Below are 72,089 nucleotides of genomic sequence, written 5' to 3'. Positions count from 1 at the left end.
TCGAGTTTTGATTGTCGTTATTAATATAGTTTTATATTATATGTTAAAATATTCAAATAAATAGCCTAAATTTATTTAAACATAATAATTTATAAAATTATATATTTTTCATATTAATAAAAATATGATTAATGATCTATAAGTTATCAAATTGACATAATATAGTACGGATACAAGACTATTGTCACGGCCCAAAATTGGGCGTGATGACACTCGTCTTATCCCACCAAGACAAGTCAGCCTAACCCAATAATTTTGATAAATTGCAGAAATAAAACCAAAGTCTGATAACGATTACTAATACGGAAACAATTCAACTTAATTCAATTTCCAAAACCTGGTAGCCACGTGCACAAGCCTCTAATGTAAATACTAGAATTGAAATAAAAATATGAGTCTAACATAAATTTGTCTTTCAAGTAAAAACAAAGTCATAAACTGGGTAGGAATGTTTGCTGAGATGATAAGTAGCTACCTCACAATCCTCCACAAGATGCCTCGGAAACGAAGAGAATGGAAGGTATCACGAAAATCCGAGATCGTAACCTATAAAAAATTTTAGAAGCAAGGGTTGAGTACCAAACCACGCGGTACCCAACAAGCAAACTTCTAAACACAAGTTAAGGAAATAAAATATGGGCACTCCTTACACCCTATCTGAACCTCCACACTACGAACAACTCACAGTTTACCGAACACACAACTCAATAACCACACTCTATTAATTTACATATTTTCAATAACAACTCAATATTCAATAGTCACAATTTTCACAGAGAAACACTAACAAGATCAGCAAAACACGTATTAAAGTTCATCAATAATAAAAATGTGTAATGCCATGAGATGCAATGATAAGTATAGTGATGCATGTCTTCCCTAACGATACACACTCGCTCTGTCTCAATTGGGACCCATGGGGGACATATCTGTCCATGCATCTGTCATGGCACACGAAAAAACCCTCGATAATAGTAACTATCGCGGTGCATGATACGTTCCTCAAAATATAATATCCATCGTGGCGCGCAATACGCCCTCGAAATGGTACATCCTCTTATCACATAACTCTTATCACAACCATGTTTCAAATGCAGTGTGAATTACATACTAAAATAAAAATGAGGAGATAACCATTTTGATAACAACGCATAATTTGAAACAAGGAATACAACACCAACAAATAAGCAACAAGTGTCCAAATCATTCTCAACACCACACAAGGAAATACATGAGTTTCATACGCTTAACAAGAGTTTAGAAATCCATTTGTCTTAGCCAATCGAATAATCACTCTATGACTTGAGTCTTTCCTTTCCATTGAGCTTCCGAATCAATGCAACCTATTCAAGTATATATTCACAATAAGGTTTCGAAACTAACAACACCCACATTATTATGTGTTTAACCTTGACCTAAAAATTCACCCAACTTTATAATCAAGTTTGTAATTATTGACCTCAATTAATATTTCAAGTATCATATATAAATCGTATTTATATGATACTATAAATTTAATATTTAATTACCTACCCCATGTACCAAAAGTTAACTCAAGAATGTGATAATAATAAAAATTTTAATCCAAATTACCGATTACTCACGAAAGGAGCACAACCTCCGTTCCCAACAGTTCACTCATACCCCTTGAATACACTCTTCCAAATACTTATTTCCATCCACACATGTACAACAATCATTACACATTGAAATACTCTAAAAACTCAACTAGTTACAATTTTTTTTCAGGGTTCCACACAACAATTAATAACCTAAGAATATATAATAATACCAATAGCCACAACACTGTTTTTTTTTCTTTGTATCATATTTTCCCAAGCTCTTCAGAAAGATGCACAGCATCACAAATCACCCCTATAACCCCCACTTTATTAGCACTATCACTATACTAATTATATAATAATAATAATAAAATAATGGTGCTTCCAGTATCCCAAAATCCCACGAATGACACACTAAACCAGAATAAAACATTAATTATTCCACTAAATCAAATTCTCCATTCATACAAAAATTCCATTTGACATAGAGTCAATATGACAAAACAATTGCGATAATTGCTCCATTAATTGTTACCTGGAGATCGAATTTCTTTCCCTTTCCTCTCTTGTGCGTTGCTCAGGTAAGGTTTCTGCCTCTCCTTCTTTTCTAAATTAATTGTTTATTAAAACCACTAACTTATTTGTTTATACATGACCCAAATAGTATAAGATCTTAAATAACTGATCACTTTAGCTTACTAATTATCTATTATTTCTATTATCTACAATTACTCATAAATAAATTAACTCAAGTTATACGAATAATTCAAATTTTCCAAAAATAACCTCACGGGTCATTACATTATCCACCACTAAAAATCATGTTCGTCCTCGAACATAAAGTAAAAGAAAGTACATGAAGCTTCAAAAAGTTGAGGATATCTGGCATGCATTTGAGAATCAGTCTCCCAAGTTGCCTCTCCCACTGATTGGTGCTTTCATTGCACCTTCACTAAAGCAATCTCTTTGGTCCTAAGCTTTCGAACCTGCATATCGAAAATAGCTATAGGCTCCTCCTCAAATGTCAAGTCTGGGCCCAACTCCATAGAGTCAAGTGAAAGCACATGAGATTCATCTGAAATATACTTTCGAAGCATAGAGACATGGAAAACAGGATGAACTGCCGACAAACTAGGTGGCAAGGAAAACTTATAGGCCACCTCTCCCACTCTGCTCAAATTCTCAAAAGGTCCAATGAACCTAGAGCTAAGCTTGCCCTTCTTTCCAAACCTCATCACACCCTTCATGGGTGATACTCGGAGCCAAACATGAACACCCTCCATAAACACTAAGGCTCTAAATCTCCGATTCGTATAACTCTTCTGTCGACTCTGAGGTGTCAACAGTCTATACTGAATCATAGGAAGTAGCTCCATATCATCTCTAAGCAAATCCGTATCCAAAGAGTCCATCTCCGTCGAATCGAACCAACCAATCGGACATCTACACCTTCTGCCGTACAACGCCTCAAATGGGGCCATCTGGATATTAGAGTGATAACTGTTATTGTAGGAAAACTCTGCAAAGGGTAAATGTCGATCCCATCCAGCACCAAAATCGATCACACACGCTCGAAGCATATCTTCCAACACCTGAATGGTCCGCTCAGATTGACCATCTGTCTGAGGGTGAAATGCCATACTCATATCTAACTGAGTACCCAGACCACGTTGTATATGCCTTCCAGAAGTGAGAAGTAAATAGTGAACCTCGATCTGATATGATAGAATAGGAACTCCATGTAGTTGCACAATCCGATTGATATATAGCTCGGCTAACTTTTCTGCTGTATAATTCACCCGAACCGGAATGAAGTGGGCAGACTTGGTAAGCCTATCAACAACAACCCAAATAGATCCATAACCACCCACTGTGGTAGGCAAACCTACAACAAATTCCATAGTAATCCGCTCCCAATTCCAAGTAGGAATATTGCATCCTCTTAGATACACCCCCAGGCCGCTGGTGCTCACACTTGACCTTCTGGCAAGTCAAACACCTCGAAACAAAGTATGTAATATCTCTCTTCATCCCACACCACCAGTAATGCTGACTCAGATCTTGATACATCTTCGCCGCTCACGAATGGATGGAATACCAAGAACAATGGGCCTCCTCAAGAATCAATCTAATTAAATCGCCTGTCTTGGGCACACAAATCCTACCTCCGATCCTCCAGACACCATTAGAATCAAGGACAGCCTCCTTAGCTTCCCCTCTCAATGCTTTGTCTCGAATGAGACATAAATTTTCATCATTAAATTGGTGTGCACAGATCTGCTCGACTAAAAAAGACCAAGCCCCAATAAAAGCAATCATCCCATCACTCTCCTCTAAAATCTGCAATCGGACAAGACCGTTAGCTAACATCTGAACATCTATAGCCAATGGTCTCTCCTCAATATTAAGAGATGCAAGACTCCCCATGCTAGGAGTCTTCCTACTCAAAGCATCAGGCAAAACATTGGCCTTCCCCGGATGATACAGAATGGTCACATCATAGTCCTTCAGCAACTCAATCCATCTCCACTGCCTCAAGTTCATGTCTTTCTGACTAAAGATATACCGAAGACTCCGATGATCAGTGAAGATCTCACCATGCACTCCATACAAATAATGACGCCATAACTTAAGTACTAATACCAAAGCTGCCAACTCCAAATCATGAGTAGGGTAGTTCTTCTCATGGGATTTAACCAGTCGAGAAGCATAAGCAATCACTTTCCCCTTCTGCATTAACACTCCACCCAGTCCAACTCCTGAAGCATCACAATACACAGTAAAGTCTACACCCTTATCAGGTAAAGTCAACACAGGAGCAGAAGTCAACAAAGTCTTGATCTTTTGAAAGCTCTCCTCACACTCATCAGACAACTAAAAACTCACATCATGTTGAGTCAATCTAGTCAATGGATCTGCAATAGAAGAGAAACTTTGAACAAATTATCGATAATATCATGCCAATCCTACAAAACTTCTAATCTCAGTAGGTGAAGTAAGTCGAGTCTAGCCTTAATTGTCTCTGTCTTGGCCAGATCTACTCTAATACCCTCCTTGGACAATACACGTCCTAAGAATGCCACAGAAGTAAGCCAAAACTCACACTTTGAGAACTTGACATACAATTTCTCTTCTCTCAACCTCCGAAGTACAATCCTCAAGTATCGGACATGGCCCTCCTATGTCTTGGAGTAAACCAAGATGGCATCAATGAAAACAACCACAAAAGAATCAAGGTATGGTCGAAACACCCCATTCATCAACTCCATGAATACTACAGGGGCATTAGTCAATCCAAAGGACATCACTAGGAACTCATAATGCCCATACCGGGTTCAAATAGCCGTCTTAGGGATATCTAATGTTCTAATCTTCAAATGATGATACCCAGACCTCAAATCAATCTTAAAGAACAATGATGCTCCCGGTAACTGATCAATACGCGGAAGAGGATACTTATTATTCACTGTTAGCTTGTTCAACTGTCTGTAATCAATACACATCCTTATAGTCCCATCCTTCTTCTTCACAAACAATACAGGGGCACCCCAAGGTGATACACTAGGGCGAATAAAACCCTTAATAAATCCTGCAACTGATACTTCAATCCTTTGAACTCTACTGGGGCCATACGATATGGAGGGATAAAAATAGGCTTAGAGTCTGTCTCCAAATCAATAGCAAAATTGATATCCCTATCGGGAGGAAAACTTGGAAAATCAGAAGGAAATACATCAAGAAAATCCTAAACCATGGGAACAGAGTCCATGGGAGGTGGTTCAACACTAGTATCCTGAATAAAAGCCAAGTAAGACAAATACCCCCTCTCCACCAATCTTAGAGCACGAATAAAAGAGATAATCTTGCTAGAATAAGAACCACTAGCAGTCTTCCACTCAACCCTCGAAACACCAAACATTGCTAAAGTCACAGTCTTAGCATTACAATCAAGGACAACATGATAAGGAGAAAGCCATCTATACCCAAAATAACATCAAAGTATACCATCCCCAGAATGATTAAGTCTACCCAAGTGTCATACCCAGCCAAAGAAACAAGACATGATCGATAAACTCGATCCACCACAAATGGCTTACCTACGGGTGTAAAAACACGAATAGTATAGGATCTTCAATAACTGATCATTTTAGCCCACTAACTATCTATTAATTCTATTATCTACAATTACTCATAAATAAATTAACTCAAGTTATACGAATAATTCAAATTTTTCACAGGTCATTACAATAATTAACATTAACACGTCGCTAAAGCCGCACTTGGAAGATTTCTTTCTCAATCATGAATCCGAGCTTACTACTTGAATCACGAAAGGTGCTTTTCTCACTATCTATTCAATTTAAGCCTCAGAGATTCTAAGCAATATGAAATATAAGTAAAATAAATATGGATTATGAAATTTACAATTGAAAGATAATGATTAATATGATTTTTCACTAATTAATTAACTGTTTATATATCGTATGTGTTTTTCTTTTAGAAAAATAAAAATATAATCTTAGGACTTAGATATTTTAAATAACTATTAATAATAATGCAATTTTCGTAGTGATGTCTTGAATTAAGAAAGTTATTTGTTTTTATATAATTGTCTTAATATCAAGGTTGACTACTCTCTTTTTGATATAATACTAACATTGATATATATATATATATATATATATATATATATATATATAGAATAATCAAATAAGATATATAATATTTTTTACATTTCATCACTATACCACATTGTTTGTTTGATCTACATAATAATATACTGTGTAGATTATGTTGATTATTATCAGGAGAAAAAGATTTGAAATACTCCTTAATTTTGTGATATAGAGATGATATATATTCAGTAAAAAGATCACATATACATTTATTGTTATATGCGCAAATTAAATAAAAAGATCACATATTTATTTATTGTTATATGCGCAAATTAAATAACTTATATATCCTCTTTTGACTAACGAAATTTATACTTTAGATTTTTAATTTATTCATTTTAGTTATTTAACCAAACAACATTCACTTAGAGAAAAATCAGATAGTTTTTTCACGTGATTTTATTTTTGATTTTTTTAATTCAATGGTTAATTTGGGTCTTAATTTTCTCCCTTATGAATATTTTGTTTTATATTATTTGAGTTTGTTGTTCATGTTTAATCTTTCGGTTTCATTCTTAAGTGTAGTAAACATGAGAATTAAAAAGAAATAGTGAACGAAATAAAAATAATTTCTTTTAGAAAAGGCAAATTAAATTTTTCATTTTTTGCGGTTATATTTAATTTTATTTTGTAGTTGTAAAAATGTTGATGCATAATAGACTTTGCAAGAAGATAAGTGAAAAATTAAATTTGATCATCAACATAGTATATCAAAATTAGTCATGAAATTAAAGAAGATAAAAAAATAAATAAAAAAGACAAAAATTCATGTATGAAAAGATCAAATATAACTTGAAATATTACGAGAAGGGTTAAATATACCTTTATATTTTTATTTTATTAAAAAATTTAATAAGTTTTTCAATTTCATCAGCGAAAAATGATCTTAGCTCTTCAAATATATCTCAAAATACTAAGAGAATGATCAAACATACCTTGTATAATTTTATTTTATCAAAAAATAATGTTGAATCAATTTTTGACTTCCTTCACCTAAAAAAGATTTAGCTATATCAAAGTATTTATGTAACCATTGAAATAGATGTGAGCCACTTTCTTTCAACAAACAATATATTATCTCCAAATCACAAAGTTGAGAAATATAATTTAATTGTCACGACCCAAAACCGAGCCGCGACTGGCACCCACACTTACCCTCCTATGTGAGCGAACCAACCAATCTAAACCTTAAGATTTCAATGTAATATCAACATGAAGTAATGCGGAAGACTTAAACTCATTAATAAAAACCAATTCAATAACTATTATTTCCCAAAATCTGGAAGTCATCATAAAGAAGAACATCTACTTCAAATTACTAAATCTAAGAGTTTCTAAGAAGCTAAAAATTCATAAAAGCTAGTCCATGCCGGAACATCAAGGCATCGAGACATGAAGAGGAAGATCCAGTCCAAGCTTGAAGCATTAGCTCACCCTGATATCCGGAGTAATGAAGACTGGCTAGAGTTACTGTTGAGTCGAAGATGACGGCACGTTTGCTGCACTCCACAAATAAACAAGAAGAAAACATAAAAGTAGGGGTCAGTACAAAACACGGGTACTGAGTAGATATCATCGGCCAACTCAAAATAGAAATCAATATATACCAAGTAATATCATAAAATCAACTATGATACTCAACATGTAGCAACAGAAAGTACTATATCATTAACAATTACTGTCAAGTTCACACATGAGGACTCAAGCCTCAATACCATACTCATTTGGAAATTATGTTCATTAGATTGAGTATATTAACATCTTTCAAGATTCATTATCTTTATTTCTCTTGTGTCGGTACGTGACACTCCGCTCCCTCATATTAATTAATCCTCTTGTGTCGGTACGTGACACTCCGATCCCCTACTACTATGTGTCGGAACGTGACACTCCGATCCCCTAAATCTACGTGTCGGTTCGTGACACCCGATCCCCTAAATCTACGTGTCGGTTTGTGACATCCGATCCCCTAAATCTACGTGTCGGTTCGTGACACCCGATCCCCTAAACCTACGTGTCGGTTCCTGACACCCGATCCCCTAAATCTACGTGTCTGTTCGTGACACCCGATCCCCTAATCTCCTTCTATCAATTCATCAAGCCTTTTTTCTTACCAAGGCATCATCAATCTCATTATTTTAGTTCATCACGCCTTCTTTTATACCAAGGCCTCAGCATTAACAAAGAGATTAGGGTTCTGCAAGATTTGGGATTCAATAACTTCATCATGCTTATATAATCACAATTATATAATTACATTCATGCAAGCATACAATTAAGCACATAGCAGGGTTTACAATATTATCAATACATATCCTTCGCTATTAAGAGTTTACTACGAATATCGTAAGAGAAACCATAACCTACCTCCACCGAAGATTAGTGATCAAGCAAGCAAATTCCCAAAGCATTGTGTTTTCCTCTTCGTTTCTCCTCTCTCGATCAATCCTCTCTCCCTCTTTGTTCTTTCTATTTTCTTTATTCAAACCCTCTTTCTTTTACCCTAATTAGTATATAATTAAGAATAAAAGATGGCAATAATAACCCACTAATTAACTTAAAGTTACCTCTTTTAACCCCCAAGTAATTAGACTTATTAACATTAACCCATTAACTTTATAATTAAAGCAGGAATAGTCAAAAACGTCCCTTAAAACGTATAAAGAAATCCGACCTAGACTGGGATTATGCAACCTGCGACAGCCCATCGTGCCTGCGACTGTCCGTCCTACAGGTCGTCGCAAGATTCAGAGACTCAATTTCCACCAAAAGAGTCTGTGACGGTCCGTCACACATGTGACGGTCCGTCCTGCAATTTCGTTAGAAGTTCAGAGAGTCGATTTTCAGTACCCAATTTCAGATTTTCTAAGTGTTTTGAAACGAGACCCTGCGACGGTCCGTCGTGCCCATGACGGTCCGTCGTGGGGTCCGTCTCCTCAGCCTGTTTTTCCAGAAATAAAATCTGCTGTTCAAAACGACTAAATAGGTCGTTACAATAGATACCAATTTACCCATCGTTCGTCCCTGAACGATCACAAGAAGGAAAACAAGGGCGAAAAGGAGTACCTGAATCTGTAAACAGATGTGGGTATCTTTCTCGCATATCTGCCTCCTTCTCCCAAGTGGCTTCTTCAACGGGTCGATTCTTCCATTGAACTTTGATGGATGCAATCTCCTTTGATCTCAACTTGCAAATTTCTCTATCTAGAATGGCAACAGGTTCCTCCTCATAAGACAAATTCTCATCAAGCAAAACTGAATCCCAACGGATAATGTAGTTTCCATCCCCATGGTATCTTTTCAACATCGACACATGGAATACCGGATGCACTCCGGACAGCCTTGGAGGCAAGGCTAACTCATAAGCCACCTCCCCTACTCGCTTAAGTACTTCAAATGGACCAATATACCTTGGGCTAAGTTTACCTCGCTTACCAAACCGCATCACCCCTTTCATTGGCGAAACCTTCAACAAGACTTGTTCACCCTCCATAAACTCCAAGTCTCTAACCTTCCGATCTGCATACTCCTTCTGTCTACTTTGCGCCGCTAGAAGCTTTTCTTGAATAGATTTCACTTTATATCACGATTCCCTCAGAAGGTCAGTACCTCAAGGTCTAACTTCAAATGCATAAAACCACCCAATGGGAGACCTACATTTTCTCCCATACAGTGCCTCAAATGGGGCCATATCAATGCTTGAGTGATAGCTATTGTTGTAGGAGAACTCCGCTAAGGGTAAGAAGCTATCCCAATGACCACCAAATTCTATCACACATGCACGAAGCATATCCTCCAACACTTGAATCGTTCACTCAAACTGACCATCAGTTTGAGGATGGAACACCGTACTAAGGTCCAACCTAGTACCCAATTCCGCATGCAATGTTTTCCAAAACATAGAAGTAAGTTGCGTACCTCTATCTGATATAATGGAGAGTGGAACCCCATACAATCACACCACTTCCGAGATGTAAAGTTTGGCTAACTTCTCTACATTGTAAGTCACCTTGACCGGAATGAAGTGAGCAGACTTAGTTAACCTATCAACAATTACCCAAATAGAATCAAACTTTCCCAATGTCTTTGGAAGACCAACCACGAAATCCATTGCAATCCTTTCCCACTTCCATTCAGGAATGGGCATTTTCTGAAGTGTTCCTCCGGGCCTTTGGTGTTCATACTTTACTTGTTGACAGTTTGGACATTTGGCAATAAAATCCACAATATCACGCTTCATTCTACTCCACCAAAAGTGTTGCTTTAGGTCATGGTACATCTTGGTTGCACCCGGATGTATCGAATACCTTGAACTATGAGCCTCTGTCAGAATAGTGTTGATCAAATCTTCGACGCGGGGTACACATACCCTTGCCTTAATCCTCAAAACACCTTCCTCATCGATTGTCGCTTCTTTAGCCTCTCCTTGCAACACTTTATCTCGGATACGAATCAATTTTTCATCATTAAACTGCTTTCCCTTAATCTTGTCAAGGAAGGAAGATCTTGCCTCCACACAAGCTAAAAATCCCCCCTTCTCATTTACTTCTAATCTCATAAGGTCATTAGCCAGAATCTGAACTTCTCTAGCCAATGGGCGTCTAGAAGCTTGCAAGTGAGCTAGACTTCCCATGCTTCCCACCTTTCTACTTAAAGCATCCGCTACAACATTCGCCTTCCCCGGATGATACAAAATAGTGATGTCGTAGTCCTTCAGTAGTTCCATCCATCTCCTCTGTCTCAAGTTCAAATCTTTCTAAGTAAAGACATACTGTAGGCTATTATGATCTGTATAGACCTCACACTTAACCCCATATAAATAGTGTCTCCATTGCTTTAATGCAAACACTACCGCAGCCAATTCCAAATCATGAGTTGGATTGTTACGTTCATGCACTTTTAATTGCCTCGAAGCATAAGCAATCACATTCCTCTCTTGCATTAGTACTGCACCCAAACCAGAATAGGATGCATCACAATAAACAATGAAGTTCTTACCCTCTACGGGCAAGGTGAGAATGGGTGCGGTAGTCAACAAAGTCTTGAGCTTCTGAAATCTTTCTTCACACTCGTCCGACCATACAAATGGAACATTCTGCTTAGTCAAGTTTGTCAATTGGGAAGCAATGGAAGAGAATCCCTTGACAAATCGGCGGTAGTAGCTAGCTAACCCAATAAAGCTCCTTATTTCTGACACATTAGTAGGTATTACCCAATTCTTTACTGTCTCAATCTTAGAAGGATCTACCATCACTCCATCCTTAGAAACCACGTGCCCCAAGAAGGACACTGCGTCTAGCCAAAACTCACACTTAGAGAACTTGGCATAAAGCTTTTTCTCCCTCAACATTTCCAATACAATTCTTAAATGCTCCTCATGTTCCTTCTTACTTTTAGAGTATATCAGTATATCATCAATAAATACGATCACGAAGAGGTCCAAATATGGCTTAAAAATCCCGTTCATCAAGATCATGAACACAGAAGGGGCATTCGTAAGACCAAAAAACATCACTACAAATTCATAATGCCCATACCTCGTTTGAAAAGTAGTCTTTGGCACATCCATTGCCCGTATTTTCAATTGATGATGACCGGATCTCAAGTCAATCTTAGAGAAGACACAAGCACCTTGTAACTGATCGAACAAGTCATCAATGCGAGGAAGAGGATACTTGTTCTTTATGGTTACCTTGTTCAACTGCCGGTAGTCTATGCACATCCGAAAACTCCCATCCTTCTTCTTTACAAACAAAACCGGAGCACCCCAAGGAGATGCACTTGGTCTAATGAAGCCCTTGCTCAACAACTCTTGAAGTTGGGCTTTTAACTCTCTTAACTCCGCGGGAGCCATTCTATAAGGGGGTATAGAAATGGGGCGAGTACCCGGTTCAAGATCAATACAGAAGTCAATATCCCTATCTGGTGGCATACCAGGAAGATTTGCAGGGAACACATCCAGAAACTCACGGACCACCGAAACCGACTCAATCGAAGGTACTTGGGTAGTGTCATCCTTCAGATGTGCCAAGAAAGCTAAACACCCTTTACTAACCATTTTCTTAGCACGAAGAAAGGAGATGATACGCACCGGATTGGAAGTGTAGTCACCCTCCCACACTAACAGATCTGTCCCAGGCTTTGCTAACGTCACAGTTTTAGCATTACAATCCAAGATTGCAAAATTCGGAGAAAGCCAAGTCATACCCAGAATTAAATCAATGTCAACCATTTCTAAGATAACCAAGTCTACATGAGTATTGCTCCCCATAAAAGTTACAAGACAAGACCTATACACCTTTTCAACTATCACAGACTCACCCACCGGAGTAGAAACACGAATAGGCATGTCAAGTAATTCACAATGTAAATTAAGACCATTAGAAAATGAGGAAGATACATAAGAAAATGTGGATCCGGGATCGAACAATACAGAAGCCATGCAATCACAAACCAAAAGATTACCTGTGATGACAGCATCAGATGCCTCCGCTTCAGACCGTCCAGGGAAAGCGTAACAATGGGCCCTATCATTTGTCTGTCCATTGCCCCTACCATGTTGTGATGTAGTGGCTCCAGTTTGCCCATCACCCCGGCCGTTTTGGTGACCACCATTACCTCGACCACCGCGTCCTCCAGAATAACGGCTTCTACCATGACCACCTCTACCTCTAGCTATTGGGGGTCTCTGTTTGGGACAATTCCTCCTAATATGTCCAGTCTCCCCACATCCATAACACTCTCTAGAGTCAAGAATAGGTCTCTCAGAGAAGTGTTGACCGGTCTGAGGTGGACCCCCAACTAGAGTCTGTAGTGAAGTCTGAATGGGTCGAACTGAGTAACCTCCGAAGCCCTGTCCTCTAGAGTAAGAACCATTAAACTCACCTCCCTTTCGAAACCTCTTTGATGTCGATGCCATGGTGAATTCATCTGGCTTCACTCCTTCCACCTCTACCACGAAATCTACCACTTCTTGGAAGGATTTTGCCGTAGCCGCTACCTGTAAGGTTGAAATCCGCAACTCTGACCTCAACCCCTTCACAAAATGACGAATCCGCTCTTGCGGACTGAAACAAAGTTGGGTGGCATATCTGGATAGTGCACGAAAGTTAGCCTCATATGCATTGACCGACATCCTACCTTGCTCTAGGCTCAAGAACTCATCCCTTTTCCTATCCCTCAAAGTCCGGGGGATATACTTCTCCATAAATAAGCTAGAGAATGAGGCCCAAGTCATAGGTGGTGCCTCTGTTGGTTGACACTCAACATGTGACCGCCACCACATTTTGGCGTTCCCTTGAAACTGATAACTCACGAACTCAACACCAAACCGTTCTACTATACCCATCTTGTGTAGTAGCTCATGACAGTCAACCAGAAAATCGTAAGCATCCTCAGATTCAGCACCCTTGAAGACTGGAGGTTTCAATTTCAAGAACTTACTGAAAAGTTCATGCTGATCATTTGTCGTTATAGGCCCAGTAGTCAGACGTGGAAACGTGCCTATGTCCAATGAGGGCATCCATACGAGGAGCCATAGTGGCTGCATGTTGTACCTCTGAAACCAGAGGTGTTGGTGCAGAAAACACTGGAGGGGCCTGACCCTGATCAGACAACCCACTAAGATAAGCGAGAACCTGATTGATCATCTCTGGGTAGGTTGGGGTGGCAATTCCTCATTTTGCACTTGTTCATTCTCCCCTTCCTCACCCTCTCTTACCACTTCCTCAGTCGGTGGAGGAGTTACCGCCCTAATATCAGACGGGCTAGGTGCTCGTCCTCTTCCTCTAGAGGACGTCCTCCCACGACCTCTACCGCAGCCTCTTGCCGCTACACTTTCTCGAGCTACAGCCCCAGTGGCTGGCTCGGGCGCCTCTGGTCTTTCCGATGTTGGTATTGGCGCAGTTGTTGCTCTAGTTCTAACCATCTGCGAAACAGAGTAAAGATGGTCAGATACCAATTTGTATCACCTAGATACCAATTGGACCCAAGTAATAGCACGAAAGAAAGAATGAAAGAATGGAATTTTCCTAAAGTCTTATAGCCTCTCAAAGAACAGTAAAGGCGTCCCCCTACCGTTCCTTAAGACTCTACTACACTCGTTCTTGTGTGATGAGACCAACGAACCTAATGCTCTGATACCAAGTTTGTCACGACCCAAAACCGAGCCGCGACTGGCACCCACACTTACCCTCCTATGTGAGCGAACCAACCAATCTAAACCTTTACATTTCAATGTAATATCAACATAAAGTAATGCGGAAGACTTAAACTCATTAATAAAAACCAATTCAATAACTATTATTTTCCAAAATCTGGAAGTCATCATCACAAGAACATCTACTTCAAATTACTAAATCTAAGAGTTTCTAAGAAACTAAAAATTCATAAAAGCTAGTCCATGCCGGAACTTCAAGGCATCGAGACATGAAGAGGAAGATCCAGTCCAAGCTAGAAGCATTAGTTCACCCTGATATCCGGAGTAATGAAGACTGGCTAGAGTTACTGTTGAGTCGAAGATGACGGCACGTTTGCTGCACTCCACAAATAAACAAGAATAAAACATAAAAGTAGGGGTCAGTACAAAACACGGGTACTGAGTAGATATCATCGGCCAACTCAAAATAGAAATCAATATATACCAAGTAATATCATAAAATCAACTATGATACTCAACATGTAGCAACAGCAAGTACTATATCATAAACAATTACCGTCAAGTTCACACATGAGGACTCAAGCCTCAATACTATACTCATTTGGGAATTATGTTCATTAGATTGAGTATATTAACATCTTTCAAGATGCATTATCTTTATTTCTCTTGTGTCAGTACGTGACACTCCACTCCCCCATATTCATTAATCCTCTTGTGTCGGTACGTGACACTCTGATCCCCTACTACTATGTGTCGGAACGTGACACTCCGATCCCCTAAATCTACGTGTCGGTTCGTGACACCCGATCCCCTAAATATACGTGTCGGTTTGTGACACCCGATCCCCTAAATCACGTGTCGATTCGTGACACCCGATCCCCTAAATCTACGTGTCGGTTCGTGATACCCGATCCCCTAAACCTACATGTCGGTTCGTGACACCCGATCCCCTAAATCTACGTGTCGGTTCGTGACACCCGAACCCCTAATCTCCTTCTATCAATTCATCAAGCCTTCTTTCTTACCAAGGCATCATCAATCTCATTATTTTAGTTCATCACGCCTTCTTTTATACCAATGCCTCAGCCTTAACAAAGAAATTAGGGTTTTGCAAGATTTGGGATTCAATAACTTCATCATGCTTATATAATCACAATTATATAATTACATTCATGCAAGCATAGAATTAAGCACATAGCAGGGTTTACAATATTATCAATACATATCCTTCGCTATTAAGAGTTTACTACGGATATCGTAAGAGAAACCATAACCTACCTCCACCGAAGATTAGTAATCAAGCAAGCAAATTCCCAAAGCTTTGTGTTTTCCTCTTCGTTTCTCCTCTCTCGATCAATCCTCTCTCCCTCTTTGTTCTTTCTATTTTCTTTATTCAAACCCTCTTTCTTTTACCCTAATTAGTATATAATTAAGAATAAAAGATGGCAATAATAACCCACTAATTAAGTTAAGGTTACCTCTTTTAACCCCCAAGTAATTAGACTTATTAACATTAACCCACTAACTTTATCATTAAAGCAGGAATAGTCAAAAAAGTCCCTTAAAACGTATAAAGAAATCCGACCCAAACTGGGATTACGCAACCTGCGACGGCCCGTCGTGCCTGCGACGGTCCGTCCTGCAGGTCGTCGCAAGATTCAGAGACTCAATTTCCACCAAAGAGTCTGTGACGGTCCGTCACACATGTGACGGTCCGTCCTGCCATTTCGTTACGAAGTTCAGAGAGTCGATTTTCAGTACCCAATTTCAGATTTTCTAAGTGTTTTGAAACGACACCCTGCGACGGTCCGTCGTGCCCATGACGGTCCGTCGTGGGGTCCGTCGCCTCAGCCTGTTTTTCCAGAAATAAAATCTGTTGTTCAAAACGACTAAACAGGTCGTTACATTAATATTTTATCATTATTGTTTTTATTGTTATTATTATTATTATTATTATTATTAGTAGTAGTAGTAGTAGTAGTAATAGTAGTAGTAGTAGTATATAAATGATCGATATATATGACACATTTGATTAACAATTTTACTTTTTAAATTATTTTATGAGTTTTTAATTTGAATTAATTGTAAGATAAATTTATGCTAAATTTAATATTATTAGTGTTTATCTTGTCATTTAAATTTTAGATTTTTATTTCTTAATTGTAAATTTTAAATTTGTGTTCTTTAAAATTTATATAGGAAAGTAGAGGGAAGAAAAGAAAGATTAAGGCTGTCATTTTATAGTCTTTTTAAAAGAAATTGAAATTAACATGTAATTATGAAATTATGAGAATGTGGGAACAAGTCTAATCCCCATACATTGGGGAACTTTTATGTTTTAAAAATAATTAATAAATTTAAATTTAAATAAAAGTAAAAATGTCAAAAAGTAAATCTATTTATAATGTGAATGCACCATTCTAGCTATTATGGTTAAAATTTTCTGGCCAAAATGATTTTGTTATATATATCACCCAAGCCTTTACTACCCCTTATAATTACCGAATTGTTAGGAACTCTCATTAATCATTGGAAGTTGTTCCTCCAATTAAAAATTAGCACAGTAGTTAACGCATGCAATAATTCTCATTCTTAACCTAATCAATTTTCATATACCGTTGAATTCAATTATATAATTGGCAATTAGAAATTACTAGTTGAAGAAAAAAAGTTAAACTTAGAGTGTGTTTGGTATGAAGGAAAATGTTTTTTTCCAATTTTCTCATGTTTGGTTGGGGAAAAAGTTTTGGAAAATGTTTTCCAAATCAACTCATTTTCCTCAAAATTAAGGAAAATGACTTTCCTTAAAAAATTAAGGAAAATATTTTCCAAAGCTCTCCTTCAATTTCAAAATAATATTTTTTTTGGAAAAAACATCAATTTTATCAATTTCAAAATTTTATTTTTTCACCCGATCCCTAACCACCTCCCCTCCCCCCAACCACCCTCTCCAAAAAAATAATTTTGTTTTTTAAAAATATTTTCAACTTTAAATTTTTATTTTCAAAACTCCTACCTCCCCCTACTCCCCCCCTACCAGCCCCCTCAACCCCCAACCCCAACACCCCAAAAAATTATTTTTGCTTTTTAAAAATACTATCAATTTCAAATTTTTATTTTTTCACTTCTACCCCCTCCTCCTGGCCCCACCCCCATATCCCCCCCACACCCCCACCACCACTACCTCAAAAAAAATATTTTTAAAAAATATTTTCAATTTCATAAATTATTTTCTACTCTAGTGAAAATAAAAGATGTTCCTCAAAAATCATTTTTCATTCATAAATTAAACAATAAAAATCATTTTAAGAAAATATTTTCTTCACACCAACCAAACATGATAAGTCCAAAATCTACTTGTTTTCCAAGAAAACATTTTTTTCATACCAAACACACCCTTAATTTAATTTTTGCTTACAAGAATATTGCTCATCCGCCTGTTCTGTATACGCCGCACAGAGGTTATGCTTTGTTCTCTTTTTTTCATTTATTTACTTATTATTTTCCTTCCCTGGTTATTTTAAAACTGTTAAATTCCTACAACTTATCTCAATATATGGATCAAGTAGTATATGATATTAATTAAATTATGGACTTGATCCATTAATCGCTTAGTAAAATTATTTATTTAAATTTATCTGCTAATTTAATGATCAAAGTTAAACAAGTAGTTCAAATCCTCATTTAAAAATTTTACGGAAAGGATCCTTTATGAAAGAGAATGGCTAGTTCTCAAGATGATTTTTTTACGGGTAATTACAAAATAATTAGTAAATTTCATTAATTTGTTTTCGTACATTTGGCTCATTAATCATCAATTAAAAAAACAATGATTATTTAATATATACCTGTCAACTGAATTACCGTAAATCATCATATAAAAATTCACAAGAATAGTCAAAATATTTTAGTACTCAAAACGGCCTAATAGGTCACTAGCTTAAAATATAGTTCTCAATATAAAATATCTAGTCAATACTAAATGAAGTGCAAATATAACATTCTAAATTCAAAAAATAAAACACTTATATCAAATTTTAACATAACATACCTAAATATGACTCAAAAGAAAAAGGACAACGTAAGTCCATAACTTTATGCAACAATGAATATTATTTTAATTTAAAAATAATAACACTAACAAAACTAACTTTTTTAGATGATATAAAATACTGCATGGAATCACATAAATTAAATGTTGAGAATAAGAAGGAAATGAACTATAAATAATAATAATAATAATATTTTAGAAAAATTTAGAATAAGATAATAAAAATAATTAAAAATAAAAAATATATAAATTAAAGGAAGAAATAAAAAAGTAATCAGTCTTTCTAATTACACCATCTAATTACAAACAATTCGTAGTCCTTGTGAATTGTAGCTTATAACTAGAGTAACTTTAACAAATATCAAAGATAAAAATTATATTTGTGTAATATAACTATAGTTTGCATAATTGCATTTCATAGCAAACATAAATATGTATATTTTGCTATGTATATACAAAATAAAGCGGTTATACAATCTGTTTTTATTTCATTATACATATATAAAAGACCAATTATGTAATCTATGTTTGTATAAAGTGAGAAAGAGAGAAAGACAAAAAGATTGGGCAGAGGATAATCGTATTTGTATAATCATTAGTGTATAGGACAAAAATATATACATTTTTATTTATATATATAATTTTCTCTCTCTATATATAAACACAAACACAATGTATGCATTTTTGTATGTATAAATAAGAGATGCAAGCGAGATCTCTGAGAGGGGAACGAAAATATATGTATATTTACAATTTTCTCTTGTTTTATACAAATACAAACACATTTTATACAGTTGTGTTTGTACAAAAGCGAGACATGCGAGGACAAGTGCCTCCGAGATTCATCGGGAGATACGCAATAACAACAATGTACTACAGGGTACAACTAAATCAAATTATATTTATAACATTTAATTTTAATTCAAATTTGTTGTTACATACATTTTTTTCCTTATAATTACACCCTACAAATTATACAATTATTTATTGATCAGGTAATTACACCCAATTACACCATATTCAATTATCAGTATAGCCTTCCAAATAGATCCTAAAACACATCTTGTCTGGAATCTTGCGAACAACTTTCACATATAGCAAACACAAAAATCATATTTATATGTTACAGTTATAGTTTGCAGAATGCACTCCATAGAAAACTTTGCTATGTTATTTTGCTATACATATATATATATATATCATACAATTTTATAATTCGCTAGCTCATCTTCTGATTTATATAATTTCGCTGGCAGACCATTTGTATAAGTTGTTGTCATTCTTTTGTTTGTATAAATTGTTGGTATCTTATCAATTCAATTTTATGTGTTTGTATATCTGTATAAAACTTGAATTTGTATACAATTGAATCGACATAAAATATTTGTATATCAAATGTCATTTTCTCTCGCTTTATACAGATACAATTTATACAAAATATAATGTATACAAATTATACATAATATAATGTGTAATTTATGTTTTTATAAAGAGAGAAAGAGAGAAAGGAAAAAGAAAACAGCGCAGGAAAATATTTGTATTATATAATTACAAGTGTATATGACAAAGATATAGATATATTTGCATGTTTATATACAATTTTCTCTTGCTTTATACAAACAGATACATTTCTGTTTGTATACAGCGAGAAAGAGGCGTGGGGGAGAGTCGAGAGCAAGAGAGGAAGAGTGGCGAGCGAGAGTTTAAGGGACAGAGGCGATTGACAACCTGTTTACTATGGGGTGCAATAAATTAAATTGTAGCTATAACTATTAGTTTGAATTAATAATTTCTTATTGCATACAATTTTTCCAATCTTGACCTCTATACACAAACGACTTCATTCGAATGATATTGGGCTCACATTTGAAGCCCATTCAAAATCTATAGGAACACCATTTACCATGAACAAAAGAACACACTAAAACCTAATTTGCTGCTATCACGATCCGAAAATGGATGTGATGACACTCGTTTTATCCCCCCAAGAGAAGTTAGCCTAAAACTTGACCATTACAATAAAATGCGTAAATCTCATAATTTACTCATAATACCTCCAAAATCTAATTGTGACGTGTACAAGCCTCTTAAGAATTACAATTGATTCTAAGAAGAAAAATAAGTTTCAAATGACATTGTTTCTCGAATAGAACAAGGTCATAAATAGGAGTAGAAGGTCTGCTGAGAAAACAAACACCTACCTCAAATTCTCCACTGGAAGCCTCGGACAAGGGGAAGAGAAATATCACAAAGGTCTGAGCTAGTAACCTACAAAAGAATTGTAGTAGCAAGGAGTGAGTACTAAAGCACACGGTACCCAGCAAATAAACTTCATAACACAAGCTAAGGGAATAAAATACGGCTACCCCTTACACACAAATCGAACCTCCACAACTACAACCTGCATACCAATTAGCTCAATCAAAAAGTTCACAGTTTTCATATCATCCAACTCTTCAAAATCATTTTAACAAATTACAGATCCTTAACTACAACTCAATATTCAAAAATTACAAACTTTCACAAAAAGACACTCACAATATCAGCAACACACAAGATCTAGTTCGTCAAATTGAGGTAATCAAATATCAAGTACTTCCCAACCACAAATGAAACACATAATCATCAAGAATGAAGAATGTCATGGGATGCAATCCAATATGACACCATGAAGTGATATGCCTCAGAATACCAATTTCTCTCTCAACCATATATACATGATAGTCCTCGAAAATAGCGCCAGATGATAGAAAAAATGTCATTTGAAAATGAGGGCTTAAAACTGAAATTTCTAGGTATAAATACCTGATATGGTCTCTAAAAGTAAATTACAATTGCTAAAATTCTAATATTTGACTACTAAAAGTTTGCACTGGATATCAACACTTTAGCTGATTTGCTCCAACTCCTAATTATCCGATGGGGTGCTTGAGCTTCAGTCAGAACCCCACGCATGCAAACAAAGTATTGTACCCTATTGAATTCGACATTCCAAACTCAACATTACCATCAAAACATCCAACCTTATTTGTTTTGACAAAAAAAGGGGTCCCATCCCCGTATATCATTTAAGCTTAAAACCATGAGAAGCTCAAAAAGAGATCAGAAGCCTAGAACACTGCAAAAAAGATTTTTCTAGACAAAACTCGATATTACAAAATTAATTTTGCTGACAAAATTCACTTTCGAGCACGTTTACCAAAAAAATTGACAATTTTAACCCTTGACTTAAGATTCAAAGTTAAAATGTCTAACGACACAAACTCATACCAGAAGTCTTGGGCCCAAACCAATCATGTGTTAGCCTAAAATGATTTTTTTGGGAGCTAATGAAACTGTCAAATTTGAATTCAGAGGTCATCTTTCTAACCTTTTAATTAAATTGAACCATTCAAGTGTCAAGGCTCTAAAATATGAAAGCTTACACAAAATCCCAACAAATGACTCGGTAACTGAAATCAACCGTTCAAGTTTCAAAGACTCTAAAATATGAAAACATAGATGAAATCCAAACCAACAACCTGACAACCAATCTACCAGTTTCAGGAAGTTGTGAATGACTAGTGGTTGCTACAGGAAAGTTCTAAACGCTGAAAAGATTGTAAAAAAAAAAAAGAAAATGATCTGGATGGTTTACGGAGTTCAAAATGAGCATTTTTTTCTTAATTCATTTTATGACTAGCTAATAATTGTTCAACAAACTTGACCGCAATTACAATCACAACATTTTTTGGACCATATATTTATTTTTTCTAAATATTATTAAATCAGGAAACGGCCTACCGAATTACTAAATCATTTTTGTGCTTTTTATAATTATTATTTTATGTAGTGTAATGTTATCTTGTATTCAAATTATTATATTATGCGTTGTATTTTTAAATTAAAATTTTCATCTTATCATTTAAATTATGTGCATTCTTCATAGTGAAAATTAATAGACATATCAAATTATATCACTTAAAGTGACAATTTTTGTAAAAATATTATTAATTCGGAAAAAACAGTATCTAGTGAATAATATATATTTAAAATGTTATATTACATTTAAAAAGAATTACTAATATTAGAGATTTAACCAATAGTCTTATATAACAAATAATATGTTAATTACACAAAAAAATAAAATAATTATAATACAATATTTAAAAAGTGAAATATATTGTATGAATAGTAAATCCCCAAATTTGGAGAATTATTATTCAACTTGTTATGATTGGAGAGTAACGAGAGAATTAGAGAGTGGTTGGAGAGGACATTCTCAATTATATTCTTCAAATATAGGGAATATAGAGTAAAATAGAAAGGGGTTGGAGAACTATTATTCATGCTTTCTATTTTTTTTCTTTCATAATTTAAATATTATTTATATCATATAACATTTATAATTAATATATTATATATTATATATAGTCATTAGTTAAGTCTTTAATATCGGTAATAATTTGTTAATGCAATATATTTATTATATTACATTTAAATTTACATTAATTTATAATTTTTATTAAAATGAGGTTCCTTAGGAAAACAATTAAGTTATAAGCTAGTTTTATTATAATTTATAATTGTATTTAAAAAAATAAACATCACAAAAAGGAAAAGTGCAGTGCTAAATGAGTGATTAAAACCAAAATATCTAAAAGTATATTATTGATCAGTCCATTACTTATCTCCTGAATTAATATTTTTTCTAATTTAATTTTATTTACTTTGAATATTTATGATCCAGACCTTTATTAAGTAAAAAAAAATTCTAACTTAATATAAATACATCCCTAAACTTGTCAGATAGATGAAATACACTCATGAATTCTAGCCAAATTTATGGATGTTTTCAACCGTTGTCTCAGTTTTTTTTTATCAAGTGTCTCACACTCCTATAAGAGTTTGAGATTACTTGTTTGTCACATAACAAATTCAAATTACATTTAAGTTCAGTTAGCCAAGTAAAAAAGATCTTTAAAGCTTTTAATGGTTTGAGAAGGAAACTAACAATGATGCCAAATCTAGAGGATATTTTCGTTATTTTTCTCTATTTTTCCTAGCATATTTTACCAAACAACCCAAACGATATTGAAATGCATTTATCGTGGAATCTGGACCTATATACATATAACTTCATTCAAATGGTTTTGGACAGACAAAACTTACCCGCATCGAATATATACACTCGGTGCGGATAAGTTTTAGGAAAAAAAACTGGATAGGTGTCTTTTAAAAAATAATTACGGATTTTAGCGACATTATTTATTTGTTACCATTTTTAGCAATACTATGTTAACTAATGTATTAAAAGTGAATTAAGTATACAAAACATGTATATATACATATCTATCTATTTATCGATCTATCTATCTATCTATCTATCTATCTATCTATCTATCTATCTCTCTTTCTCTCTTTCTCTCTGTATATATATACATACATACATACATACATACATACATACATACATATATATATATATATATATATATATATATTATAGCCGTTTTAAAAGTATATTATGCTTGTTTGGTAAGAAGATGACACATTTGTAGTGTAAGTATATTAAATGTGTAATAAATGTAGCATTCATCAATAAAACTTGTATTAGATGTGAATAATATATTCTTTTTTGTAATATGAATTAAAAGTGCATTGTAAATGTATTAAAAGTGATGAAATAAAAATATATTATTAGTATAAATAATAAATATTTTTTATTTATAGTATATTTACGTAAGTTTTTCTAAGTTTTACCCGTTTTGGGCACACATTCGAAGCCTCAAGCCCATTCAAAATCTATAAGTTGAGCATTTACAGTGAACAAATAAAACACCAATCCCTAATTTTGCGACAGGATTATGCGGACTCTGTTAATTTTTTTAAAAAATTTCAAATCCCAAAACATATGATTTTCGAACTAGATTTGTTTTTTGCTTTGATATTTTGCTTTTTTTAATTTTTGAGTAGAAACTGAGGCAGCTCATAAAATGATGGAAAGGAGGTGTTAATCTTCTCATTAAATGAATTCGTTTATGCTCTTCACATTTTCTGAGACACAATTTTGATAATTGCTTTTATTAGCAGAATATATGATTGCTTAGGTTATGGATTTGATGAATATTTCCCCAGATGTTCGAAGCTGAAATAACTGAGCGCTTTTTAATGTATCTTCTCATCTTATGGGAAAATCGAAGCCAGATATTCTGATCCATATATATTCTAATACGATTATTTATGTTTTATGCATGTTTAGTGTTTGTTGAAATGCGTCGATGATAATACTGAATATTATCAATGTTTATATGCAATGATCGTTGTGTATGAGTCGATGCGATATGTGTATTCTATTTGTGCTTCATATTTAAATAAAACATAAAAAAAAATCAAAACCTTAAAATTAAAGGACATTTAAAATTTATTTTAAAAGATACATAATTTTTAAAAATTAACTAAAAGTTAAAAAGATAATAAATTAATTTTAAAAAAGTTTAAAGTGAAACAAAATTAAAATAAATATGTTATGACGAAAGAAATAAAAATAATAAAAAATATATAGAAGTTTCAAAATAAGTAAATGTGTACTAATTACTTACTCCATCCACTTTTATTTGTCATGTTGCGCTTTTCAAAAGTCAATTTGTGTAGTTATTAAAGTTAAATTAGATTACATTAATTTAATATTTATTTTAAAAAAACTAGCTATTCAAAAATCATCACAAAAGTACTTTAAATTGCATTTTTTTGCATATCAATATAATGAATATATACATCGTAAAATATTTGTCAAATTTTTTATAGTTTAACTCTAAAAAAAGAAACCATGACAATTAGTTATGGAGAAAGGGAGTATAATATTACCAATAAAAAAAATGGCATGTGTCCAATGTGTGCACCCATCACTTGTCTTTCAAGACAGTATGCACACTCTTTATATCATGTAAACGTCTGTACTGTATTTATTTTATTTTAAATTACTTTAGAACTAATAGACTTCACTAAGTTTAGGTATATTTCTAAAATTTCAATTTAATCTAAAAATACTTGTATCTTGTTTCTTAATTATCATGATGACCCTAAGGGACATCTCGCGTGAAATCTTGTCCTATCTTTATTCTAATGGTTTTGGGCTCACATTTGAAGCCCATTTAAAATCTATACGAACACCATTTACAATGAACAAAGAAACACACCAAACCCTAATTTGCGACAAGATTATGCCTTAACCATTTAGCCATCACTGTTTTCTCCTTCCCAGTTCTGTTATTTATAGCTTTTTATTTGTTGTGGATTAATTGTTAGGGGCAAAGTTGATGGTGGTTTTCTATTTCTGACACCTCTTGTATGAGAAGAGCTTCAAAAGGTTGTTCCTTGAGCACATTAAGCAAACTTCTGTTTCTGCTTTTGTAAATTTTGGAGTAGAAATTCAGGCAGCCCCCTTTTTGATAATCGATGGAAAGGGAGGTGTTAATCAGCTCGTAAAATGGATTCGTTTACGCTCTTCAGATTTGCTGAAATATACTTACATCTTGGAAGCTGGTCTAGTAAGCTTAAACACAATTTCGATAATAGCTTTTATTAGCAGAATATATTCCACGTTAATAATGATACATGTTATAATATGATTTCTTAGCTTATAGATTTGATGAATATTTAATTGTATTTTCGCATCTTGTGGGAAAATCCAAGCTAGATATTCGGATAATAATATAATTTTCATTTCAATTGATTTCTAAGTTTTGAGTATGAATATAGCAATTTTTTATGTTTAGAGGAAAATCCTAAGTCAGATATTGTGATCCATATACTTGTAATATGATTATTTATATTTTATGCTTGTTTAGCATTTGTTGAAATGCATAGATGATATGTTGATTACCATCAAAAGTTTATATATAGTGACCATTGTGTATGAGTCGATGCAGTACATATAGTCTATTTCTGCTTCATAATTTGTCAAACATTCTAGGATAATTGAGGGTATTTGACATCCTAGAGAGGATGGTGTAACCAAGAGTCAGTCAAATGGTCCGGGTCAAGATTATACACCCAAATATATCAGTGTTGACTAGTGCATGTAGCAATTCAAAGCACATATAGTGCTAGAAGACATATTTCCAATAAAAATAGTCATGGAGAGCGTAGTTGTGGTTATACAAGGAGGACATAAAACCTCTTTTGGTTATTCTTATCATTGAGATTTCTAGGTTTGTGATGAGTTGGTCACATGTCAAGGGATTGACCCAACCGTGTTGCTTCTAGTGTTTATCTTAGTAATTCATAGAGTGCTAGATGTTCTACAAAGGGTAGAGCTCGAGGTAGTGCTCATGGTGGTTCTTAGGCTAGTGGCTATGTTATACCGAGACAGATGTCTCAAATGCAAATGTCACTACAATGTTATTTGATCTCGAGTCTACCTATTCATGTGTCCACTTATTTTCTGCGACTTGATGCTGTATGTGATTCCCCCCCCCCCACCCAACCCAACTAAATACTAGGGGTTGTTTGGTAAACAAATTAATAAATGCATGTATTAATAATGGTGGAATCAATGATACATGGATTAGTTATGCAAGATTTATGTTTAGTTAACTGTTTGATCCATTCCATCCCACCCAATCTTGTCTTTGGAATATAACTGTTGAAAAAGTTTCATTTCAATTATATCATTGAATTATTGTTGTATTATGTAATTGAGTCAAAGTGATTAACTGTGGACAATATTAAATATTAGTGACGTTCTAACCAAATAGGAGAAGAACAATTTGTTGCCATATTTCTATTTTCTCATTTGAATGATTTGAGGGTAAATAATTGTTAAATTAATATATTAATCCCTCATAAAACACCAATATTCAATTTTAAAAGGATAGATCGTCTACTTGAAATTGAAAAGATGGTAAACAATAATAAAATCGAATAAACCATTTATGTTTAGAAATAAAAATTCCAAGCTGTAGTTTTGATATCTATGCAATTATATAAATCATTGAAAACACAAATAATTAGAAAATCGCATATATCAACAGATAATATATTCAATGATGTTCACAAACATCATATGGTCATATAATGCCTTTACAATTAGTAAATGTATACAACTCACGTTCAAATATTGTATTGATTTGTATTGGATTTATTTAGCAACAACAACTTTTTTAAGAATAAAATTTGTTAATTAATTTATATAGATAAATTTACTAGTACAAATATAAAACATAAAAATCAAGAAAATAAACAAAATAATTATAAAGATTTTAGGGGTATTTTTATTTTTACATTAACCCTATGGTATTAAATATATGTATAACTAATGTCACCAAACATAAGGTATTAATTGTACATCCTACAATATCATGTAGAGTATATAACTAATATATGAATTAGTACATGTATTAGTTATACATATGCCAAAATCCTACCAAACATAGTAATAAAGAGTATCATACGTAATGCTTGGACTATGTCTTGTAATACTCCCTGTCAAATGACCCCTTAGTTTCTCTACTTTATTAGGCGATTCTTTCGTGGTGCATCAGGTGTACCGGGGTGTGCAATGACATTATCAGGTATTGAGGCTTGGATAGACTTTATTTTATTAGATATGATTGCATTTGATATAATCTTTAGTATGAACTGGTTATCTCTCTATTATGTGATTCAATATTATTTTGCTAAGATCGTGGGCTTAGCTTATCTCGATTTTACTAGATTAAAGTGAAAGGGTTCTCCGAGTCCATGTAGGAATAGAGTGATATCACTTAGATGTGCTTGTCATATGATGGAAAACAATTGCTTATTATTTAATTCATATTCGTGATCTTACGAAGGGCCCGTCTTTTTTAGAGACCTTTAGGGTCGTAAAAGAGTTTGTAGGCATGTTTATAATTTATCCGAAACGTTATATTGACTTTGTGATTGATTTGGAGCATCAAGCACATTTCTAGTTTTTCTTGTCTCGTGGCTCCGGGCAAGTTAAAGGAGTTGAAAGAGCATAGAGGATTTGTTGAAGAAAGGTCTCATTCAACCTATTGTTTCTCCGTGGGGTGTAGTAATTTTGTTTGTGAAGAAAAAAATGATACTATACGTATGTGTATTGACTACCATCAATTAAACAAAGTTATGATCAAGAATGACTACGCGGTTCCTTGCACTCATTATTTATTTGATGAACTTTCTGGTGCATCTGTGTTTTACAAGACTACTTGTGGTTGGGTTACCATCATTTGAAGGTTCGAGATATGGATTTTCGAAGACAACTTTCAAGACTTGTTTTAACCATTATGAGTTTATGCTCGTATCCTTTCTGTTGACTAATGATGCAGTCTTATGGATTTGATAAATTGGTTTTTTCGACCTTCTTCGGATTCCTTCGTCATTGTATTTATTGATGACATCTTGGTTTACTCCAAGAATGAGGCTGATCATATTTGTCACTTTAGGACCGTACTTCAAAGGTTGAGAGAGAAGAGGCTACATGCAAGGATTGTTAAGTGTGACTTTTCACTTGAGTCTGTGGCTTCCTTGAGTTATATAGTGATCAAGGAGGGTACTATGTTTATCCGGCTAAAGTTGCAGAAATTCATGATTGGATGAGACCTACTTTCCCTATTGAGATTCGGAGTTCTATTGGATTAGCGGGTTATTACGTTGATTCATTCAAAGCTTCTCTTTCACTGTAGTCCCTTTGACTAAGTTGATTTAGAAGACCGGTGGGTTTTAGTGTATAGATGAGTACAAGGCTAGCTATCCGTAACACCTCACTATTTCAAAGAAGTAGAATTAGAAAGCAACTATTTTTGAAAATAATAAATTTGGAGAGTTTGACAAAGTTAAGCTAAGTAGGAGTTTTAGAACAACTTCAAACGATCATAACTCCTAACTCAGGTTGACTTTTAGAAAGTTTTGTTTTTTTCATTACCCAATTAATTAAATCTACTTTTAGTAAATTATTTGGGGTCTAAATTGAGTTAGTTAAGTTTTCACAAATTAGAATTACGCTAGGTCTTTGAGAGAAGAGAGAAGAGGAGAAAAATCAAGGAATTTTTTGAGATTTCTTGCGAAATCTAAGTCGTTTTGCCAAGGTTTGATCCCTAAATAGGTATGTGAAACTCATAGAATTGGGTCCGTTCACCCACACACCAATCATGTTTAGTTTAGTGAAATTCATTCTAGAAAGTAGAAAATTGATGATTTTTAATTGTGTTCTTGAATATTGGCTTTCGTTCATGAGTTCAGTTGGAATTGTTGAGTTCTTGAGGAAATCGTGTCGATTTTAGATTTTTTTTTACGAATAGATTATTGTGTACATTTATTGGAAACTGAATCTAAAGAGAATTAGAGAAAAAGAATTAAATTTAGGCAAATAAGGTTAGAAAATGAAGAAGGAAAAAGTCAGGCGAATTTGGGTACCAGGTTTGCATCGCAGACCTGTTCCTTGGGATAGGAATTTTTTTCTCCGCTTCGCAGAGCGATCACGGACCCTTTTCCCTCAATATTTATTTCACAACTGAATATTTTTAAATACATCTCCGCGTTGTAGACTTTCTTTAAGGCAGTGATTTCTTGATCGTTTATCATGTTTAACTACCTAAGAATATCTTTTCTCATGTTTTACTATCTAAAAACACTCCTTAACATCATGAAATATTTCTTATTGAAAATCACAAATTCTTGAATCCATAAATTCATATTTAAGGAAAGTTAAGACCCAAGTCTAGAGAGTTCTTAGAGTGTTTTAAAAAAGTCTTTTATAAATGCTTTAAACTTGTTTTATGACTTGAGTTTTGAGTTAAGTAAGAGTAAGAAATGAAGTTCATTTCTTCAAAAAGAGTATACGAGAACTACATATTCCCAAATAGTAATTGTTTTCATATTTAAACAAGAGAGAATACACCAATTTCAAGAGATCCTTTGAGCTAGTTTTTGAGTAATTATCTCAAACCACATAAAGAGTTTTTGTTTTTAAGCATATGAACTAAGTATTTTAGGAGTACTATTGAGCAATAATGTGGAGACGAGTTCATAACAACTCAATTTCTCCATAAACCATGTAGCCAACGTGGTTATAAAGGGTCATATGTTTTAGATGATTACTTCGTGTTTTTAGCGTAGACTAGTGGATCCACTTAGTTGAGCCGTTCTATACCCCGATAAGTGACAGGATAGTTTTGGAAATGTGGGATATACGTTGTGTCATCACATAGATCATAGTGATAGTTTTTTATTAGAGAAACTCCCAGAGAATTATATTGCTTTACTATATGATTAAATTTGAGTTGCTATTTAGTGTTTAAATGCTTTATATAAACTACACCTTTACTGTTGTTTATTCATGCATTAAGTTGAGTATCCATGAGTTGAGTAAAGCTAAGGTAAGTATTTCTTTTAAAATATATTTAAAGCTAATTTCATGTTTAGTTTTCCCCTCTCATTCTTGTACATTCAATGTACTAATGCCATTGGGCTGCATCATTTTATGATCAAGATATAGGTCACCAGGATCAACATCCAGCGTTTTGTTGATCTAGTTGAGCACTCAGAGTCAGTTGGTGAGCCTCCTAGCTTTCCAGAGGATCCGTATTTACTTTTGTTTAGTACTTTTAGTTTTTAGGATGATCAGGGTCTTGTCCCGACACCCTTCATAGTTTAGAGGCTTCACCGATAATTAGTTAATTCATTTGTCTTTACATTTTCATTATGTTATGTTGAGGCTTGAGTTTGCCTAATTATCCAGATGAATGTTTCCTTTACAACATTCTAGTTTATTACATGGATTTATATTTGTTGAGTAAAGTATTTCATTTAGTAGCAAGCCAAACCAACTATTCACTTGGGACAAGAAATATTTCTTGAGTTCCAGTGCTTCCCTGAGTGTAGACTCGGGTCGTGACACTATCAAAAGCTTAATGAGATTTTGACCTCTGTAACTATTTTGGCATAAACCAAGGAGGATGTATCATTTGTTTTATTTTGTGATGCTTCAAGTGTTGGTTCGGGTGGTGGGTTGATAAAAATTAGAGAGTTATATCCTATGCTTTTTGACAATTGATGATAGATTAGAAGAATTGTCATACGCGTGATTTGAAGTTAGCGGCGGTGGTCTTCATTTTGATGTTATGGAGAAATTACCTTTATGGTGTGCATTGTGAGGTCTTATTGATTACCGTAAGTTTAAATATCTCTTTATGTAAACCCAAATGAAAGTCAAATGATCACCCCTTAACCTATACATCAATCTCACAATCTCTTATCATGTCTTCCAAAGTCTAAAAAGTACGCTCTTTTTAATCATTGGTCATATAATGAAAAGTCGTATTATGCTTCACTCGAGTACCAAGATCTTTCTGAAACAACCTCCAAGAATGAAAAGTAAACTGTGTATCTCTGTTTGAGATAATGGATAAAGGCACTTAATGCAACTTCACAATTTTTTGAATATATAGACTAGCATAGTCTTCGACTGAAAATAAGGTACTTACAAAAAGATATAGATCGACTCAGTCATTCATTTCATAATAACCCAAATAAAATAAACTATTGATAAGTACGAGGTAAATCCGTAATGAAGTCCATATTTAAATCTTCACACTTTCGAGTAGGGACACTAATGTCTAGAGCAAAATCTCCCAATTTTTGATGCTCTACTTTAGCTTGTTAACAATTAGGACACTTAGTCATAAATTCCACAATACTTCATTCATTCCACCAATATACCTCTCACAAATAACGACATACCTTGATGGCTTCCAGGTGAAGAGAATATCAAGAATTGTGATCTTCAGTCAAAAAATGTTGTTTCAAATCATCACCATTCAGAACACACAACCATCCTTGGTAACGAAGAACATATCTCTCCTCCACGAGAAAACCTCAACAGATTTTCAAAAAACTGCTTTTTTCAACTCAATCATAGTCGGATCAAGGTCTTGCTTAACTTTCACATCCGAAACAAGAGATGATTCTGAGCTACTTTGAACAATGATACCACCATATTTATATTTAATCAAGTGAACACCTAATCGAGCTAGTCGATGAAAATCCCAAACTAACTTCTTTTTACCATCCTCAATATGAACAATACTACTCATTGAAAATCAACTAAAAACATCAACATCCACATTTGCCTTGTCTGGATGATAAAAAACATTCCTGTCATAGTCTTTAAACAATTCAAGTCATCTCCTTTAGTGAAGATTCAAATTTTGTTACTTAAACACATATTGCGAACTCTTTTGATCGGTGATCACATCTATATGGACACCATATAGATAATGTCTTCAATATTTCAGTGTAAAATCATTGCCACTATCTCCAAATCATAAGTCGAATAACTATTTTCATCCAACTTCAATTTCATTGAAAGATAAGCAATTACCCTACAATATTGCATCAAAACACAACCAAGACCGATGCACGATGCATCACAATAAAATACAAACCCATCGGCTCCTTCTAGTAATGTCAAAACATATCTTTCAACTCTTATGGCAAGATTTCAATTGACCATTGGAATTTCACCTTTTTTTGAGTCAACATAGTCAAAAGTGATGCAATAGAGGAAAATTCTTCCATAAACTTTTTGTAGTAACTGAAGACACCTAAGAAAACACAAATATCTGAAGGGGAAAGAGGCGTAGGACAATTCTTGACTGCATTAGTCTTTGTACGATCAACTTTGATACTTTCATCAGAAGCAATATGGCCATAGAAAGTGACGTGCCTCAACCAAAACCCACATTTCCTATACTTAGAGAACAATTAACAATCCTTTATAATTTGCAAAACTATCCTTAAGTGATCAACATGTTCATCCTCACTCTAAGATTAGATAAAATATCATTAATAAACAAAATCATGAACATGTCAAAAATTGATTTAACATTATATTTATAAGATTCATGAAAGACACTATCGCATTAGTCAAAATAAATGAAATCACCAAAAATTCATAGTGACTGTACGGTGTTTGAAAAGTTATCTTTGGAATGTCATTTTCTCTTACCCTCAATTGATGATACCCCGATCGAAGATCAATCTAGAGAATAAAGTAGCACCTTGGGGTTGATCAAACAAGTAATCGATCCTTGGAATAGGATACATATTCTCTATTGATCAATTGTCTGTAGTCAATATGCATAACAAATGAATCATTTTCATCCAAACAAAAAACACTAGAGAACTCTATGGTGAGATACTCAATCTAATGAAACCCTTATCCAATAAGTATTTCAATTGATCCTTTAACTCCTTAAGTTTTGTCGGACCCATATGGTAAGAAAGAACAAATATAGGTTTTGTATTAGGAAGAATGTCAATACCAAAGTCTATTTTCTTTTCGGGAGAAACACCTCGAAGGCCATCGAGAAACACTTCCCAAATCTCTTTTACAATCAAAACTGAATCAAGAGTAAGGGTTTATAAATTTATATCCCTAACCCAAACAAGGGTTTCTAAATTTATATCCCTAACCCAACAAGATGATAGATGCAACCTTTAGAAATTATTTTCTAGCGTATAGTCAATATATAAACCGATATATAGACACTAAATTTTCATCCTTACATTATAATTTAGTTTCATATGAAATCTAAAATATGATGAATCGGGTTTGATAATCTATGGAAGTATAACAAGAATGCAGACGAATAATTCCAAGAATGAAATCAAGATCTATCATGTCTACTAGCTTTACAAGATCAACATGAGTGACTCTATGAGATTTCCAACTAACAAATTTCTATACAATTCTTTAGCAATAATGGAGTCACCAACAAGTGTACAGACTAAAGTTCTAAAAGAATTTTGGAATAATGATCAAACTTCATAGCCACATAGAGAGTCACAATGGACTAGCTCCTGGATCAAGCAATGTATAAACATCAAACTGAAAGGATCATGTACATACTAGTCACCACATATGGATATCCCTCATGATCATATTGAGATAGAATATCATAAAATCTATTTTAATGAGGAGCACCACTCGACTTAGAAGACATACTAAGATGTGCCTGACAACCATCCTTACCTTTTATATCCAACAAAGGAAAATCTCTCAATATGTGATCCATCTTACCACAACCAAATCAAGCACCCGAACCGGCTAAACACTCTCCCACATGGGTCCTCCCACACCTCTTCTATGTGGGATATTCTTATCATTGTGAGCACTACCATTGGTCCTTCGGGCAGACACCCTATTCTTACTGAACATATTTTAGCCGAAGCATTTGAATAATTCTAACTTGAGAACTTTTTTTCGAAACTAAGTGTCACGACCCAACCCGATGGTCCGTGACTACTGCTCGTTTTGGACACCCACATACAAACCTGGTAAGTATAACCAACTGAAACTAAGACAATATGGAATTTAATCAAATCAAGCCAACCCCAACATCATATATATATAAGAGGACCTATCTCATAAAGAGTCATAACCATTCAACCATAACAGCATACGCGAGCCGACAAGGCTGCCACTATTCAAAGTATAATAACATACGTAAGCCGACAAGGCTGCCACTACACAATACACAATGATGTACGCAGCCGACAAGGCTGCCCCTGTACAAGCGGACATCCCAAACAAACCATGTCCAGGCCATTATCCAAAACATATATATACAACCCACATAATGTCCACAGACCTCTAAGAGTACATTAGTGAAACTCGATGGGACAGGGCCCCGCCATACCCATAGACGAGCAAAAGACTACACAAAAGTTATGTACCAAAACGACTAGGCTCCGGAACAGTGGAGCTCTCCCAATCAGTAGAGTAGATATCCTAGGCGGGAGGATCACCGAACTGTGCATCTACACCTGCGGGCATGAAACGCAGACCCCCGAGGAAAGGGGGGTCAGTACAGACAATGTACTGAGTATGTAAAGCATAAGGTAAAGATGACAGAATACCAATATGGCAAGTCGAAACAAAATATCGCTACACATGCACCCTTTTAAGTGAAAATCATTCATATCTTTAACATATAAGGTGCCCAGCTTCCCTAGTAAGGGGCTCGACAAAATAATCATCACGTCATCTCTGTCATCATCATCATCATAACCATCCTCATCACCAATCATATATATAATATACATACCCGGCCCTCTAGTGAGGAACTCGGTGGCATATGCAAGAAACTCCGCACGAACATTACCTGGCCTGGGACTCGGTGAAATGATAAATGACTCTATGCACGAGCAGAATATTATGAGCAACCATATGCAATTAAAATCATTTCTTATAACTCAATAGAACAATCAACGTGAACCAGCAAGGAGTATTACCAAAGATTAATGTTTTATCAAGATTATGAACCTTTAATACGATATGAAACGTAAAATCTCAATGACTCTAAGAAGCACTACCATAGATATGAGAGATCATCATAGCCTTAGACATTGCCGATATATAGAGGAATAACTGTGGGAGCAAGAACATACATCACCTAGACGCTCTAGAGGTAAGTATCAAATCTGTCCGTTATTCGCTTATTTTTAAAAGTCATGCCAAACAAAGAAAGATCATTTTTCCTTACTTCGTCACAATCCGACAACAACCCAAATTATCCACAGCAATACCAATAACACATATAACCCAACAAATCATATTAAACAGCCCCCTCCCCAAAACAGTTCCGTCTCGGCAACCACAGCAGTGAAGCAACGACACACCGAGCGATAACTCATTTTATAATTCGCAACACATCTACCTTATCGTATTCATCCTTTGGAGTATATACTCATAATCACATTCAACATATACATAATTCCAAAACAGAATTTTCCTGCAGTTTGCTTTAATCAAAACAGCTCAAGCACCAACACGACACCACTAATAATCCGATTATGGTTTCCGTTCATACTTAGAACATTCAATAACTAAAAAAAACATGCTAAGCTACTGGTCACGCCCCTTCTTAAAATTAATGGATAATTAACAAAGGTATTCAAAAGAATTAAACACCAAACAAGGAGATTACTAACCAAATTATTTGCAGCTGCTGGCCAAGAGTTGTAGGGTTGGTTTCTCCATTTACATGGCTGCCTAAGACAAGTGGTGAAGAAGAAGATGATATGCAGCAACGCATTTCACCACTTTATTTAGCATGGAGTGAATTTATCCACCTCATTTAACACTATGAAGTGGAGGCAGCCCCCCTCTACACCTATCCACTAAGGCCAGCTCACAATCTGATCCCTTTTTAATTTTTGCCTTAAGTGGTGGGGCCCACTGTATTAAATTAATCCTAATCAGCCACCAATTATGAGTGGTGGGGCCCATTGGATTAAATCAATCCAAATTAGCCACTAATTAATCCCTCACTTAAAGTTAATGTCACTTACATTAGCCAACTCATACTTAATATCACATTTGGAAATAACATCCTTGCCTAATATTTCTTTAATCACTTGGAACTTAAAATAAAATGTCATTCCCCGGACTTACGTCTACTAGATCACGATGCGCACTACGTATAAAAAAATACGAGTCATAACATCCTTCCCCCTTTAGGAACATTCGTCCTCGAATGTTAAGTTAGCGTCTTGCAAAAACAAATTCAAGCGAGGTCTCTCTAAAAGTTATACCTATGAACCTGCATTCCGTAACTTACAGATGCCTCATAGCTACATAATCTCATTATCTATCAATATTGTCAAGCTAGGAATTGAAATACCTGTAGGTACGAGGAACAAGTAAGGATACTTATTCTTCATTTCGTCTTCCGCTTTCCAAGTCATCTCCTCCCTATTGTTATTTTGCCACAACACTTTGACGGAAGCCACATCCTTAGTACGTAACCTTCTAACCTGACGATCAAGTATAGCCACGGGTTTCTCCTCATATGACAACTCCTCTGTTACCTGAATATCATCTACGGGGAATACTCTAGAAGGATCACCAATACATTTACGTAGCATCGATACATGGAAGACTGGATGTACCGCCTCCAAATCAGATGGTAGATCCAACTCATAGGCAACCTTGCCTATCCTACGAACAATCTGATAAGGCCCAATGTATCTCGGAATGAGCTTCCCCTTCCTGCCGAATCTCATCACACCCCTCATGGGTGATACCTTCAGGAATACCCAGTCATCAATCTGAAACTCCAAATCTCGACGCCGATTATCTGCATATGATGTCTGTCGACTCTGGGCTGCTAATAATCTTTCTTGAATAAGCTTCACCTTGTCAACAGCTTGCTGAATCACATCCGGGCCTATTAACTTAGTCTCGCCAACATCAAACCAACTGCACTTCCTCCTATATAAGGCCTCGTACGGTGCAATCTGGATACTAGAATGGTAGCTATTATTATAGGCAAGCTCAATGAGCGGCAAGTGGTCATCCCAGCTACCTTTGAAGTCAATAATACAGGCCCGCAACATATCTTCTAGTGTCTGAATAGTACGCTCAGCCTGCCCATCAGTCTGAGGGTGAAATGTTGTGGTAAGGTTCACCTGTGTCCCCAATCCCTTCTGAAACGATCTCCAAAAGTTCGCTGTAAATTGAGCTCCTCAGTCTGATATAATTTTTGTGGGAACCCCATGAAGTCTCACTATCTCCCTGTCATATAACCTCGCATAATCTTCAGCCGAATAAGTAGTCCTGACTGGAAGAAAATGGGCCAATTTTGTCATCTCCCATTTCCAAGTCGGGATCTCTATCTCCTGTAATAATCCACCAGGCTTTTGATGTTTGATCTTGACTTGTTGACAATTCGGGCACTGACCAACAAACTCCGCTATGTCCTTTTTCATGCCATCCCACCAATATAAGCATCTGAGGTCACGATATATTTTTGTTGACCCTGGGTGAATAGAATAACGGGCAGAGTGTGCCTCTCCCATAACCTGCCGTCGTAGCCCCGCAGTATCGGGCACACACAATCTGCCTTCATATCGTAACACTCCGTCAGGTGTAACCTTAAATGGGGTCTTTTCCTTTTGAAGAGCTGCATCTCTATAATGTGCCAGAATAGGGTCCTTGTATTGGTGTCTCTTTACCTCATCTATGATTGAGGACTCAGCAACCTCTTGAATAGAAACTCCACTATCTTCCGAATTAGATAGACGGACTCCAAGGCTGGATAGCCGCTGAATCTCCCGAACCATATCCCTCCTTTCTGGTTGTACATCTGTCAAGCTACCCATGGACTTACGGCTAAGAGCATCTGCTACAACATTCCCTTTCCCTTGATGATATAAAATATCAACATCATAATCCTTTAGCAACTCTAACCACCGCCTCTGTCGTAAATTCAGCTCCTTCTGTTTAAAGATATATTGGAGACTCTTATGATCTGTATAGATGTCCACATAGACACCATATAAATAATGTCTCCATATCTTGAAGGCATGCACCACGACCGCTAACTCCAGATCGTGAGTAGGATAGCTCTTTTCATGCTTCCTAAGTTGTCGGGAGGCATAGGCTATAACTTTGCCATGCTGCATCAATACACATCCTAGCCCAACACCCGAAGCATCACAATAAATAACATAGCTGTCTGGTCCCTCCGGAAGAGTTAGGACTGAGCTGTAGTCAATTTGTCTTTCAATAGCTGGAAGCTTCGCTCACAAGCATCAGTCCACTGGAACTTGGCTGCCTTTTGAGTTAGCCTTGTCAAAGGCGCTGAAATTGAGGCAAACTTTTATACGAATCTCCTGTAATATCCTGCTAACCCCAGAAAGCTACGTACATCAGTAGGTGTCGTAGGTCTGGGCCAAGTCTTTACCGCGTCAATCTTCTGCGTGTCTACTCGAATGCCATCAGCTCCAATAACATGCCCCAAGAATGCCACTGAAGTCAACCAGAACTCGCACTTAGAAAATTTAGCATACAACTTCTGGTGCTGAAGCACCCTAAGTACCGTCCTTAAATGGTCTGCATGCTCCTCTTCTGAACGTGAATAGACCAGAATATCGTCTATAAATACAATAACAAACATATCAAGGAATGGTTTAAATACTCGATTCATTTAATCCATAAACACCGCTGGAGCATTAGTCACCCCAAAAGACAGCACTCTAAACTCATAATGCCCATATCGGGTCCGGAATGCCGTCTTTGGACTATCTGCCTCCCTTACTCGCTCCTGATGATAACCTAACCGCGAGTCTATCTTTGAAAAACACTTTGCACCCTGCAACTGGTAAAATAGATCGTCAATCCTTGGGAGGGGATACATGTTCTTTATTGTTACTTTGTTCAACTGCCTATAATCAATGCACATCCGCAGCGACCCATCCTTCTTCCTCACAAACAGTACCGGTGCTCCATAAGGTGACGTACTAGGCCTGATAAAGCCCTTTTCTAGCAAATCCCTCAATTGCTCCTTCAATTCTTTCAACTCAGCAGGTGCCATTCTATAAGGAGGTATAGATATAGACTGGGTATCTGGCAGTACATCTATAGTAAACTCTATCTCCCATTCTGGAGGAAGGCCTGGAAGTTCCTCGGGGAATACATCAGGAAATTCATTAACTACCAGGACTGATTAAAGAGTCGGTGCCTCTGCCTTTATGTCATGCACCCGAATCAGATGGTAAATATAGCCTTTTCTAACCATCTTCCCGGCCTTGAGGTATGACATGAACTTACCTTTCGACGATACTGTACTTCCCTTCCACTCTATAATCGGTTCCCCTGGAAATTGAAATCAAACTATCTTTCCTCTGCAATCAACATTAGCATATCAAGCAGCCAACCAATCCATGCCCATGATAATATCAAACTCAATCATATTTACCTCTATTAGATCTTCTACGGTAGGACGACTATATATAACTACTGAACAATTCCTATATACTCTCGTAGCTATGACAAAATCTCCTACAGGTGTAGCTACCTCAAATGGTTCTATCAACTCAGACTCTATTCCGATCCTACTAGCAACAAAGGGAGATATATATGATAAGGTGGAACCTGGGTCTATCAATGCATACACACTTTGGGAGAATAATAATAATATACCTGTGATCACATTAGGTGATGCCTCCTAATCTTGCCTATTAGTCAAAGCATATATACGGTTTGAGGGACCGCTAGAACTGGAAGCTCCACCACGTCCTCTACCACAGCCTGCTGGCGCCTGAATACCCTGCCCCGTAGGGCGCATAGCCACAGAAGAAGATGAACCAGCAACGAACCCTGTAGGCTGTGCCATACCACCTGCACTACCTCTAAGGTGACACTCCCTCATAGTATGGCCCTGACGGCCGCAAGAAAAACACGCACCTGTAGCCCAATGACATTCCCCAGGATGGGACTTATAACAACAAGAACACCGAGGCAAACGTGGCCTCGACTGGCTCAAACCCCTGCCCATCTGTGACACTGATGCCCTAGAGCTCTGACCAGCTTCTGAATATACCATACGATCGAACCCCCTACCCATGAAATGTAGGGGTGCACTCTGTGCTGGCTAGGAAGAAAATCTAACATGCTGCTGAGACTGCCCGCTTCGAAACTCTTCAGGATAACCTGCTGATCTAGCCCTCTTATGCTTGCCTCTATTATAATCTCTATCTGGCTGACGTCCCCGGTGCCAACCCTCTACCCCCTGTGCATATGCCTGCACCCGAGCAATGTCCATACCTGGCTGAAGAGTCACTGCCATACAACCGTCAATCAGATAACGATCCAATCCCATCACATAACGATGTACCCTGTCTGCCATATCAGCCACAATAGTAGGCGCATGCCTAGCCAATGAATAAAATTCGAGGCTATACTCTCGAACGCTCCTGCCATTTTTCTTCAAATGCAAGAATCTATCGACTCTAGCTCGCTTCATCTCAGGAAGCAGGAAGTGGCCCTGGAAAGCCTCCACAAATTCATCCCATACCGGTGGAGGAGCACCCTAACCCCTAGATAACTCCCAAGACTCATACCAATTAATAGCTACATCCCGCAAACGATACGTAGCCAACTCAACAGACTCGGTCTTCAAAGCCTTGATTATCCTCAATGTACGCTGCATCTGACGAATAAACTCTTGCGGATCATCCTGGGGCCTTGACCCAAAGAACTCTGGAGGATTACAACTTAAGAAGTCACGAGCCCTTAAGCTATCAGATCTGTCCGCATGATCAACTCCTAGTCCATGCCTGTGAGCCTGATCTGCCACTAATCTAGTCAGCAATTGAACCGCATCTCTCATGGCCCTATCCTCCTCCCCTGACTGAGGAGCTTGAGGTTCAGGTGTTGGGGCCTCGGGGGCTGGTGTGTCCCCCGAACTGGAGCTGCTGCTGCTCTAAGCTCCTCTGGCGGTGGCGGTGTAGCAGAGCTCTCTGACTGGAGCATAATACCAAGCATAGACTGGGCACGGGCCCTAGTAACTCTCCGAGTCTGACTAGTACCTTCTGCTACCGATTTTCCCTTCTGGCGACTGTTGCTTTCATTGGAGGCATAGCTGAAAACACACGGATTCGTTAGAGAGGGATTATCCTGTTAATATAGCTCTATCGCACGATCTAGAATAAGATAAAGAATGACATCCTAAATGTCCTGTACACACCGATAAACAAGACTCTACTAGACCCGGTCTGTAGACACTTCCGAAGAAGAACCGCTCTGATACCACTCTTTATCACCACCCAACCCGATGGGCCGTGACTAGTGCCCGTTTTGGACACCCACATACAAACCTGCTAAGTATAACCAACTGAAACTAAGACAATATGGAATTTAATCAAATCAAGCCAACCCCAACGTCATATATATAAGAGGACCTGTCTCATAAGGAGTCATAACCATTCAACCATAACAGCATACGCGAGCTGACAAGGCCGCCACTATTCAAAGCATAATAACATACGTAAGCCGACAAGGCTGCCAGTACACAATACACAATGATGTACGCAGCCGACAAGACTTCCCCTGTACAAGCGGACATCCCAAACAAACCATGTCCAGACCATTATCCAAAACATATATATACAACCCACATAATGTCCACAGACCTCTAAGAGTACATTAGTGAAACTCAATGGGACAGGGCCCCACCATACCCATAGACGAGCAAAAGACTACACAAAAGTTATGTACCAAAACGACTGGGCTCGGGAACATTGCAGCTCTCCCAATCAGCAGAGTAGATATCCTAGGCGGGAGGATCACGGAACTGTGCGTCTACACCTGCGGGCATGAAAGCAGCCCCCCGAGGAAAGGGGGGTCAGTACGGACAATGTACTGAGTATGTAAAGCATAAGGTAAAGATGACAGGATACCAATATGGCAAGTTGAAACAAAATATTGCTACACATGCACCCTTTTAAGTGAAAATCATGCATATCTTTAACATATAAGGTGCCCAGCTTCCCTAGTAAGGGGCTCGACAAAATAATCATCACGTCATCTCTGTCATCATCATCATTATAACCATCTTCATCACCAATCATATATATAATATACATACCCGGCCCTCTAGTGAGGAACTCGGTGACATATGCAAGAAACTCCGCACGAACATTACCCAGCCTGGGACTCGGTTAAATGATAAATGACTCTATGCACGAGCAGAATATTATGATCAACCATATGCAATTAAAATCATTTCTTATAACTCAATAGAATAATCAACGTTAATCAGCAAGGAGTATTACCAAAGATTAATGTTTTATCAAGATTATGAACCTTTAATACGATATGGAAACATAAAATCTCAATGACTCTAAGAAGCACTACCATAGATATGAGAGATCATCATAGCCTTAGACATAGCCGATATATAGAGGAATAATTGTGGGAGCAAGAACATACGTCACCTAGACGCTCTAGAGTTAAGTATCAAATCTGTCCGTTATTCGCTTATTTTTAAAAGTCATGCCAAACAAAGAAAGAAGGGACAGCGTTACATACCGTATAATCAAGCCGCACGTCCACTATTTACTGCTCAAGCTATTAATCTATAACAAGCAACAATCGTGCCGCAATTAGATAAACATCGCGCTTTACTTTCTTGTAAGTTAGCTAATAATCTAACGAAAATTCGGCAGCACTTCCCCTATTTTCCTTACTTCGTCCCAATCCGACAACAACCCAAATTATCCACAGCAATACCAATAACACATATAACCCAACGAATCATATTAAACAGCCCCCTCCCAGAAACAGTTCCGTCTCGGCAACCATAGCAGCGAAGCAACGACACACCGAGCGATAACTCGTTTTATAATTCGCAACACATCTACCTTATCGTATTCATCCTTTGGAGTATATACTCATAATCACATTCAACATATACATAATACCAAAACAGAATTTTCCTGCAGTCTGCTTTAATCAAAACAACCCAAGCATCAACACGACACCACTAATAATTTGATTATGGTTTCCGTTCATACTTAGCACATTCAATAACTAAAATAAACTTCCTAAGCTACTGGTCACGCCCCCTTCTTAAAATTAATGGATAATTAACAAAGGTATTCTAAAGAATTCACACCAAACAAGGAGATTACTAACCAAATTATTTGCAGCTGCTGGCCAAGAGTTGCAGGGTCGGTTTCTCCATTTCCATGGCTGCCTAAGACAAGTGGTGAAGAAGAAGATGATATGCAGCAATGCATTTCACCACTTTATTTAGCATGGAGTAGATTTCTCCACCTCATTTAATAGTATGAAGTGGAGGCAGCCCCCCTCTACACCTGTCCACTAAGGCAAGCTCACAATCTGATCCCTTTTTAATTTTTGCCTTGAGTGGTGGGGCCCATAGATTAAATTAATCCTAATCAGCCACCAATTATGAGTGGTGGGGCCCATTGGATTAAATCAATACAAATTAGCCACTAATTAATCCCTCACTTAAAGTTAATGGCACTTACATTAGCCAACTCATACTTAATATCACATTTTGAAATAACATCCTTGCCTAATATTTCTTTAATAACTTGGAACTTAAAATAAAATCTCATTCCCCGGACTTACGTCTACTAGATCACGATGCGCACTACATTTAAAAAAATACGAGGCATAACACTAAGAACATACATGTCCATCAAACCTATCGTAAGAGAAATCAACACTATCTGTCCTTGTCCTTTTTGACTCTCTAGACTTCTCCTTTAGAATTTCCTCCTTGATTTATTGAGCATGAATAACCAACCTTGAGATATATAGGTTTTATCAACATCGGAGTTCGACATTCTTTGACCAACATATCGAATTGACCCAAAAAAAACTTACTCATTCGTGTCTTAGAGTTGGCAACCACTATTAAAGCATACTCGGACAATTGAGTGGACTGATATGAGTACTCTTTCACACTCATGTTTCTTGCCTCAAATTTAAAAACTCTTTCACTTTAGCACCTCTTATCTGAATTGAAAATAACCTATCAACAAATGCTCATTTGAACTTGTCTCAATCAAAAGGACCCACATACATTGCCCTTTCTTCCTTCCATTGATCATACCAAGCTTGAGAAACCCATTTCAATTGATGACCAGCGAAATGCTCTTTTTCCACTAGAGTCACATCCATAATGTCCATAATCTTATTAATTTCCTCAATGAACACTTGTGGATCCTCGTCAACTTTTGAACCATGAAATTCTAGAGTATTCATCCTCGTGCAGTCTCTAACATTTGCGGATGTTGTACCTGAAATTGGGTTACAAGAACTATAACTTCCCTATTATCTTGTGTCACACCTCAATGCTACCCTTGAGACGTAACACTTGACCTAGAATTACGTGTTACCCCAAGATAACCCTGATTCTAACATATATCAAGCATACTTAAAATAACTAAGTAAAACATGTACTATGCAGAAGCTCAATCAAGGATATCTACAGAGCAAACAAAACCCAATTTGTCTGCAAGTAGATGTAAATAATATGAGTTTAGTTATGAAGGACACAACTACATAGCAACTCGAGCTTAATCTACTAATATGTCTTAAAATTCTCCAATTGAGTTGAGTTTCGGGACATGACCCAGCTAACTCTAAATAACTGAAATCTCAAAGCGTACACTAAAATACAAAGAATGTTTATTGTCATGAGGTATAAGGACTCACCATTGAAGCTTCTGAAATCAAGTAGAGAATCTAAGTGTAATCAGTGCCTGACAATTATTTGAAATGATGCACAATCCTTCGAAGCCATGACAATAATCTTTAGTTACAATAAAATATTATTGTACTTTAATTGAATGCCTCTTGTGTTTTTTTGTTTTTTTTCCTCGAAAAAGTAAATTTTTAAGTAGAGAAAGAGTCTAATTTATCCATATAATGTGTTAATTTCAGGTACTTACTGCTTGGAAGGAAAATGATGGACAAAAAGTGTAAAAGAAGCTAAAAAGGTGAATATGGCAGAAATTGAGTCTCAAATCTTGCACACTAATGTTCACTTTTGCGAACAGGTCAATAAAGTTAATTGTACGCTTAAACAACCCAGCAGAGCTCGCTTTTGCGAAGAATTTCAAAAAATCGGGCTCACTTTAGCGAACAAATGACACCTTTTCAAACTCTTGAACATATTTGTGAAGCCTGCCCTTTTGGACATCGAAAACATAAAAATTTCTCCAACGTTGGACTCAAATTCTCACATAGGGTTGAAAATAAGGAGTCATATTATCATCTAGAAAGGAAACATATTCCATATAATAATTTGTGGATAGAAGTTCATCATCGTATCTTAGTAGAGAAAAACTTGTAGATTTTAATTTGGGTAGAGACTTTGAAGGCAAGTTGCCTCACAATTCATATTTGGGTTTTAAGATTGTTTCCTTATCAGTGATATCTTTTATTCCCTTATTCATTCCTTGATCTATATGTAAAGAGTTGTGGGTGTAATTGTGTATATGAAATTGAGGCTTTTATGCTAGAAATAGAAAAAGTTATTTGGATATTATGATTTATTGCTCTGTTGCTTTTGTGATTAGTTGATTCCATGTCTAATTTCATAAAATAAGTTTAATCTGATTTGGATGCTTCAATCTATGATTGGAGAGTGCACACTTGAATCTAGCTTTTCCTCTTTATGGGTTGCTCGAAACAGAACTAATGAAGTAGAAGATTATGTTAATATCTATTTGGCTTTGAGTCATAATTTGATATTGAAAGTAAATATTTAGGTCTAATTTTTTAAATGCTAAACTTTCTACAAATAGGGGTTAAGATTATCGTCTTGGACATCTTTGTTGTTGACACGATTGACCTCAAGGAGATATTGTGATATAGCAATTTGAGATTGAAAGAAGATTAGTGTTGATTGATGATGAACTATGATTGAATGAGCATGTGTTGAATTGCAATGGATCATTGAGTATGGATTGAATTTTGAATTTTCCAATTCCTATACCCCTTGCTTGATATTGTCTTTGACAAAAGTTATCCTTTAGTTATCAAAATCACTCTTGATTTTTATAATAATGTATATTCTGTATGTTTATTAAAACTTGCAACTATTCATCCTTTGTCTTTTCATTTACTGACAAATTGTTCTATATGGAATTCACCTCGACTCGTAGTTGGGTATTTTTATTAAAGACAACTGCTTTTCCTTTTAACTTGTTTCAAGGGTAGTTTGAGTCAAGAGAATAAGAGGTCATTGTCAATAAAATTATCCAACTAGGACGAATCCCAAAAGGAGTAGTATAAGGATTATATTTCAAAAGGTGAATTAAACTGAGACTAATTCGTTGTAGTCACTAAAGCAAGTGGGTGTATTTTTCCACCAAATTTAATTAAGAGACTTTGAAATAAGGTGTGAGTAATCTATTAAAATAAACATATTTTAGATGATTTAATTTGAATCTAGGGGTGTTTTTTTTTATTGAAACCAGTTAAGGGTACATTTGTTTGCTAAAGCCCAAAACCATGGATAAACTGAGTCATCTTTAATGACACTAATCATCTTGTGATCTCATTGCATTATCTCATAAAATCTCCTCCTGATCTCATCTATGTAATTCACAAATCAATCCAATACTTTGTTATTGCAACTAGATTCACCTAACTAATTATCCAACCATGTTGTTCTCCTTCAAGCACCAATTGATCTAAAGTAGGATTAAATTGTCCACCTTAACCCCTAAATTAATTTTCTGCTAAACAACTAAAATCCATGAAGAAACAACAATAAATCATAGCAAGGAAACATACCAACTAATCTAAACGAACACCCAACCCCATAATTAGACCCCTAGAAATTAGGGTTTATCCACCTATAAAAAACAATTACAGAGAGTATACCTATCATGACAGAAACCATAGATGCGATGAAATTAAGCAATTATAATCAACACTCACTTTGAACTCAACTTCCAATTGTTGATTACGAGGGTAAAATTTAAATAGCACAACTAAGAACAATACTCAATAATTTTCCTCTCTCAATGTATTGAAATGTAAAAGCTGGATAAAATAGATAATAAAAAATCCATTTTATCTCTTTTCCTAACTATTTATACTTTCCCAAGAAATTCTTTCGCGCTCCTATAACAACCCTAAAATGGCTATGATAAATAATGCTTAAAGTGTCAAGAATGCCTACGATTAGACCGGGTTCACACGGATCGATGCACGTAGAACCAGACCTTTGAAACCTTTATACATCCAAGCCAACTAAATTGGGGAGTTATTTGAGCTATAAAAGGTTGGGTCCAGCGATGTAGGGCTCTCGAATACGAAGATTTACTCTAATGAGTCTTTACCGGACCTAAAAAGGGAAAATCTTACGTTTGGATGGTCTAGGGGTAAAATTTTCTTTTTCCAGGATAAGGGTAGTATCATAATTACCCTAAATATATAATTAATTATTTAATTAATAAGGTCAATGGGCATTTTTGAGAGAGCAGACTGAAAATTGACTCTTAGAGTGAAGTCTTGCTCCACCCGGGTTCGAACCTAGGTGGAAGCGATGATTTATATTTTTTTTTAAGTTGGTAAATTAGTGTAATTAATTAATATTTATTATTTATTATCTGATTTAAAATAAAAGGGGAATCTGATTTTTACCATTTAATAAAACATTATTTGACTAAGTCCTAAACTAGACTCCTAAACCTAAGAAAACTATCATCTCTCACGCTCATCTCTCTCTCATGTCTCTATCATTCTCTTTCACGTTCTCTCTGCCAAAATAACGTACAATAACAGAAAATTTACCAAAGTTCTTCACACTTGAAGAACTCACAACAAAAAAATAAAATCAAACGCTAGGAAAAGTATGTTAGGCAAAGGGAGGGTTTTCCGTCGAAAGTTTGGTGTTGAAACTTGGTTTTGGACGTGAGTGTTCGAAAAGGTTTGGGAAGAAAATTCAAGATTTTAACATCATAAAAGGTATGGGTTCTCTTCTCTCTCAGTCTCTTTCTCAAGAGACCCCTTAAGGTTAAATATATTCTAATTCGAAAACTAGGATTGTTCCCCGTTGCATGTCCCTGTCACTAACTCCCATTGATTCAGGTTGGGTATGTTTGCTGGTAGATATTAGGCATGTAATTTGTTTCATGAATAATATGTTCATGAATGTGTGTTTGGAATCATATGAATGACAATCTATGTTTTCCGAATATATGACTTACGTGCGTTTGGGTGTATTACTGTGACTATTGGTCACAGATTAGGTCTTGAAATGGCATGTTAGTTCTTTGTATTTTATTTCCAAATGTTAATGTAAATCGTGATGTTCATATGAAGTGTAATGTGGCTGAATTGTGTGAGAAACTCTTGGTTAAACGAATCCATAAAAAGGCACCTACAACATTATAAATGAACCATGAAATTTCCTTAAGAACTAATGCGTAATTTGATGAAAAAGATGCTGAAAGATTAAAAATTTTCCAACCATAAGTTGATGAATTTCAGTCATGTTAAAATGTATTAAAATGTTATGAAAAATGAAGAAAAATAAGTGAGGTCACTGAGCGTCGAACCCGTGACCTTACCATACTAAAAACCATAAAAATAAGTGAGTTAAAATTATTGTGGTGAGGGGGATTCAAACCGTGGTTTTGGATGGAAAATGAAATCATGAAAATAAGAAATGAGAGGAGTGGGATTCCAACCAACAACTTCTCAGACAGACTTAACTAAATTCAAAGAAAATAAATGTTGAGGCATGTGAGAATCGAACCCACGACCTCTATGCTGATTTAAGGATTAAAGAGAAAACTAAAGTGAGAATGTGGGTATTAGAACCAATACCCTCATGTTTAACTCAAAAAATTCATGGAAATAAAAGAAATTAAAATAAAAGGGCCTCTCGGGTACAATACCACAACCCCTTGGCCAAAAAAGAGAAAATTTAAAGAAAAGAAATTAAAAGGAAATGAAGGCGTTGGGGCTTGATATTGGGTCCACGAACCGTGTGGACCAAAATATAATAAATGAAAAATTCAAGGGTTGTACAAGGGATACCAAAATGGGCTCCCTTGCCCAAATTCCGTATTGATACATAAGTCATACGTGAATTTAATTTCCAAGAAAAATGCGTCGTACTTAGATCGAAATTGAGATCTTGGCATACATACAAGATGCTAAGTCTTGTACCATATAATCTTAGGAAGATAAGAATCACTTAAACGAACTATGAATGAGGCCTCATGGTTTGTATGTATAGACCCATAAGTCTAGCATACGTTTAAAAATAAGTAAACCTAAGATGGACGTAATGAAATGATGTAACTCTAGAAGGGTTCAGTATGAGTGTAAAACACACTAAATGGCCAAGTGCACTAGAATATGAAGAAATGAATATTACGATATGAAATGATGAAACCATAGAAGGGTTAAGTAAGAATGTGAAAATCACAAATGGCCAAGTGCATTGGCATATGATGAAATGAACATTCACGTAAAAAGGGGTGAGTAATTATGAAGAACAAATGTGCTTAATGTTAATGAATGTAGTGACAACTTGATAAGAGGTTAATGTGAAAGATGAGAGCAATCTCAAATGACCCTAAGTAAATATTACCAAAACGTACTCACCTATGAGAGTGTAAAGTTAACGAAGAGACCAATCTTTATGAACACTCTAATGAAAGTATTGAGAATAATGTATACATAATACTAATAATGAGATGAGAAATCATCTATAGAGGTATGATGTCCTCATACTAGAAACCAACTTCCATGACGTATGAGTTTAATGTAATGAAACTTTATATTGAGCACCGATAGGCTAGCTATGAGAGGTGATGCCTTCTTTTTGGAGAAATAGAGGTTCACGTAACTCTCATTAGATGAGCTTGTCTTGCATGCCGGGTATGACTCTTCTAGTATCTCCTAATATTCGAACATATACTGCAGTATAGAGATCTAGCGGGGTTCAGTTCCCTGGTACGCTAGCATATTTTGTGTCTCTTTGGCCGGTGATTCCACCTTTTTTCGTTGTGGGGGAGACAGCGGATTTCATGATGCTCACATAATCTATGTCGGTTAAAGTTAAAGTTCCCAATGAATGAATCAGGACAGCCTTAAATTATGCACATAATGAAATGAAAGATACCAAAGTTGTTAGGATACGATAATCAAGAGGTCATCTAGACTTAAGTAATGACACTAGGTCATTATTGATTATTGCACAGCGAACCCGATGAAAGTCTTAAACTACATCCTAGGTATGGCTGGTGTTCACACTAGCCTATGAACTAAATGAAGTGTAGTACGTATGAATGAATGAAGCCGATTTTATGTTCGCTAAAGAAGGCTCCCTAGTTAAGGTCCCATATGTTAGCCCTCATTTTGGGAAGTCTTAATGTCAAATCCATGATTCCTAGGTCTCATGGGATATGTATAAATGATATGAAAGATGTTATGTACTATATGCAAAATGATATGTGTTATGTCTAAGAAGTTATGTGGTATATGCAAAACGATATGTGCTATGTGTAAGATGTTATGTGCTGTGTGCAGTATGATAAGTATGATGATGCATGTTACTCTCATGGCATGACTTTCCTAATCCAATTTGGCAAGTCCACTGACTTTCCAAATTAAAATTTGGCAGGTCCAGTAACTTTCCTAATCCAAATTTGGCAAGTCTACTGACTTGACTTTCCGTAAATCATGTTGTTAGGAAAGACCTATTCTTACTCATGCATGTCCTTGGTGTTTTCTTGCATATACCCACACTTAGTACAAGTGTATACTTATCCCGTAAAACTCTATATTTTTAGGTGCAGGCACAGGTGGACGCTAAAGTTTACAAGTTGACGTTGCAGCTATCCGGACGTGGAGATTTCATCTAGACTTGGTAGGCTCTCATGCATTCGAGGATGTATATAGTTATTATCAATCTTAGATGTAGGTTCTAGCTAGTGAAGAATGTTCCACTAGTGTTTCTTTCCACATTCATTTCAGACTTTTTATTGGTGTCGTTTTGGCAAGAATACGTTTAATGTATTTATGAACTATTTATTTCATTTGATTGTATCTTAATTAGATGGTTTATTTGTGAACGACTATGATGTTAAGTTTAAAATATTTAGAGTGGAGTAAGAAAACAAAAAGTTCAAATTTTCCACCAAAATTAACCCTGATGAAGTAAGAATAATATATGTAGGATTGTCTGCGACCTCAGAGAGGTCAACTACGCCGGTCTCATTTGGGGACTGGATTATGGTCGTGAAAAAGTTGGTATCAGATGACTAGGTTAAATTCAAAAAATAATGATGTTACATCAATCACATTGAGTAGTTTGTGAGTCGTGGTAGTGAAGTGCACCACTATCTTCAATTAGAGACTAGATGATGCGTAGGAAATTTTTCTTATTCTGATCTTATCGTGCCTTTCCTAATGTATGATTTTCTTGGTGTTATGAGAGTGTCTAACATCAATCCTTGTTGTTTTCAGAAAATGAACACTAGGAGAACAATTGGTCATAAGAGAGGAGGAGCAGCTACTGGGGGCAATCAGGTTCCACCCCAGGCTCCAGCTGAAGGAGTGGCTATGCCGGTTAACCATGCTGGTTGACTGATTTTGAGGTGCGGGCATCTCTGGCCTAGATGGCACATGCCATCACTATGCAGGCCCAACCCATTGTTAACAAAGTAAATCGGCACATTGTTCAGAGGGAGAACCCACTGGTTCGCAGTATGGCTGAGAGACTTTACAAGGATGGATCCTCCTATTTTCACAAGGTCTAAGACTTCAGAGGACCCTTAGTAATTTATGGATGAGGTGCACAAGATTCTGTGGCTATGGGGGCCATAAAACTGAGAAAACAGAGTTGTCTTCCTATCAACTCAAGGATGTTCCACATACTTGGTGCGAGATGTGGCAAGATATTCGAGTTTTGGGAGAAATTCCGATCACTTGGGAGTTGTTTGAGACAACCTTTCTAGAGAGATGCTTTCCCATAGAGATGAGGGATTCCAAGATTGAGGAGTTTATCAACCTTAACCAGGGATCCATGACAGTCAGAGAGTATTCCCTGAAGTTTGTTAAACAATCCCGGTATGCTACTTCCCTTGTATCTTATAACAAAGATCATATAAGCAGGTTCATCATAGGAATCAATGGACATTTAGAGGAGGAGTGTCGGTCTGTGATGCTCCACGATAACATGGACCTCTCCAGGTTGATGGTACAAGTTCAGCTGGTAGAGGGCAACCGAAAGAACAAAGGCGTCCATGATGCTAGGAGGCCTAAGCCTCATGATCATGGAGGTCCTAGAAATGGGGCCAATAGGAATAACTTTGGTGTCCGTGAGAAGCCCAAATGTAAAAAGGGGCAACAGAGTTCAGGGAACTCTAACTTTCAGAGGAGTAAATCACCTAGAGGAGGCAGACCCGAGCCAAAGAAGGGAAATGGAGGTGAGATGCAGCGTCCAAGAAAGGACTGCGCTAAGTGTGGCCATGGTCACAGTGGAGAGTGCAGACACGGCACTAATGCCTGCTTTGGTTGCGGTAAGAGCGGGCAAATGGTTCACTACTGCCCATAGAAAAGAGGTCAGGCTGGAGGTAATGCTTAGCCTAGGCCTAATCCATAGGATGCAGCAGCAGCCGAGCCTCCTAATAGGAACAGGTTCTACGCCCTTAAGGGCAGTGAGGAGCAGGAGAGTCCGCTAATGTGTTCATAAGTGTTATGCCTCGTATTTTTTTATACGTAGTGCACATCGTGATCTAGTAGACGTAAGTCCGGGGAATGAGATTTTATTTTAAGTTCCAAGTGATTAAAGAAATATTAGGCAAGGATGTTAATTCCAAATATGATATTAAGCATGATTTGGCTAATGTAAGTGCCATTAACTTTAAGTGAGGGATTAATTAGTGGCTGATTAGGATTAATTTAATCCAGTGGGCTCCACCACTCATAATTGGTGGCTGATTAATATTTAATCCAGTGGGCCCCACCACTCAAGGCAAAAATTAAAAAGATCAGATTATGAGCTGGCCTTAGTGGACAGGTGTAGAGGGGGGCTGCCTCCACTTCATACTATTAAATGAGGTGGAGAAATCCACTCCATGCTGAATAAAGTGGTGAAATGCATTGCTGCATATCATCTTCTTCTTCACCAATTGTCTTAGGCAGCCATGGAAATGGAGAAACCAACCCTGCAACTCTTGGCCAGCAGCTGCAAATAATTTGGTTAGTAGTTTCCTTGTTTGGTGTGTTAATTCTTTAGAATACCTTTGTTAATTACCCATTAATTTTAAGAAGGGGGCGTGACCAGTAGCTTAGGAAGTTTGTTTTAGTTATTGAATGTGCTAATTATGAACGGAAACCATAATCGGATTATTAGTGGTGTCGTGTTGGTGCTTGGGCTGTTTTGATTAAAGCAAACTGCGGGAAAATTCTGTTTTGGCATTAGGTATATGTTAAATGTGATTATGAGTATATAATCCAAAGGATGAATACAATAAGGTAGATATGTTGCGAATTATAAAATGAATTATCGTTCGGTGTGTCGTTGCTTCGCTGCTATGGTTGCCGAGACGGAACTGATTTGGGGAGGGGGCTGTTTAATATGATTCGTTGGGTTATATGTGTTATTGGTATTGCTGTGGATAATTTGGGTTGTTGTCGGATTGGGACGAAGTAAGGAAAATAGGGGAAGTGCTGCCGAATTTTTGTTTGATTATTAGCTAGCTTACAAGAAAGTAAAGCGCGATGTTTATCTAATTGCGGCACGATTGTTGCTTGTTATAGATTAATAGCTTGAGCAGTAAATATTGGACGTGCGGCTCGATTATACGGTATGTAACGTTGTCCCTTCTTTCTTTGTTTGGCATGACTTTTAAAAATAAGCGAATAACGGACAGGTTTGATACTTACCTCTAGAGCGTCTAGGTGACGTATATTCTTGCTTCCACAATTATTCCTCTATATAACGGCTATGTCTAAGGCTATGATGATCTCTCATATCTATGGTAGTGCTTCTTAGAGTCATTAAGATTTTACGTTTCCATATCGTATTAAAGGTTCATAATCTTGATAAAACATTAATCTTTGGTAATTAATACTCCTTGCTGGTTCACGTTGATTGTTCTATTGAGTTATAAGAAATGATTTTAATTGCATATGGTTGCTCATAATATTCTGCTCGTGCATAGAGTCATTTATCATTTCACCGAGTCCCGGACCGGGTAATGTCCGTGCGGAGTTTCTTGCATGTCACCGAGTTCCTCACTGGAGGACCGGGTATGTATATTATATATATGATTGGTGATGAGGATGGTTATGATGATGATGATGACGGAGATGACGTGATGATTATTTTGTCGAGCCCCTTACTAGGGAAGCTGGGCACCTTATATGTTAAATATATGCATGATTTTCACTTAAAAGGGTATATGTGTAGCGATATTTTGTTTCGACTTGCCATATTAGTATCCTGTCATCTTTACCTTATGTTTTACATACTCAGTACATTGTCCGTACTGACCCCCCTTTCCTCGGGGGGGGGGGGGGGCTGCGTTTCATGCCCGCAGGTGTAGACGCACAGTTCGGTGATCCTCCCGCCTAGGATATCTACTCTGCTGATTGGGAGAGCTCCAATTCCGGAGTCCAGTCATTTTGGTACATAACTTTTTGTGTAGTCTTTTGCTCGTCTATGGGTATGGCGGGGCACTATCCCGTCGAGTTTCATTACTGTACTCTTAGAGGTCTGTGGACATTATGTGGGTTGTATATATATGTTGTGGGTAATGGTCTGGACATGGTTTGTTTGGGATGTCCGCTTGTACAGGGGCAGCCTTGTCGGCTGTGTACATCATTGTGTATTGTGTAGTGGCAGCCTTGTCGGCTTACGTATGTTATTATGCTTTGAATAGTGGCTGCCTTGTCGGCTCGCGTATGTTGTTACGGTTGAATGGTTATGAATCCTTACGAGACAGGTCCTCTTTATATATATATGACGTTGGGGTTGGCTTGATTTGATTAAATTCCATATTGTCTTAGTTTCAGTTGGTTAAACTTAGCAGGTTTGTATGTGGGTGTCCAAAACGGGCACTAGTCACGACCCATCGGGTTGGGTCATGACAATAAGTATTCTCAACTTCTGTTTATACTTTACTTGATCGAGGGTCTACGCTTTCCTTTGTAACTCCTATGCTTGCTCTCAATTTTGAGATGTTGCCTGAAATTTTGCATGATACAATAGTGGGTAGTACGCCTTTAGGAAAGAATGTAAAAACTGATAGAGTATACAACGATTGCTCAATAGTTGTAAGTGGTAAGACTATGTGTGCAGACTTGGTTGAGTTACCCATGCATGATTTTGATGTTATTATGGGTATGGATTGTCTTCATAGTTGTTATGCTCTCATGGATTGTCGTAGTAGGGTTGTGATATTTCATTTCCCTAATGAAGTAGAGCTAGTTTGGGAGGGGTTCAACTCGAGTCGTTCTAATCTCTTGATTTCAAAACTTAAGGTCAATAAAATGATATACAAGGGGTTATTGTGTCATCTTGTGAGTGTTAATGAATTAGATCATGACATTCTTTCCATAGACTCAGTGCCTGTAGTGAATGAGTTTCAAGATGTATTTCCTGATGATTTTCCTGGAGTTCCTCCCCCTCGAGAGATTGACTTTGGCATCAACTTAGAACCAGATACTAAACCAATTTCAATTCCTCTTTACATAATGGCTCCAGCTGAACTCAAGGAGTTGAAGTTGCAGTTAAAAGTTCTCACAAATAAGGGTTTCATTTAGCCGAGCATATCCTCTTGGGGCACTCCAGTGTTGTTTGTGAAAAAGAAATATGGAACCTTTAGAATGTGTATCAATTATCGGCAGATCAACAAAGTCACTATCAAGAATAAGTATCCACTTCCCAGAATAGATGACTTGTTCAACCAACTCCAAGGGTCTAGTTTCTTCTCGTAAATTGATCTTCATTCAAGGTACCATAAGCTCAGGTTTAGGGTTGGAGATATCCCAAAGACAGCCTTTCGTACCCGTTATGGTCATTATGAGTTCCAAATTATGTTATTTGGTCTCATGAATGCACCTGTTGCATTTATGGATCTCATGAACAAGGTCTTCCGTGAATACCTTGACTCCTTCGTCATAGTATTCATTAATGACATTCTCATATAATCTATGACCAAGGAAGAGCATGATAAACATTTGAGACTGACCTTGCAGGAACTTAGACTATATAAGCTATATGCAAAATTCAGCAATTGCAAATTCTGTCTTAGATCAGTGACCATCCAGTGTCATGTTGTGTTCGACAAAGGTGTAGAGGTAGATCCTAGGAAGACTGAAGTTGTTAAGAACTGGCCAAAACCACTTACTCCTACATATATTCGTAGCTTCTTGGTATTGGCTGGTTATTATCGTAGGTCCGTAGAGGCTTTTTCTTCAATTGCTGCCTCACCGACAGCTTTGACTAAGATGAAGGCTAAGTTTGAATGGACGGAGGCTTGTGAGAAGAGATTCCAGGAGCTCAATAATAGACTCACTTCAGCCCCGGCTCTTACTTTGCCTAAGTGTGGTGAGAATTACACTATGTATTTTGATGCATATAGGGTTGGTTTGGGTTGTGTTCTTATGCAGGGTGGTAAGGTGATAAACTTATGCGTCCAGACAACTCAACGTCCATGAAAAGAATTATCCCACTCAAGACCTGGAGTTGGCAGCTATGGTGTTTGCACTGAAGTTGGGGAGGCACTACTTGTATGGGGTGCACGTGGATGTGTTCACAGACCACAAGAGTCTCTAGTACGTGTTCACACAGAGAGAGTTGAATCTACATCAGCGGAGATGGTTGGATCTGTTGAAGGACTATGACATGAATGTCCACTACCATCAAGGTAAGGATAATGTTGTAGCCGATGCTTTAAGTAGGATGAGCATGGGAAGTACAACCCACAATGAGGATGAGAAAAAGGAGTCGGTGAAAGAGATACATAGACTGGCCAGACTGGGTGTGCGGTTAGTTGACTCTACTAGTGGGGGTGTTTCATTTCATCCTAGTTTTCAATCATCCTTAGTAGTTGAAGTCTAGGAGTGGCAACATCTTGATCCTGTGTTGATGTAGCTGAAGGACTCAGTGTTGGTTAAGATGAATGAGTCTTTTGCTTTGGGAAATGATGACATACTTAGGTACCAGGACAGGCTGTGTGTACCAGATGTGGATGATTGGCGGACTAGGATCATTGCAGAGGCCCATGGTTCTAGATATTCCATACATCCAGGTTCCACCAAGATATATCATGATCTTAATTAGATCTATTGGTGGGAAGGAATGAAGAAGTACATTGCAGAATATGTGGCACAATGTCCTAATTGTAAACAGGTTAAGGAAGAACATCTTAAGCCTAGAGGTCTTACTTAGCTGATAGAGGTTCCAACGTGGAAGTGGGAGGACATTAATATGGACTTCGCGGTTGGTGTTCCGAAGACTAGGAGACAACATAACTCCATATGTGTTATTGTGGATAGGATTACTAAGTCTGCCCACTTTATTCACGTGAAGTCTACTTACAGAGTCGACGATTATGCGAAACTCTACATTCATGATATTGTGAGATGACATGGGATTCCTTTTTCTATTATTTTAGATAGAGGAGCTCAGTTCACTTCACATTTCTAAAGATCCTTCCAGAAGAGCTTAGGCACAAAGGTGAAGCTTAGTACTGCCTTTCATCCTCAAAGTTATGGGCAGGCAGAGCGCACCATTCAGTCATTGGAGGACATGTTGAGAGCGTGCGTGATTGACTTGAAGGGTAGTTGGGACGATCATCTGCCTTTGATAGAATTAGCATATAATAACAACTATCACTCAAACATTGGGATGGCACCGTTTGAGGCACTGTATGGTAGAAGATTTAGGTCTCCAGTTGGGTGGTTTCAGGTTGGAGCGTTATCCATTTTGGGTCCAGAGATCATTCATGAGGCCTTAGAGAAGGTCAGAGTGAGTAGGGACAGGTTAGCTACTGCTTACAATCGGCAAAAGTCTTATGCTGACAACATTAAATGGACCTTAGAGTTTGATGTTAATGACCAGGTTTATTTGAAGATATTACCTATGAAGGGGTGATGGGGTTTGGCAGGAAAGGAAAGTTGAGTCCGAGGTATGTTGGGCCATATGAGATCCTACAGTGTGTGGGTGAGGTGGCCTATGAGTTGGCATTGCCTGCGGAGCTAGCTTCTGTTCATCTAGTTTTTCATGTATCTATGTTGAAGAAGTTCTTAGGTGATCCAACATCGATTCTACCACAGTGAAGGTATTGTGGAGGAATCATCTTGTCATCGATTCTACATGGGAGGCTACGGCCGATATGAGATCCCGTGGCCGATATGAGATCCCGCTACTCTCATCTTTTCATCCCTTGAGGTTAGACTTCCTATTCTTAAGTCTAAGTTTCCTTGTCTGTCCATTCTTTGTTGATATTGCTTGGTTGTAAATAGTATCTATGTTATGTTTTGACTGGCATTACGTTAGAGATTTAGTAATGTCATTTAGGGATGACTGTTCCTAAGGGGGGAGGGATAATGTAACAACCCTAAAAATGGCTATGCTAAATAATGCTTAAACTGTCCTGAATGCCTACGATTAGATCGGGTTTACACGAATTGATGCACATAGAACCAGATCTCTGAACCCTTGGTAAAGCCAAACCAACTAACTTGGGGAGTTATTTTAGCGATAAAAGGTTGGGTCCAACCATGTAGGGCTCTCAAATACGAAGATTTACTCGAATGAGTCTTTACCAGACCTAAAAAGGGAAAATCTTAGGTTTGGAGGGTCTAGGTGTAAAATGGTATTTTTCCAGGCTAACAGTAGTATCGTAATTACCTCAAATATATAATTAATTATTTAATTAATAAGGTGGAGGGCCATTTTGGGGAGAGAGGGCCGGAAATTGACTCTTAGAGTGAAGTCTTGCTCCACCTGGGTTCGAACCTATGTGGAAGCAATGATTTACTTTTTTTTTATTTAAGTTGTTTAACTAATGTAATTAATTAATATTTATTATTTATTGGCTGATTTAAAATAAAAGGGAAATCAGTTTTTTACAATGTGTAACTTGATGAAAAAGATGCTGAAAAATTACTAAATTTCCAGCCATAAGTTTATGAATTTCGGACAAGTTAAAATGTTTTAAAATGTTACAAAAGATAAAAAAAAATAAGTGAGGCCAGTGAGGGTCGAACCCGTGACCTCACCATGTTAAAAACTATGAAAAAAAGTGACTTAAAAGTATTGTGGTGAGAGGGATTCGAACCGTGGTCTTGGATGGAAAATGAAATCATGAAAATAAGAAATGAGAAGAGTGGGATTCTAACCCACAATCTCTCAGACAGACAAAAGGAAATTAAAAGAAAATAAATTTTGAGGCGTGTGGGAATTGAACCCACGACCTCGAGGCTGATTTATGGATTAAAAAGAAAAATAAAGTGAGGTTGTGGGGATTTGCACCCACATCCTCACTCGAAAAAGTCAAGATAAGAAAAAGAAATTAAAATAAAAGAGGTTGTGGGTGTTCGATCCCACAACCCCTAGGCCAAAAAGAGAAAATTTAAAGAACAGGATTAAAAGGAAATGAAGGTGTTGGGGCTTGATCTTGGGTCCCCAACCGTGTGGACCAAAATAAAATAAATGAAAAATGTAAGTGTAGTCCAAGGGGTTCAAACCGGGCTCCCTTGTCCAAATTCTGTATTGATACATAAATCATACGTGAATTTAATGTTCAAGAAAAATGCTTCCTACTTAGATCGACATAGAGATCTTGGCATACATACAAGATGCATAAGTCTTGTACCATATAATCTTAGGAAGATATGAATTACTTAAACGAACTATGAATGAAGCTTCATTGTTTGTATGTATAGACCCTTAAGTCTAGCATACATTTAAAATTAAGTGAACCAAAGATGTATGTAGTGAAATGATGTAATCCTAGAAGAGTTAAGTATGAGTGTAAAACACACTAAATGTCCAAGTGAATTGGCATACGATAAAAGTAATATTATGTAATGAAATGATGAAACCCTAGAAGGGTTAAATAAGAGTGTGAAACACACAAATGGCCAAGTGCATTGGCATATGATGAAATGAACATTCACATAAAAGGGGTGAGTAATTATGAAGATCAAATTGTCTAATGTTAATGAATGTGGTGACGACATATAAGAGGCTAGGGTACTCACCAATGAGAGTGTAAAGTTAACGAAGAGACAAGTCCCTATGAAACTCTAATGAAATTATTGAGAATAATGTATACCGAATACTAATGATGAGACGAGAAATCATTTATTGAGCTATGATGTCCATATACTAGAAGCCAACTTCCATGACATATGAGTTGAATGTAATGGAAGTTTACACTGAGCACCGGTAGGCTAGCTATGAGTGGTGACGCCTTCTTTTGGGAAAGGCGGAGGCTCACGTAACTCTCATGAGATGAGACTGTCTGGCATGTCGGGTATGGGTCTTCTTATATCTCGTAGTCTTCGAACTTATACTGCCAATATAGGGATCTGGCGGGGTTCAATTCCCATGTATGCTAGCATATCTTAGGTAACTTTTTTCGGTGATTCCACCTCTTTTTGGTGTGGGCGAGACACTGGATTTCATGATTTTCACATGATCTATGTTGGTTAGTTCCCAATGAATGAATGAGGCCAGCCACAAATTATGCATATAATGAAGTGAAAGATACCAAAGGTGTTAGGATAGGATAATCAAGAGGTGTGCTAGACTTAGGTAATGACACTAGGTCATTCTCGATCATTGCACAACGAACCAGATGAAAGTCTTAAACTACATCCTAGGTATAGCTGGTATTCATACTAGCCTATGAACGAAATGAAGTGAAGTACGTATGAATGAGTGAAACAGACTCTATGTTTGCTAAAGAAAGCTCCGTAGTTGAGGTCCCATATTTTGAGCCCTCATTTTGGGAAGTCTTAATATTTAGTCCATGATTCGAAGGTATCATGACATATGAATAAATGATATGATAGATGTTATGTACTATACACAAAATGATATGTGCTATGTGTAAGAGGTTATGTGGTATATGCAAAACGATATGTGCTATGTGTAAGATGTTATGTGCTGTGTGCAGTATGATAAGTATGATGATGAATGTTACTCTAATTTTTCTAATCCAATTTGGCAAGTTGACGTTCAAAATCCAAATTCGGCAAGTCCACTAACTTTCCTAATCCAAATTTTGCAAGTCTACTGACTTGACTTACCGTAAATCATGTTGTTAGGAAAGATCTATTCTTACTCATGCATGTCCTTGGTGTGTGCTTGCATATACCCTACTTATTACAAGTGTGTACTAATTCCATACAACTCTATATTTTAGGTGGATGCATAGGTGGACGCTAGAGCTTACAGGTTGATGTTGCAGCTATCCAGACGTGGAGCTTTCATCTGGACTTGGTAGGACCTCATGAGTTCGAGGATGTCTACCATTATTATCTAGCTTAGTTGTAGCTTTATCTAGTGGAGCATGTTCCACTAGTGTTTCTTTCGACATTCATTCCAGACTTTGTATTGGTGTCGTTTATGCAAGAATATGTTTAATTCACTTATGAACTATTTCTTTTATTTGACTATCTCTATATTAGATGGTTGATTTGTACACACCTATGATGTTAAGTTTAAGTGTTTAGCATGAAATAATAAAACAAAAATTCAAAATTTCCCGCCAAAATTAACCTAGATGAGGTACGAATGACGTATGTAGGCTTATTTGCGAACTCTGAGAGGTGAACGACTCCGGTCTCGTCTGGGGTCTAATTTCTAGTCGTGATAGCCCCATTGTGCGACATTAGTCAAACTTGCCAAAATCATTTTGTGGATCTCGTTTGTATCATTCAACTCTTCTTTAACTATTCACACTTCAGGCATTTGATCTCAAATGGACAGCTTCGACGGAATACACCATTCACGATTGGTGAATTGTCATATATCACCTTGTGCACCTAAGTTTGCCTTATCTTTACTTAGTATTTTGTCACTTCTTAGTTATGCATTTGGATTTTCCTTTATTAATTAAGTGAATCACTAATGAAGTGCTTCATTGCCAATTTGCTTTGACACTTAGATCTCAAAATATTATCAATTTTTGCAATATTCATCCAATTGGGTGGTTCACACTTTTGTCTAGAGGATTACCAAGTTGGGGACTTTTACTATTTTTAATGTTTTGGCCTTTTTTAATTATTCATCCTTGATTTGTCCTTTAGCTTTCATACATGTAAGACATCAAAATGTAATCATAGTCGAACATAAATATCCATTTAGGACACTAATTATTGACCTTAAAAGGTCTCAATTGAGTGTAAATCTACCATTCATATATACCACAACTTATGATTTTGCATGTCCATAAGTAAATAAAGAACACAATTACTTCAACAAGGTTGTCTACTATAGTTCTTAATGAGAGCTAACACGCAACTGCTACTACAATACCACTCTTCAACAAATGCAACGCTAAATCATGATAAAAAAAATCTTCAAATGATGATTAACCGATCTCAATTTAAGCTCACTATCATTATAAACTATTTTCTAGCAAAAAGCATGTTTTAATAAAAGTATAAGGGGCGTGTATAGGTCCTTTTGGGGATCTTTACGTCATGTTACACTTAGATTATTCATTGGGTCATGACAAAATCTATGAGGCAATAGGAATCATTGGAGAAGCCATGCATAGTAGATAGTCATTGGCAACTATGTTACTTGATTATTCTAAAGATGAAATAAGTGACTACGATGAGATAACAATTCTCTTATTGTTGTGGTGCCAAGTGCATCACATCAGAAAAAATTGGACCTTGATTTATCCAGCCCAAAGCACCACCGGCTAAACCATCTGTAGTTGAGCCACTAAATTTAGATTAGAAAAAACTTGATCCTCATCTTAAATATGTTTTCCTTGGGTCCAAGAACACATTACTAGTTATAATTGCAAGTGATCTTTTAAAATGTCAAGTGGAGTTATTTGTCGAAGTATTGAAAAAATTCATCAGAGTATTGGGTTGGTAAATTGTGGGCATACTAGGATTTTCTCCGAGGTTGTGCACTAACAAGATAAATCTAACTGAAGGATGTCAGTCAAGCATTGGTAACCATAGGAGGTTAAATCATTCAACACAAAAATTGTAAAAAGGAGAAAAAAAGGTCGAATGCGAGAGTAATTTGCATATTGCAGATAACAAACGGGTTAGTCTAGTTCATTGTGTTACCGGAGAAGGTATGGCAGTAGTCTCAAATGAGAAGTGTGAACTTATATCAATTAGACTCGTGACCAGTGGTGAGTAAGTATGGGTTACTAGAAATTATATTAATGGAATGAGAAAGATCATTTCCCTTTGCCTTTCATTGGCAAAATGCTAGGTAAGGTTGCGGGAAAAGCATAATGTTGCTTCATATACCGCTATTCTAGTTAAAAAAAATTCCTATAGTACCGGAAGATCAAGAATAAACAACATGCACTCGTCCCTTTGAGAATTTTAGTTTCAAGTGAATGCCCTTGGGTTGTGCAATGCACCGACAACTTTCTAAAGGTGCATGTTATTGATTTTTGGTTATATGGTATATGAGCTGATGAAACTCTTCATGGATGACTTTTCGATTGTTATAGACTCATCTGAAAAGAGTTTGAATCACTTACAGATGGTCCAATAGAGTTGTGCGGACTCAAACTTGATCCTTAATTGTGAGAAATATCATTTCATGGTTAAGGAAGGAATAGTTATTGGGCATAAAATCTCCTGGAAGAGAATTGAAGTATCTAGACAGGCTAAAATCAAGGTAATTGGTAGATTACCCCCTCCAATTTAAGTAAAGGGAGTACAAAGTTTTCTTGTCCATGTCGGATTGTATCACTGATTTATTAAAGATCTTTTAAAATTTGTTTTCCATTGTGTCGGCTACTTGAAAAGGAGAGTTCTTTCAAAATTGATGTTGCTTGTTTAAAGTTATTTTTAAGCTTGAAGGAAAATCTAATCTTACACCCTATCATAATATCTTTTGATCGGAGTCTTCCATTTGAAATAACGTGTGATGCTAGCGAATTGGCACCTGGCGCTGTTCTTGGGAAGTTAAATAAAAAGTTCTTCCATCCAATCTATTACACTACAAAGACCTTGAATTGTGTTCAAAAGAACTACATTGTAACATAACAAGAATTGCTAGCCATTGTGTATGGGTTTGAAAAGTTTTGATCATTTGTGCATAAAAATAATCTTGTTCTATGGTACTTGATTGCAATAAAAAAGAAGATGCCAAACCTAAATTAATTTGGTGGGTGCTTATTTTGAAATGGTTTGATTTTGAGATAAGAGATAGAAAGAGTTGTGAAAACCAAGTGTCCAATTACTGTTGTGATATAAGGTAGATGGACTAAGGGTGAAGGTTAGTTAGAAATAATAAGGGTAGACTTCCTCATTGTGTAAAGCAAGCTTTCAGATTGAAATACAACGTTCTTCTCTTATATTCTATTCTAAATCTGCCATTCATGATGCTGCTTGAGCTTTTTTAGTTACGTGCATGGTATCAGAGCTTAGTGCTTCAGTATGATTAAAATCTGAACTTGGTGGGTTTTAAATGATCATAGAATCAATTTATTGATTCATCGATTGATAAAGTTGTATTAAAATTTTGGCGCAGATCGTAGCTTGAGATAAGGCTGCAATCGGTATCCTATGATAACTGTTAGTTCTTTTTTTCCATGAGAAGAAGCTCAATTGATCAACAATGGTGATCAAAGGTGGTTCGATGGATTTTCCTCAAAATGAGTGTGCATAATTTGTTCCTCAAACAAGCAGTTCTAAAAAAGATCAAGGTATTGATTATAACCATCCTCTAATTCTTAATCCTACTTATGTTAGTGGTATTAGTTTGATTTTGTTTCAATTGCTTGGAATTGAAAATTATATGTTATTTCGTATATCAATTTGACTAGAACTGTTAAGAAGGAATAAGATTTTGTTAATTGATGGAACAGTAAAAAAAAAGATGTATGGTGTAGAATTATGGGAGCATAGGGAAAGAGTATATTCAATTGTGTTATCCTGGTTACTAAACTCTGTATCTAAAGGGTTGTTGAGTGGAATTCCTTTTTGTTCTAGAGCATTTGATGTTTGGACAGATTTAAAGAAAGGTTTAATCGAGTAGATGGTTCGAGAACCTATAGCTTGCCCAAACATTATGTCTATGCAACTGGGTATTGCATTGGTTTTTGAGTATTACACAAGGCTCCAAACTATGTGGGATGAGTTTGAAATATTAGTACCAGCTCCTTGTTGTAACTGTGAGATTTCAAACGGATTTGTAACTCATATGAACATGCAGAAACTCTATCAATTCTTAATGGGACTAAATGAATCCTATCAGCAAGCTAGAAGTAAAATTCTCATGTTCGATCCACTACCAACAATCAGTAATGTGCATTGTATGATTTTTGGGGTTGAATGTCAAAAGTTGTGGTAAGATGTACTACCATCTTTGGAATGACCTCTATTAGCTTGGATTCATCTGTTGCTATGTACTCAAATGCAGGTAGCAGTTCAGGTGGTAGTCACAACTCAGGTGTGAATTAGAAATTTAAGAGGAATTCAATATTGATTTGTGATTTTTGCAAATGCAAAGGTCAAATCAAAGAGTTCTGTTACAAAGAAGTAGGTTATCCTCATAGCTTTAAGTCAAAAGTAAAGGTACAAGGAGGTTAAAGTTCTCCAACTGGTAATCAGTTCCACCAGATCAGGCCAAATTCACAGATGGTCTAAACACTAACATCCCTCCACAAGACTGGGAAATTCCACCTAATCCACAACAATATAGTTCTTGAGGGATCAGCTGTCAATTCAAAAATTAGTCAGGATGAAAAAGAAGTTCAATAGATGCTACACAAAATTTACTTTTACAAAATATCCGTATGATCATATGTTGAATATGGTTCAACAAAAGTCACCCGCACCTACTGTTTCTACCTGCAACACTAATAGTACAATAGGTAAAAACACTTTTGATCCTGATCATAATCAAGCGTGGATAATTTATAAAGGTGCAACAAATCACATAGTTTCAACCTTAGATATGATTATGGAAGGCTGTGTGTCAAAGCATTCAAAAGTTAAACCCATGTATCTTTCAAATGGTACCATCACTTAAGTGTCTCATATTGGTTCATATGCCTTATCAGATAGAATTGTTGTAGCCAATATGTTAGATGTTCTTGAGTTCAAGTATAATCTATTATTAGTGAGCTAATTACAAAGAAATTAGGGTTTTTTGTGATGTAACATGGTTATACAGTACTTCCAATGGTTTTTCCATAAGATCGATGTGTGTCTAAGGCCTTTTTCTAGTAGTTTTAATGTGTTTTTATCTGTGTTTGCAAAAAACTCTCCAGAATAAAACCGCTAAAGAGTGTGCTAAAATTTGCAGAAGTGATAACCTATGGAGCCATCAACGGTCCATCGACCCTATGACGGTCCGTAAGTGATGATCGTTGATTGAAGGTCCAAGAAGCAGAAATAAAATCGGGGAAATCTTACCAAGTATGGGGCTAAGGAAGGAGCGATGGTCCGTCGATCCACTAACAGACCGTTATGGCTAACCATCGGTGGTAATAGAAAGTAGTCCCATCCGTCTTGAAGAGACCACAATGTATGGAGTAACGGAGGCCATACGGTCCACCAACGGACCGTTTTGTTGGTCAGTTGATGGTAACACAAAGTGTTGAAAAGTGGAAGCTGAAAAAGATTTGAAGTATAGACCGAAAGAAGTTGTCGATGGTACGTCGTTCCATCGACTGACTGTCCATATGGTCGTCGACGACAGATGCATTTTTGACAGATTTTTCCCCTTAATAGAGTTCCTTTTTAATGTAGGACTTTATTATTATAAATAGGACTAAAACCTCATTTTTGGGGTTATACACTTTAGTATTTTTCAGATTTGTATTATTGGAAGTAAAACTTTGTTTTTGGGAAACACTTGAATTTTTTGGAATCGTTTCTTTCAATATTTAAGTGAATTAAAGTGATATTTCTGGGTTTTCTTAAAAACTTTTTAAAGTAAGTAAACGATTTCTTGTTTAACTATTATGAATTGTGTAATTCTTAGCATGGGTGACTAAATCCACAACTAGTGTTGTGGGAACCATGGGTAAGTAACAAGGTAAAACTAGCTAAATAACAATTCTCGAATAGGGTCTTGCATGTATTGATAATTCTTTCGTCTAGAAGTTTTTTTTAACAAGTACACATGTTAGAACTTTCCCTATTTCTACTTGTCGGACCAAGTAGGTAGTTGATAGGAAAAGAATTATCATCATTTGATTTTTCAGATTTGTATTATTGGAAGTAAAACTTCGGTTTTTGGGAAACACTTGAATTTTTTGAAAGCGTGAATTCAAGTGATATTTCAGGGTTTTCTTAAAAACTTGTTAAAGTAAGTACATGATTTCTTGTTTAACTATTAAGAATTGTGTATTTCTTAGCATGGGTAACTAAATCCTTAACAAGGATTTTGGGAACCATGCGTAAGTAACAAGGTAAAACTAGCTAAATAATAATTCTAGAATAAATTCTAGCATGTATTAATATTTTGTCGTTTAGAAGTCTTTTTAATGAGTGCACATGTTAGAACTTGCCTTATTTCTACTTGCCATACCAAGGAGGTAGTTGATAGGAAAGAAATTATCAATCGATTTTTCTTTAAATCATACCGAATTTTAGTCAACAGTTTCCTGATTTTAATTTTTCTTTTTTTCTTTTTGTCTCTTGCAGGTCTAACTTTAATGTATGCCAAGTACACGGAGTAGAGGAGAACCAATACTTCCACTTGATTCAGAACTAAACCACACACTTCGCAGAATGAATATTCAAAACAATCCTGCTTATATCAATGACGACATCAACCCTAAAATCCCCCGCCGGTTGATTCTCATAATTAAGTGATTGTTGATAACTCTAAAGAATGTATTGTGAGGAGGCAACCTCCTTCCCCACGCCCTCAAGAGTTCTATATGGGAAATGTTAACATCATTCACTCTGATGGGCCACTTGTTCTACCTTCTCTACCACATGGTCACACTTTTGTGGTAACTAGTAGCTTGATGCAGGTGCACACTGCTAGAGTTTTGTAGGGAGACCAAACTTAGACATGGATGTAATTGAATTGAGGGTTTTCCCTCTCTTATTGGCGGGGGAGGACACAATTTGGTTTACTGAGTTTCCCTATAATTCAATCTATACTTTGGAGCAATTGAGGGATGTGTTCCTTGCAAGGTATTACTCGGTCTCTAAAAAGCTAAACCATAAAGATAGGGTGAACAACTTTGTGGCATTACCAGGAGAGTCAGTAAGCAGTTCTTGGGATAGGTTCACCTCATTTTTGAGAAGTGTCCCAAACAACCACATTGATGATGAATCATTGAAAGAGTACTTCTATAGAGGGTAATATAATAACAATAAGGCGGTACTTGATACTATTGTGGGCGGTTCTTATGGTGAGTGCACTTATGCATAGATTGCAGAAAAGTTGGAGAATATTTCCCAAAACGACAAGGCTTGGAGCACTAGGAGGTTGGACACTGGAAGAAACACCTTTGTAGTGCAAGCTACACATAATCCTCCCTTGGATGAGATTCGTGAAGAGATGGCTCAAATGAGGACTGAGCTTGGGTTGGTATTGCAACATATCACTAGGGGTGCAGACAAAGTGAATGCGGTGTATTATTTGACTAAGAAACCATCGCCGGTAGATGAATTTTACCATGAGGAAGACTCTTATGTAGTGAATGAGCAAACGGGGGGTTTTTGACTGAACGCCCAGGGCTCCAATCATGAGAATTTGAGCCAAGTTCAAGGAAAGAAAGGTCAGAACTTTGCGAATTACAACCGAGAGGGTCATTGTGTTCTAGATGGAAACTACAACCACGACAATAACATAAACCAGGTAACTGAAATAATCATAGTGGGCCCTATGTTCCACCTCAAAATCGGGAAGTTCCTCCTAGGGATGGTGGAGGTAATATGACGCGAGTTGAGGATATGTTGCAGAAGATGATGAGAAGGTTTGATTCTAGTGATGAGCACGCCAAAGATTTGAGAGGTGATTTAGAAAATATTGGGCAAAACCTGGATTCTCATGCAATCTCAATCAAGCATCTTGAGTTGCAAATGACCCAATTGTCTTCTAGTGTGAACCCACGCCAACCGTGTACTCTTCTTAGCAATACTGTGCAGAATACGAAAAATGATGGATATTGTATGACAGTAACTGCTCGAGGGGGTAAGCAGACCATGGATCCACGTATGTCGTATGGCATCGAAGATGAGAAGAGAGGAGATGATGAGGCAGAGGAAGTTAGTGGTGAGTTGGTAGATAAATCGAGGAATGAAGCTGAGACACCCCAAAAAGTGACTCCCATTCCTATTCCACCACCTCCATTTCCACAAAGATTGGTGAAAAAGATCGAGGATGGCAAATATCGGCGTTTTATTACTATATTGAAACAGCTTTACATCAATGTCCCTTTGATAGAAGCTTTTGAACTAAGTCCGGTTACACCTACTTAATGAAATATATGGTCACTAAGAAGAGATCGGTTAGTTTTGAGGATGATGATTGAATGCAACACTGTAGTGCTATTGCTATAAGGTCTCTTGTGCAAAAGAAAGAAGATCCAGATGCTTTCACTATTCCATGTACAATCGAGTTGTTACACTTTGCTAAAGCATTATGTGATCTTCGGGTAACATAAATTTCACACCTCTCTCTATTTAAAAGAAGTTGGGTTTGGGTGACCCAAATCCCACTGCGATGCGAATACTGATGGCCGATTGAACGGTGAAGAAGCCTATTGGGATACTCCATGATGTGCTAGTGAAAGTGGAGTAATTTATTTTTCGGGATAATTTGTGATTCTTGATTGTGAAGTGGACTTTGAGGTGCCCAATATTATTAGGAGGTTGTTCCTGGCTACTGATCATGCCTTAGTTGATATGGAGAAAGGGTAGATGAAGTTTTGGTTGAACAATGAAGAAGCGACTTTCAATATTTGTAGGTCCATGAGTTAGAGTGGTGAGCTCCAATCAGTATCTGCGATACCCTACAAGGTAGAGAGTTCGTCCGAGGTACAAATAGAAGAGCATCTTGGGGTCGAGGCACTAGTGGCAGTGATCATGAAATCTGAGAGATAGTATGAAAGAGTGTGGGTCAGTGGTTGTAGCACTTGATCGAGGTGATGCCCGTTTCAAAATAATGAAATTGGATTTAGATATGAAACATCGCGAATATCCACCTGCGAAACCATCTACTGAGGAGGCCCAAAAATTGTAGCTTAAGGTTCTACCAGCTCATCTGAGGCATGTTTTCTTGGGGAAAGGTGACACTTTGCCAGTAATTATTGCATCAGATTTTAATATGCAACAAGTATAGCTATTGGTGGACTATTGCAGATATTATTGGGATCCCTCCCGATATTTGTTCACATAAAATCCAACTCATGCCCGATCATAAGCTCAATATTGAGCACCAGAGATGTTTGAATGAACATATGCAAGCGGTAGTGAAGAAGAAGATTATTAAGTGGTTGGATGCCTGAGTGATATATCTGATCGCTGATAGTAGTTGGGTATGCCCTGTTTAGTATGTGCCTAAGAAAGTGGGAATGACTATGGTCCCTTATGAGAAAAATGAGCTTGTTCCAATGAGGCCGGTGACAGGATGAAGAGTGTGTATGGATTACGAGAAATTGAATGCATGGACTGAGAAAGACCATTTTCCTATGCCCTTCATGGATTAGATGTTGGATAGGCTTTTAGGAAAGGGGTGGTATTTTTTTCTTGATAGTTCTTCGGGTTACAAGAAAATCTCTATTGCACCGGAAGATCAAGATAAAACCACCTTACTTGTCCTTATGGAACTTTCACATTCCAGAGGATGCCTTTCAGGTTGTGTAATGCACCGGTTACTTTTCAAAGATGTATGATGTCTATATTTTCTGATATGGTAGAGGACACCATTGAGGTGTTTATGGATGATCTTTCTGTTGTTGGTGACTTGTTTGATCATTGTTTGAGTCACTTGGTCGAAGTTCTCAAAAGGTGTGAAGATTGCAACCTTGTGCTAAATTAGGAAAAATTTCAATTCATGGTGAAAGAAGGTAATGTATTGGTCCATCGCATCTCAGATAACGGAATAGAGGTTGATCGAGCTAAAGTCGAGGTGATAGAGAGACTTCCTCCACCCATCTCA

The 72,089-nt window shown here is 36.6% G+C and overlaps 2 protein-coding genes and 3 non-coding genes across 5 annotated transcripts; all 5 read left to right on the top strand.

Moving 5' to 3' along the window:
- Positions 1–24,539: 24,539 nt before the first annotated feature.
- On the top strand, positions 24,540–24,647 carry LOC112940559 (small nucleolar RNA Z103). The gene has a single exon (XR_003244897.1). It is a non-coding gene; the product is annotated as a small nucleolar RNA Z103 (small nucleolar RNA).
- Positions 24,648–25,735: 1,088 nt separating this feature from the next.
- Positions 25,736–25,831, top strand: LOC112940572 (small nucleolar RNA snoR1). The gene has a single exon (XR_003244909.1). It is a non-coding gene; the product is annotated as a small nucleolar RNA snoR1 (small nucleolar RNA).
- A 29-nt stretch (positions 25,832–25,860) lies between these two features.
- LOC112940586 (small nucleolar RNA snoR77) lies at positions 25,861–25,993 on the top strand. The gene has a single exon (XR_003244925.1). It is a non-coding gene; the product is annotated as a small nucleolar RNA snoR77 (small nucleolar RNA).
- A 30,951-nt stretch (positions 25,994–56,944) lies between these two features.
- LOC138340316 (uncharacterized mitochondrial protein AtMg00860-like) lies at positions 56,945–58,076 on the top strand. Its single transcript, XM_069292030.1, has 2 exons — positions 56,945–57,412; positions 57,888–58,076. The coding sequence occupies exons 1-2, from the start codon at positions 56,945–56,947 to the stop codon at positions 58,074–58,076; spliced, it is 657 nt and encodes a 218-aa protein (XP_069148131.1).
- An 11,786-nt stretch (positions 58,077–69,862) lies between these two features.
- On the top strand, positions 69,863–70,408 carry LOC138340315 (uncharacterized). Its single transcript, XM_069292028.1, has one exon. The coding sequence runs from the start codon at positions 69,863–69,865 to the stop codon at positions 70,406–70,408; it is 546 nt and encodes a 181-aa protein (XP_069148129.1).
- The last annotated feature ends 1,681 nt before the right edge of the window (positions 70,409–72,089 follow it).

The sequence above is a fragment of the Solanum lycopersicum genome, chromosome 12, assembly GCF_036512215.1.
Source record: "Solanum lycopersicum chromosome 12, SLM_r2.1".
Lineage (NCBI taxonomy): Eukaryota > Viridiplantae > Streptophyta > Magnoliopsida > Solanales > Solanaceae > Solanum > Solanum lycopersicum.
Note: the sequence above shows the minus strand (reverse complement) of the source record. Positions and strands in the feature narration are given on the sequence as shown.

Excerpts from the sequence above, each read along its gene's own strand:
- LOC138340316 (XM_069292030.1), top strand. The coding sequence starts at position 56,945 with ATGACCAAGGAAGAGCATGATAAACATTTGAGACTGACCTTGCAGGAA. Across the intron at positions 57,413-57,887 it reads TTCTTATGCAGGGTGGTAAG|CTGAAGGACTCAGTGTTGGT; the intron begins GTGATAAACTTA and ends GTGTTGATGTAG.
- LOC138340315 (XM_069292028.1), top strand. The coding sequence starts at position 69,863 with ATGACGCGAGTTGAGGATATGTTGCAGAAGATGATGAGAAGGTTTGAT.